Source organism: Salmo salar, chromosome 27, assembly GCF_965601325.2.
Source record: "Salmo salar chromosome 27, fSalSal1, whole genome shotgun sequence".
Classification (NCBI taxonomy): Eukaryota; Metazoa; Chordata; class Actinopteri; order Salmoniformes; family Salmonidae; genus Salmo; species Salmo salar.
In genome coordinates this window covers 26,088,970-26,149,917 of record NC_138317.1, presented here as the reverse complement: position 1 = coordinate 26,149,917, position 60,948 = coordinate 26,088,970, and the positions used below count along the sequence as shown (strand labels likewise).

Sequence of the window (60,948 nt, the reverse complement as noted above, 5' to 3'; positions counted from 1 at the left end):
TGATTGCTTCTGTGGACAGGTGTCTTTTATACAGGTAACAAACTGAGATTAGGAGCACTCCCTTTAAGAGTGTGCTCCTAATCTCAGCTCTTTACCTGTATAAAAGACACCTGGGAGCCAGACATTTTTCTGATTGAGAGGAGGTCAAATACTTATTTCCCTCATTAAAATGCAAATCAATTTATAACATTTTTGACATGCGTTTTTCTGGATTCTGTTGTTGTTATTCTGTCTCTCACTGTTCAAATAAACCTACCATTAAAATTATAGACTGATCATTTCTTTGTCAGTGGGCAAACGTACAAAATCAGCAGGGGATCAAATACTTTTTTCCCTCACTATATGTTACGTCTACTTCTGAGTCCAGGTTGCAGCGTACACAGTTGGTCTAAATAGTCTACAAAGCAAGCAAGGCAGGAGCTTTATGGAGAACAAACGACTGTGATTGACCAGTGGAAAACAGAAACATATGCGTATCCAATTTATCAGGTGCAGGACAGAAGAACGTGAAGGGAAAAAGGAATGTCGGCAACTCTGGTAGACTGTTCCTATGGAGATTAAATCAGACGCACAATAAAGATTGAAATGTCTTCGGATCAAAATGCAATTTTTTTTATGCGTCTGATAACATCACCATGGGAGCATACCAGAGTTGCGGACATTAGTTTTTTCTTTGAGTGACCAGTGGGCCAGGTGTGAACGTTTTGAAGCCGTGTCTATTCATTCAACCAGTTTGAATAGGCCACCGTGACAATATTTTGAAACCTTGTGTAGCCTGTATGCTCACACTTTAGAACATGTGAATTATAGGTTCTCTATGTTCTTACACTATTGGAAATAATGTTACTAAATTAAATACAACAGTTTTAAACGCTGCAAATTTAAATTAGGCTATGTTTGGTCTAAAAGTAATCGGATTACATTACTCCTTTTGAGTAATTCAAAGGATTACGTTACTAATTACTTTATTTCATGTAATCCTAACTGTAATCATTAAGGGATTCATTTTTTCAAGTAATCCGCCCAACCCTGTGTATGAATGCGCTTGTGTGTGTGTGAGAGAGAGGCGGGGTACAGCCAGTGGGTGCCTATTCGGGGCTGCAGGGGGCATCCTCGCCTCGCCCGCCAGAGGAGATCCCCCCCCCCCCCGCCTAACACACACACACACACACACACACACACACACACACACACACACCACGCCAGATTCTCCCAGGCCGAGCGGCGTCGCCATAATAAGGAACGTCCTGCTTTCGACAGAGAGGGGGAGGATAGAGCTGAGGTCTGGCATCTCCCGGTAGTAGGCTATATCTACCAGGTCTTGAACACTAAAGGCTCCAACAGAGGGGAACAAAATAATAGAAAGAAAAAGGCTTCCATCGTAGGAAGAAGGAATCTCCACTCGTTTTATGCCTGGTACCATTACCGGAGAAGGACACACGCTGGTTTAGTGTTTTACCGATACGGATTAATAAAACGCCAGACGGATGTTCGCGAGGAGGGGCGGAGCACTCTGAAGTTGGAGACTACTGCCTACGGAGAGAAGCGCTTGTTCCCCCGTGAAGGTTCGCGCCCCCATCCACAGCATGAAGCTGCCGCCGTGTCTGATGACGATCCTCGCCGCGCTGCTCGCTCACTCCGCGCTGGTAAGGGCACTGGTCTGCCGGGTCCATTGTATTCTATTGTTCAATTTCTACCGATGTATCATGTCGCAACGTGGTCCGGGATCTAGGGTTCCATAACATAGGCCATAGGGTATTGATAAACTATATCTTTGGTGTGTGTGCGTGCCTGCCTGTGTGTGTTGCTCGTGGATAATGAGGCAGCAGTAGCAGTGTGTGTCTGCTACTCGGTGATCGGTAGTAAATATTGGACTCGACCCACATTTGGTCGCGAGCCGCCCGTGACTCCCGTGTCTGGCTCGCGGCCCCAGTCTCTGTCCGGGTCTTTGTGTCTCAGAGACGGGGGTTAATTTTTTAGAAAGGCCTCGCGAATTAGACGCCAAAGAGCAGTTAACCGAATAAAGACCCACTAATTACGCACACCCACAGAGAGAACTCAGGAGTTGTGTGCGTAATTAGTGGGTCCCTTCTAATTTAGGTTATTACGGGTCTTTATTCGGTTAACTGCTTGGGGCGTCTGATTCGCGAGGGCACTTCCATCCCCCGGTAATTAAGCTCGAGTCCGTAGGCCTACTGCGGCGAGGGGACACGGTGGGGTGTTCGATCGGTTGCCGGGTTGACCTCTTTATGTGCGTGCGTCTATTTCCGAGGTGAGAGCTAACGAGGCCTGTCCGGAAAACGCAGGGGCTTCTCTGGTAACCGGAGGGTGTGTGTGTGTGTGGTGGTGAAGAAGGGGTGGGCTGTTGGAAACGCGATGCGGTGCGCAAGGGATGGGAATGATGTCATCGGGAATCGCGAGGCGAACTGATTAAGAATGCGCACGTCTCCCGGAACCAACTAGTGCGTCACGCGCATACACGCATTCAGCACCCCCTCACCAGCCGGTACCAATTTATCCTCCATACAGTGGCGGTTCTAGACCATTTCAACTGGGGGGGCCAAGCTGGGGCCAGTTGTACTGTTAGAGGGGCCAGTTACATTAGACGTTATTGTTGTCATATCGTTTTCTTCACTGCATTGCAGGCATTAGCAGGCAAAAAAACATGTTCATAATCATAATCGTTGCCACTGTCTAATAACGGATGTAAAAAAAGAATGATAGCAACAATTAGTATGTAGAAATTATTTCATACTCCACATTTAGGGGGGCCACAAGGGGTCCAAAATTGTTGTTACAGGGGCACAGAACCGCTAGTGCCTCCATACCAGGAGAAGTCGTTCGTTGTGCTCTTAGTAGGATAACACAATTCTTCATATAGCCTACAGTCCACCTACAGTTCATCTACAGTCCACCTACAGTCCACCTACAGTCCACCTACAGTCCACCTACAGCCCACCTACAGCCCATCTACAGTCCACCTACAGTCCACCTACAGCCCATCTACAGCCCATCTACAGCCCATCTACAGTCCACCTACAGTCCACCTACAGTCCACCTACAGTCCATCTACAGTCCATCTACAGCCCATCTACAGTCCATCTACAGTCCATCTACAGTCCACATACAGCCCATCTACAGTCCATATACAGTCCATCTACAGCCCATCTACAGTCCATATACAGTCCATATACAGTCCATATACAGTCCATCTACAGTCCATATACAGTCCATCTACAGTCCATATACAGTCCATATACAGTCCGTCTTGGATGCAAAAGTGTTATTGGCTTAAAATGGTAAAGCACATAGTGCCTAAAATAGCCCCCAATTTTGTTTTTTATGTAACTTGACAAGTCAGTTAAGAACATTCTTATTTACAATGATGGCCTACCCTAACCTGGCCAAACCCTAACCCGGATTGTACACCGCCCTATGGGACTCCCAATCACAGCCGGTTGTGATACAGCCTGGAATCGAACCAGGGTCTGTAGTGACACCTCTAGCACTGAGATGCAGTGCTTAAGACCACTGCGCCGCTTGGGAGCATTAAAAGGGGACATTCTGTACTTTTCCTCTTATTCACTATGTGACCTTGGATTCATTTTCCTGGAGTAGAGCTCAAACTACAAGTTTGACTTCGCTGTCCAACAAGTCTTGGACGGCGCTGTATGTGATAACGTGTGAATCCCTTGTATTTCCCCGGCTCTACAGTAGCCTATTTAATGGGAGTGTCTAGGTGGCCGGGTGCTCAGAGCTGAATGACCAGGCCGGTACCGCAGGCTGCCATAGCCTTTGGCAGGCATGCACACATACGATTAACTGTGTCAGTCGGTGCTGTTGGCGGCCTACCTCCCTCTAATCTGACCCTGATGATACACACACACACACACACACACACACACACACACACACACACACACACGGAGGCAGGTGTGCTTCTCATGCTGGCACAGGTCACATCACACATACATCAGTGATCTCAGCTATGCGCAGGAAAGGGCTCTCAACAGTGATTTCACAGTCTACACAAACGGAGGTACGGAGCTCCGTTTGGGTCACGTTCCAAAACTTCAGCCGCACAAAAATACGTAGATCCATAGGATCTGTTGCATAGACTGTGTAGAGTCCTCAACCCAAGAAAGCCCTGCCCTGGGGACAGTCACACACACACACACACACACACACACACACACACACACACACACACACACACACACACACACACACACACACACACACACACACACACACACACACACACACACACACACACACACACACACACACACACACACACACACACACACACACACACACACACACACCTTCAAAGGCACACACACAACACAGATTGGCTTACTTGCCCAGATCTTTTGCTGCCTCCAGTGAATGACTGACCATGTGTGTGTCCTGGTTCAATCCTTAGTGGATGGTCTGCATTGGTATTTATTTCCTGTGATATGAGGCCATGATGTAATTTCCTGCCGTGTAAATTTAGATGAAGCGTGAATTTCCCACAGACATCTGCTGCATCCCACAACGACCATGTGTGTCTGTGTGTGTGTGTGTGTGTGTCTGCCTGTCTTTTCCTGCCAGGGTTTTTGTGCTAGCTTTTTTTGTGGTGTGTATGAAATGAGAGAGAGCTTTTATGTAGTGTGTGTGTGTATGTGTGTGTGAGAAGTGGGGTGTTTTTGAGGATCATGTTTGGTTCGTGCAATGAATCAGTTTCTTGTGCCTGAAATGGTAGACCAAGCCCCCAATAGAGAGCAAAGGATGGAGGGAGGGAGAAAATAGTGTGAGAGAGAGGGGGATAGAGAGAGAGTGTGGAATGTGAGAGGCAATTTGACACAGGAAGTGGGTCCTTCTCACTCCTTTAGAGGACAGACTCTACCACACACATCGATCTGTATAGAGGCACACATACAGAGATGGGTATGGACACAGATAACAGCGTGAACTCACATACAGTATATAGGTCATAGTGTGTAATAATACCTATACTACACTATGTAGCCTAGGATACATTTTTCAGGGTTGGGGCCAGTTCCACTGCAGTAGTAGGAAATGAAACTGCTCTCAGCTCATATCCAGAGCTCTGTTATACTCTACAGTAGGTCTGTACGTGTATAGGCTTAAAGTAGGTCTGTGTTGGCCTAAAGCTAAAATCACAGACGCTGAGATGCGATAGTCTGCCGCCCCACTGTGACATAGCTACGCGGCCCTGAGACCACCATCTGCGAGGGGCGCACAGCCCCAACACGCACCTCCCCACAATTCTCAACCAACACGTCTCTGGTACGCGTCCTCTATTCATTTCAATGTGTTGACTGCTGGAGAAATTCCTTGAGCTGAGAATTCAAAGTATGAATGCCAACGGTCCAATATTCTAGAACACTGCTGTGCATACGCGTACATGTTTGGTACTCTGATAGACCCTTATAAGTTTATTGAGCTTGGTATGATAACAAGCAGTGTAGTGACGATGTCTCACCCCTAGCCCCTACCCCTCAGCTCCCCTTACCTCTATTGTACTAGTGTTCAGTGATGGGACACAGCCGTGAATAGGTGGAACCAGTGTTTCCCCTCGCGCTCCTGAGGGACCACCATACAGACAAGCCACATCTTTGTTCCAGCCCTGCACTGACCTGACACGCCTGAATCAAATAAGGTTTTGTTGAATCAGGTGTGCTAGTGCAGGGCTAAAACAAAAAGGTGGACTGTCTGGTGGTGCCCCAGGTCCAGAAGAAACACCTTTCATAACATGTCTCTACCCTCCAACATACTTAATGGAGGTATGACTTCACCATGGTACCCACACCTAGCCTGTCATTTTCAGATCTCTAAATACTGAAAGGGAAGGGGTTAGAAGAAGAGGATAGGGTGTGGGGATAGAAGTAGTTTTTTCTCCAGGGTTAGTGTTTTCACCTGAAATAGTGACTTATTGCACAAGAGGCAAAATTGCTCCATGTAGGGGCTGCAGTGTAATGTGTGTCTGGTGTCAGATAGGGAGATTCCCATCTCTATCCATCTGCCGCTATCTACACACTATCTACTGTATAAGGTGTGCATGTGTTCGTGTGTTGCTAGTGTTAATGCTTACAGATGGGCCTATGTAGCAGCTTGAGGTACAGTCTTTACTCTTTAACACACACACACACACACACACACACACACACACACACACACACACACACACACACACACACACACACACACACACACACAGAACAAACCTCAGTAATTGGGCAGTACTGCAGACATCCTCACACACTCATATTCTCAAGAGAAGGAAGAGGGGGATGCACAGCAAGGAAAGAAAAAGGAGGGAGGGAGACATGAATAGAAGGAGAGAATCGACAATGAAGATGAATGGATGGTACGCAAAGTGAGATGTAGAGAGCTGTGAAGAGACCAATAGAGGGAGGGATGGTGGGAGAGAGGGATGGAGAGCAAGGGGGAGGGAGGCCAGTGTAGCTCATTTCCCAGGAGACACTGCTCTACCTGCTCTCCATGGCCGTCGCTATGACAACCACACTACTGCTGCTGTCACAGCTTTATCTCTATCCCTCTTTATCTCTCTCTCCCTCAACCTCCCTCTCTATCCATATCCCACTATTTTTCTCTCCCTCAACCTCCCTCTCTATCCATATCCCACTCTTTTTATCTCTCCCTCAACCTCCCTCTATCCATATCCCTCTCTTTGTATCTCTCCCTCAACCTCCCTCTCTATCCATATCCCACTCTTTTTATCTCTCCCTCAACCTCCCTCTATCCATATCCCTCTCTTTGTATCTCTCCCTCAACCTCCCTCTCTATCCATATCCCACTCTTTGTATCTCTCCCTCAACCTCCCTCTCTATCCATATCCCTCTCTTTTTATCTCTCCCTCAACCTCCCTCTCTATCTATATCCCTCTCTTTATTTCTCTCTCTCCCTCAACCTCCCTGTGTTTAGTGTGCGTGTGCATTCTATAACAGGACTGTAAATTAGAGAGCAGCAGCAGCAGCGTACTGTCTCCAAAACCACAAAGCATTCTGGGATCTCTGTTTTGGGGCTTCACTATAAATATAAACCAGAAACAGGGCACTCCCTCACATAAACATATAGGTTTTTTACTGGGTGTGTGTGTGTGATGCATATTTCACCTCTATTCTTTCTCAGTTGTCTGCTTCTCTTCCTTGCATGTGTGTTTGGGGACGTGCATGTATCCTTCCTCTCCTCTCTTTGCCTCTCTCTATCTGTCTCACGTGTTTCCGTAGTGATCATGGTAATTAGGTTACCAAGGAGACCAGATGGGTGTGGTCAGAAATCTGATCCGCCCTGTAGGGAACTCTGAAATTCAGCTTCCCAGCAGGAGAGGCAGGAGCGATAAAGGTAGACTAACATTTGAGATACCGTTTATGCAGGGCTTCTCAAACTTTTTCAGACAGGGGACCCCTTTTGTGCTAGCAAATACATCAGGGACCCCCTCATAATTCAAGTGAGATAAAAATAGCATACAAGGAGTTTTACTATGACTTCGACAGTGCATGGCCGGATGAACCAAGTCTCGGGCCCTGGAAAGGAACATTTTAAAGGTCCTCCTCTTGGCATCTGTTACGTTCGTTGTTAGAAATGGATCAAGGCGCAGCGTGCGTAGAGTTCCACATGATTTAATAAATGAAACTCACCAAAACAAATACAGAAGCAAATGAAACGTAAAGTAATGGTGTGCTCACAGGCACTACACAAAAACAAGATCCCACAATCTCAGGTGGGAAAAAGGGCTGCCTAAGTATGATCCCCAATCAGAGACAACGATAAACATCTGCCTCTGATTGGGAACCATACTAGGCCAACAAAGAAATATAAACATAGATTTGCCCACCCAAGTCACACCCTGACCTAACAAATAGAGAATAAAACAGACTCTAATGTCAGGGCGTGACATTATCAGAGAGAAAATGTTGCAGTTTTCTAGCAAATTTCCTGCAATTCTACTCTGTTTTGTAAAAATCTGAGGGATTGGCCTGGAGAAATGTAACCACTCTCAAATTCATAAACAGATCTATGGATGCAAGGAATGACCATCCATGACATCAAAATTGTAGTTTTAACCATGTTTTGAGGCAATATAGTGTTTGTTTACATTTACATTGTTCACAAACATTGGAGTAAAACAAGCTGATATTTTGGGTTCTGATGGGGTACGGCAATTGAACTAAGCTCATGCGCATTTCTAAGTTATTTTCTTCAAGAATCAATGGGTATACTGTGGTATTCCGTACCAAAAATCGATGTAGCAACTAAGGATTCTTGCTTTAAATTCCAGTGCATTTAGGGAAAAAAAACAAAAAATTGGAGGGGAATACAAGAAGTGTTAAAGAGCCACTGAACACGTCGATTGGCACGTGTGTTTTTCTCTTACTCATTAGAAAAAACACATTTCAGTCTTGGAGGTGTTTCCTGACCGATTCCACGTTTGGTTAATGTTTGTCCCCCCCATGAGACACTGGAAGCCTATTTCACGTTTTCAAAACCCCAGAATTAATCTAAGATAACTCAAGAAATCTGTTATTCATTTTGACGTTTTTGCCAAGGATGTTTTAGTTGGGCAATTTTACATCTAACCTGGGTGTTTGGGGCAATATTTCTCAAGTTAAATGTGCGACCTGTTGTCTTATGTAAACAGTCGGAGCTGCTGGGCAGGTCTGTCTCACTCATCCTATTGAATAAAGTGCAATCACCGCAGCAGTTCATCCAATGTTAGTGGGCAATTGGACATCAAATCAAAACTCAAACTCTGTTTTAGAAGAGACTGACTTTATGATAGAAATCATCCTATTTACACTTTGTAGTCAATTTTGACACTAGAATAAGTGTTTCTGACTCATATCAATTCCACAGGCCGTCTTATTAAGTTGAAGAATGGATAATTGGCGGAGCAGTGTGGATACTAAATATCCCAATATACCTCCATGTTGCCCAGGGTTAAGAACATAAATTATATATTAATAATATTACATCGTATTGTATTTTATTACACCTTCTCAACTTATTCCACAGGTCCCTTGGCCGAAATTTGTTTAATCTGTTAGAAATATATTTAAAAAAATGAAATGTAAAAAACCGAAACTTTGAGAACCCCTGGTTTAATGGATAACGGAGATTACATGTTTGGCATGTTTTGGGTGTTCTAGTTTGTGGCTCTTGGGGACAACTAGCATTCTTCTAACCTCAGTAACCAATAACATGGATGGATGTGGATGGATCCCTGTGTGTGCGTTAGGCTTGGGCGGTATACCGTGTGTATGTATGTACAAAAGTTTGGGTCACTTAGAAATGTTCTTGTTTTTGAAAGAAAAGCAAAAAATGCTGTGCATTAAAATAACATCAAATTGATCAGAAATACAGTGTAGACATTGTTAATGTTGTAAATGACTATTGTAGCTGGAAACGGCAGATTTTTTATGGAATATCTTCATAGGCGTGTTCCAATGGCACGTTGTTAGCTAATCCAAGTTTATAATTTTAAAAGGCTAATTGATCATTAGAAAACCCTTTTGCAATTATGTTAGCACAGCTTAAAACTGTTGTTCTGATTAAAGAAGCAATAAAACTGGCCTTCTTTAGACTACTTGAGTATCTGGAGCAGCATTTGTGGGTTCGATTACAGGCTCAAAATAGCCAGAAAAAATTACTTTCTTCTGAAACTCGTCAGTCTATTCTTGTTCTGAGAAATCAAGGCTATTCCATGCGAGAAATTGCCAATAAATTGAAGATCTCGTACAAAGCTGTGTACTACTCCATTCACAGAACAGCGCAAACTGTCTCTAACCAGAATAGAAAGAGGAGTGGGAGGCCCCGGTGCACAACTGAGCAAGAGGACAAGTAAATAAGAGTGTCTAGTTTGAGAAACAGACGCCTCACAAGTCCTCAACTGGCAGCTTCATTAAATAGTACCCGTAAAACCCCAGTCTCAACATCAACAGTGAAGAGGCGACTCCGGGATGCTGGCCTACCGTCAATACCATTTGAAGTTGTTTTAATACATTTTAATATTTGTAGCTACATCTTAAGTAAACTCCTGCAGTCAACTTGTGCCATACACTAGGAGATAAAGAAGATTGCGTTCTCACAATTCTTCATTATGAAGCTTACCGGTAGTCCCCAGTCATGAGGTGTTTGTTTACAAGCACTCAACGACGAGAAACCGGAGCCTTGTGAGTCACTCACTGTTGTGCAGCAAGCACCAGGTGATTTAGTTACAGTATAGAGTACACAACTAAATGTTTGCCAGCTAGGTATCTTACAACTATTAGCTGTAATATATAACTTTTTGGGTGACCTGACCAAATTCACAACGAAATGTGAGTTATAGATCTGTCATTCTCATTGAAAGCAAGTCTAAGAAACGGTAGATCTGTTGCGCTATTTCTATGCTTCCCGTTCTTAAGTTTCGTTTTTTGCATCTTTTACTTTCTGTACTTTCTGTACATATCTACCAGTTGAAAATACAATATTTTTGGTTATTGAAAATATATTTCACACCGGTATAGATGGTACAATGATTCTCTACAATATACATTGCTTGTTTTGTCACATAAACGGAAATGAGGATTTCTGCATATTGCACTTTTTAAGTTAACTGTCTAAAATGTGCTAAATGCTCTGCAGTTGTGCTTTTGGTTTGCTAGTTTAGTAGCTAGTTAGCTATCTAGCTAAGTGGTTAGCTTCTTCCAAAATCAAGCTTTGCTTGACAATAGCAGAGAATCCCCTCCTGGCTCAAGAGCCTTGCTGTCTAATATCTGTTTTATGCGTGCAGCAAACTGTGAGTAGTATTTATGACTTACTTGTATAACTTTATGAGCTGGGATGTCTGTCCTGAAAATAGTTTAGGTCAAAGACTATAACATTTTTGTAATGTGCTGGTTAATATTTAGTTAGCATTCTCTATGGGATTTTAGATTACAGAGGCTCAGTGGGGTTTGAAAATAGCACCCCTTGTGTTCAGTGCTGGTATTACTGGATATCCCAGTATGGCACAATGTCGGTATGAAGGTATGGCAATCTGGATACCGCCCAAGCCGTGTGTATGTGTGGCATCCGACCGCAAGGCCCTACAGAGGGTAGTACTTACGGCCCAGTACATCACTGGGGCCGGGCTCCCTGCCATCCAGGACCTTTATACCAGGCGGTGTCAGAGGAACGCCCTAAAAATGGTTAAAGAATCTAGCCACCAAAGTCATAGACTGTTCTCTCTGCTACCGTATGGTAAGCAGTAAGGATGCACCAAGTCTGGAACCAACAGGAAGCTGAACAGCTTCTACCCCCAAGCTATAAGACTGCTAAATAGTTAGTCTGGGTAGCTATTGGTTAGCTCTGTAACTATCTGCATTGACCCTGTTGCACCAACTCTTTTGACTCACCACACACGCTGCTGCTACTGTTTATTATCTATCCTGTTGCCTAGACACTTTATCCCTGCCTGTTAGGGAGGTTACCAGTATTGCGTTACTCGTAAGTGTCGTGCCAAGAAGAAAAAAAACACAAAGCGGATTTATCTTCTTTAGGAAAACAGCCCTAATGTTGAAAACAAACATCATCATGTTGTCATCCAGAGTCACGTGTTTATTTTTCAGACTATAGAACACACTCTCTTACATACAGCAGGTTTTTAAAGGACCAAAGACTTTGGTCTGCTTTGTGTTTTCATTTTTTGCCATATTGCCCTATGTACATATCTACCTCAATTACCTCGTACCCTGCACATCAACTCGTACTGGTACTCGTGTATTTAGTCCTCCTTTTATTAGTTTTCCATCATTTCTCTTATTTTCTCTCTGCATTGTTGGGAAGGGCCCGTAAGTAATCATTTCACTGTTAGTCTTGATTTGTGCATGTGTGTGTTGATATGTTGTGGGGTTATGTTCTGGACACAGGAAGTGTGTATTTGTAGATTTGGCCTTTGAGCTTTGTCTGAGAAGAGGGGGGGGGGGGGGGGCTTCCTGTGTGTGTTTTTGAATAATTTAGCCGAAGTCCCGACAGAGGAGTGAACGAGGTCAGAAGCTCCTTCTACAACCGTCTCTTCCCATCCCTCACTCCCCATCTCCCATCCCTCACTCCCCATCTCCCATCCCTCACTCCCCATCTCCCATCCCTCACTCCCCATCTCCCATCTCCCATCCCTCACTCCCCCTCTCCCATCCCTCACTCCCCCTCTCCCATCTCCCATCCCTCACTCCCCCTCTCCCATCTCCCATCTCCCATCCCTCACTCCCCCTCTCCCATCTCCCATCCTTCACTCCCCCTCTCCCATCCCTCACTCCCTCTCTCCCATCCCTCACTCACCCTCTCCCATCCCTCACTCACCCTCTCCCATCCCTCACTCACCCTCTCCCATCCCTCACTCCCCCTCTCCCATCCCTCACTCACCCTCTCCCATCCCTCACTCCCCCTCTCCCATCCCTCACTCCCCCTCTCCCATCCCTCACTCCCCCTCTCCCATCCCTCACTCCCCATCTCCCATCCCTCACTCCCCCTCTCCCATCCCTCACTCCCCCTCTCCCATCCCTCACTCCCCCTCTCCCATCTCCCATCCCTCACTCCCCCTCTCCCATCTCCCATCCTTCACTCCCCCTCTCCCATCCCTCACTCCCTCTCTCCCATCCCTCACTCCCCCTCTCCCATCTCCCATCCTTCACTCCCCCTCTCCCATCCCTCACTCCCTCTCTCCCATCCCTCACTCCCCCTCTCCCATCCCTCACTCACCCTCTCCCATCCCTCACTCCCCATCTCCCATCCCTCACTCCCCATTACCCATTCCTCACTCCCCCCTCCCCCTCTCCCATCCCTCACTCCCCCTCTCCCATCCCTCACTCCCCCTCTCCCATCCCTCACTCCCCCTCTCCCATCCCTCACTCCCCATCTCCCATCCCTCACTCACCCTCTCCCATCCCTCACTCCCCATCTCCCATCCCTCACTCCCCCTCTCCCCTCTCCCATCCCTCACTCCCCATCTCCCATCCCTCACTCCCCATCTCCCATCCCTCACTCCCCCTCTCCCTCCCCAGCCCTCCATTTTTACATCTCTACTCGCTATCGCAGAGATTCCCTATTTACATCTTGCTCTCAATCTATCTCCCTCTCAGTACATCTCTCTCCCCTATTTTTCCCTCTCCCTCCTTCCTTACGTCTCCCATCCCTCCTTCTTCCTCCATTACTGGAGAAGGATCAGATTTTGACCACAGATGACCGTGTGTAGGTGCAAGTCTTGCCCATTGTGTGGTCGATGTTACTATATGTAATGTACTGTTCTATAGTGTGTTATAGAACATTAGACTAGAGGCCTGATCAGGTGGAACCACTGTCTTATCCTCATGAACAACCATCAGACATTCAGCCTCCGTCTGTCACCACAGAAACAGATTACCCTTAAACAAGAAAAAGCTCTTTTTTTTAGATCCAAGTGCACCATATTACAATGTAATGTCGTATCTGTATGCTATGTTACGTTCTGCGACTCTGACAGAGAACTAAGTGTAATGCTGTAAGGAGATTCGTAGTTCATTGGTTAATGTCTTAATCTGAACTATTACTGTACTGCCTGAATGAAAAAGATCATCCTTGAATATGGACTCAGTGTCTGGCATTATAGGGAATAGATTCTGTGCTTCAAAGCAAAGTAAAAACGTAGCTATAGACGCTTGTGTGTGTGTGTGTGTGTGTGTGTGTGTGTGTGTGTGTGTGTGTGTGCTAGAACCTCTTGGGTTAACCTTTAAACCCCAGGTCTTTAGATGGTTCTTTCCAAGGCGTTTGCAGCCTGAATGAGCTACTGAAGTTAATGATCGGTGTGTGTGTGTGTGTGTTTCACACATTTCTGTCTGCATGAGGAGACAGAAATGGATGATACACACACCAGTGGAGGCTGCTGAGGGGAGGACGGCTCATAATAATGGCTGGAACGGCGAATGGAATGGTATCAAACACATGGAAACCATGTGGAAACCATGTGGAAACCATGTGTTTGATGTATTTGATACCATTCTACTTATTCTGCTCCAGTCATTACCACGAGCCCGTCTTCCCCAATTAAGGTGCCACCAACCTCCTGTGATACACACACTGCAAGCATGAATCCCCGAGCTGACAAGGTACAAATCTGTCCTTCTGCCCCTGAACAAGGCATTTAACCCACTGATTGTAGGCCGTCATTGAAAATAAGAATTTGTTCTTAACTGACATGCCTAGTTAAATAAAGGTTAAATAAAAAATGCAGGCTGTCCATAGTTTCAGGCTTCTCATACACGCACAGACATGAATGATACTCACCCTCTCTGTCTCACCCTCTCTGTCTCACCCTCTCGCTCTCTCTCTGTCTCTCTTTCTCTGTCTCACCCTCTCTGTCTCACCCTCTCTGTCTCACCCTCTCGCTCTCTCTCTGTCTCTCTTTCTCTGTCTCACCCTCTCGGTCTCACCCTCTTGCTCTCTCTCACCCTCTCGCTCTCTCTCTGTCTCTCTCTCTCTCTCTCTCTGTCTCACCCTCGCTCTCTCTCTGTCTCACCCTCGCTCTCTCTCTGTCTCACCCTCGCTCTCTCTCTGTCTCACCCTCGCTCTCTCTCTGTCTCACCCTCGCTCTCTCTCTGTCTCACCCTTGCTCTCTCTCTGTCTCACCCTTGCTCTCTCTCTGTCTCACCCTCGCTCTCTCTCTCTGTCTTACCCTCAATCTATCTCCGTCTCACCCTCGCTCTCTCTCTGTCTCACTAGCAGCAGGTAATTCATTCTTAATCTTTCATCCCAACAGTTCTGGATTACCCCTAATCTCAACCAGCAGGGAGCCAGGCCACAGAGATGTGTGTGTGTGTGTGTGATTGATATTGTCTTGTCCCCGCTGAATGGAGTTGTCATGTGATATGATGATATACTGAGTCCAGACAGACTGACTCACATTCACCAGACGCACTACATTAAGGAGAGGGGGGGATGGGGGGCATATAGACTCAGAGAGAGAAGTTATTAGCAGCCAAGTTATGAAGGAGAGAGAAGGAGAGGTAGAGGGAGAGATGGGTAAAGGGAGAAAGAGAGGTAGAGGGAGGGATAGGTAGAGGGAGAAGGAGATGGGTAGAGGGAGAAGGAGATGGGTAGAGGGAGGTAGACGGAGAGGTAGAGGGAGGTAGAGGGAGAAGGAGATGGGTAGAGGGAGAAGGAGATGGGTAGAGGGAGAAGGAGATGGGTAGAGGGAGAAGGAGATGGGTAGAGGGAGAAGGAGATGTAGAGGGAGAAGGAGATGGGTAGAGGGAGGTAGAAGGAGAGGTAGAGGGAGAGGGAGAAGGAGAGGTAGAGGGAGGTAGAGGGAGAAGGAGATGTAGAGGGAGAGGGGGATGGGTAGAGGGAGGTAGAGGGAGAAGGAGAGGTAGAGGGAGAAGGAGAGGTAGAGGGAGAAGGAGAGGTAGAGGGAGGGATAGGTAGAGGGAGAAGGAGATGGGTAGAAGGAGATGGGTAGAGGGAGGTAGAGGGAGAAGGAGAGGTAGAGGAGAAGGAGAGGTAGAGAGAGGTAGAGGAGGGATAGGTAGAGGGAGAAGGAGATGGGTAGAAGGAGATGGGTAGAGGGAGGTAGAGGGAGAAGGAGAGGTAGAGGGAAAAGGAGAGGTAGAGGGAGGTAGAGGGAGAAGGAGAGGTAGAGGAGGTAGAGGGAGAAGGAGAGGTAGAGGGAGGTAGAGGGAGAAGGAGAGGGAGAAGGAGAGGTAGAGGGAGGTAGAGGGAGGAGAGGTAGAGGGAGAAGGAGAGGTAGAGGGAGGTAGAAGGAGAAGGGGAGAGGGAGAAGGAGATGGGTAGAGGGAGGTAGAAGGAGAAGGGGAGAGGGAGAGATGGTAGAGGAGAAGGAGAGGGAGAGATGGTAGAGGGAGAAGGAGAGGGAGAGATGGTAGAGGGAGAAGGAGAGGGAGAGATGGTAGAGGGAGAAGGAGAGGGAGAGATGGGTAGAGGGAGAGGGAGAGATGGGTAGAGGGAGAGATAGGGAGAGATGGGTAGGGAGAGTGGGTAGAGGGAGAGATGGTAGAGGGAGAGGTAGAGGGAGAGATGGTAGAGGGAGAAGTAGAGGGAGAGATGGTAGGGGAGAAGGAGAGGGAGAGATGGTAGAGGGAGAAGTAGAGGGAGAGATGGTAGAGGGAGAAGGAGAGGGAGAGATGGGTAGAGGGAGAGTAGAGGGAGAGATGGTAGAGGAGAAGGAGAGGGAGAGATGGGTAGAGGGAGAGGAGAGGGAGAGATGGGTAGAGGAGAAGTAGAGGGAGAGATGGGTAGAGGGAGGAGGGGAGAGATGGGTAGAGGGGAGTAGAGGGAGAGATGGGGAGAGGTAGAGGGAGAGATGGGTAGAAGGAGAGGGAGAGAGGGAGAGATGGGGAGAGGTAGAGGAGAGATGGGTAGAGGGAGAGGAGGTGGGTAGAGGGAGAGGGAGAGATGGGTAGAGGGAGAGGGAGAGATGGGTAGAGGGAGAGGGAGAGATGGGTAGGGGAGAGTGGGAAGGGAGAGGGAGAGATGGGTAGAGGGAGAGATGGGGAGAGGTAGAGGGAGACGGAGAGATGGGTAGAGGGAGAGGGAGAGATGGGTAGAGGGAGAGATGGGTAGAGGGAGAGGGAGAGATGGGTAGAGGGAGAGGGAGAGATGGGAGAGGTAGAGGGAGAGATGGGTAGAGGGAGAGGGAGAGATGGGTAGAGGGAGAGGAAGAGATGGGTAGAGGGAGGGAGATGGGTAGAGGGAGAAGGAGAGGGAGAGGGAGAGATGGGTAGAGGGAGAGGAGAGATGGGTAGAGGGAGAGGAGAGGGAGAGGGAGAGATGGGGAGAGGGAGAGGAAGAGATGGGTAGAGGGAGAGGAAGAGATGGGTAGAGGGAGAGGGAGAGATGGGTAGAGGGAGAAGGAGAGGGAGAGGGAGAGATGGGTAGAGGGAGAGGAAGAGATGGGTAGAGGGAGAAGGAGAGGGAGAGATGGGGAGAGGGAGAGGAGAGATGGGAGAGGGAGAGGAGAGGGAGAGGGAGAGGTACAGTAGGAAGGGTCAGCAGTAGAAAGATAGAGTGGTGCTTAACGGATGTTTCTAAAGAGCTTAGTAGAGCTGAGAGGGATTGAATGGACAGAACAACCTGGAAAGGATTAGGTGGGGGGGGGGGGGGGGGGGGGAGATAAGGGTGCCAGTATTATCTGTTGAGGTGCAGCTAATATCTCATGAAGATTGTTCATTCATAAATAGTACTTAAATAGTACTCATGTCTGAGCATGGGCTCAGACATGGGTAGCGTTCATTAGGCACTAAACAGGAAAAAAACATTTAAAAAAAGAAAATGAGTGTCTCTTATTAGATAAGTTGAGATAGTACCGCTTCCGTTTCAAAATATTTTCTCATGTATTGTGCCAAATGAACACAACCCTGGTAAGAGACTACCAAGAGAAGCATTTGCTAACCTAAGAGCACCATTTTAACCCAGTCATAACCTGTTATAATGGTTTTAACTTAGTACACTATGGGAATTCAAAGTTAATTGACCAATAGGGATCAGTGTGAGGCACACTGGTGACTGATTGGGTTTAAATGTCTCTGAACCACCAATCAACAGGAGCAGTTAGTCTAGGTGTGTGTGTGTGTGTGTGTGTGTGTGTGTGTGTGTGTGTGTGTGTGTGTGTGTGTGTGTGTGTGTGTGTGTGTGTGTGTGTGTGTGTGTGTGTGTGTGTGTGTGTGTGTGTGTGTGTGTGTGTGTGTGTGTGTGTGTGTGTGTGTGTGTGTCTGAGTATTGGATATGTGAGGTAGGTCACATGTATCATTTATATTACACACACACACACACACACAGACACACAGACACACAGACAGACGTTGGAGCCTCTCTCTATTACAGATTGAATTACAGAGAACTGATTATACTTTCCTTCCCTGCATCAGAGATGAAACACTTTTACCTCTCTCTCGCTCTCTTTCTCTCCTTTTTTCTCTACCCCCTCTCTCTCTCTCTCTCTCTCTCTCTCTCTCTCTCTCTCTCCTTACCCTATTTTCTTTTGCTCCCTGTTGTCCTCCCTTCCTCCTTTATCCCTTTTCTGAATCATTTCTGTAATGAATAGATCATATGAGTCTTATAATATGTGTCTCTTGTGATTCTGATTACTCTGTCAGACAAATGGGATGCCTATCAACGTGTGTGTGTTGCCGTCTGGCCAGCCAATCTATTCAAAAGTTTAAAGGTCACCATTGATTTCTTTGCTATAAGTCCTTCAGCCTCCCTCCCCGCAAACTCTCTCTCTCTCACACACACACACACACACACATTATTTTGCTCGCTCACACACACACAAAGGAAGCTTGGTCCATGGGGTTCTCTTTCACACACAAGCACATTTTTGAAGCCTTTTGAAAAGTTTCTTAGGAACACCAGAACAGTGAAGACCACAGGAGCCACACCCTCCTACTGGCCTGGCGAAACAAGCCATTCAGCTAGGCTATAATCACACACACACACACACACACACACACACACACACACACACACACACACACACACACACACACACACACACACACACACACACACACACACACACACACACACAGTGTCTGAGGGCATTGTTGGCAGACAGAATAGTAAGACATCACACACAAACACACGGTCTGATGCATCTTTCATAAAGTCATATATAATGGAATAGGATTCCATCTCTGTCTCTGTCTCTCTGTCTCTGTCTCTCTGTCTCTCTGTCTCTGTCGCTCTCGCTCTCTTTGTCTCTGTCGCTGTGTCTCTCTCTCTCTCTCTCTGTCTCTCTCTGTGACGTGGTCTATAATCCTGTTGGATTGGTGGATTAGTGTAACAGCTGGCTCCTACATACAGATATACATCTGACTGCTGCAGCTCTTCTATTTTCTCTCTCCATCCTCCTCCTCCTCTCTCCATCCTCCTCTTCCTCTCTCCATCCACCTCCTCCTCTCTCCATCTCCCTACTTTTGTCAATTTCCACCCCTCTCCTCTTTAGACATATATGTTATTCTACACATAAGCGGATATGTTATTATTTGGTGACTCTTTAAGACTGGCGCTGTCAACGTTAAGGTTGTGGGTTCTACTTCCCATAAGGATCACATGTACATACAACAAATGAATGCACCCACTCTGCTATGTGTTGCTTTGGATAAAAGTCTCTGCTAAGTGGCATATAAAAACAATAGTTCTCCAGCTGTGGTTTTCTATCAGACCGTTAGGGCCGTCAGAGTTTCATACCTCAATTAGCAGCTTTGATAGGTTTTTTTTCTCGGATATTCATGAGCACACAATTTTTTCTTGAGGCAAGTCGAGGCAAGTTCGGTAGCCAAAGTCTACGCCCCTTCGTCTTTGATTTGTCAACAGTACTACTCCTAGGAGGAGTGGGAACATGAAGTGTTTGTTTTCATGCACATTTTTTCACTTGAGAAATACGGCACCAAACATCTTAGTTAGATGTAAAACTGCATGACTAAGACCTCCTCGGCAAAAACATCAAAATTAATGACACATTTCTTGATTCATCTTAGATAAATTCAGACTATTTTGAAGAAGTGTTTCTGGCTATGTTGTTGCTACAGTGGCTCAAGAGGGACAAACAACAGTAATATTGGTGCTTTTGTCCCTCGTTTTTCAAGTGAAGGTCTTCAGGGAGTATGCGAGCACAGACGTCTGCCCAGCCGAGTTCTGTTAGGACAAACCCAACCTATGTATGCTGAGTTAAGCTACCATCGCTGTTACAGGATTCTCTCTGTCCCCTAACTCTACCTTAGTTTACCTTGACAGGATTAAGATACTGGTCCCGCTGAAACTCGGTTTCACTGCCAAGTGTATGTGTGTGCGTGCATGCGAAGGGTTTCTGTGTTAATCTCTGCTGAAGGTGGCAGGTGTCTAAACGAGGTCATCACCTGGTAACCCAATCGCTCTGTCACACACACACACACACACACACACACACACACACACCCTCTGTCTTCCTCTCTCTTTTTACATTTTTGTCATTTAGCAGACACTCTTCTCCAGAGAGACTTACAGGAGCAATTAGGGTTAAGTGTCTTGGGCACATCGACAGATTTTTCACTTAGCCGGCTCGGGGATTCGAACCAGCGGCCTTTCAGTTACTGGCCCAACGAACTTAATCACTATGCTACCTGCCACCCATTCTTTCTCTCTCAAGTCAACCTGCCACCCAAGTCAACCAGCTGTCGAAGACAGGAGGGAGAGGAAGAGGATAGATAGATGCAGAGAGTGAGTTGGAACTGTGATGGACACAGGACAATATGGCTAAATGACCTTCTTTCTAAATGTGTTAGTCCACTCACTGTAGCTCAGCATGGTGCAACACCAGGGTTGTGGATTTGATTCTTGCTTGTGCCACGTACAGTATGTAGTGCCTTCAGAAAGTATTCACACCCTTTGACTTTTTTCCACATTCTGTTGTGTTACAGCCTGATTTTAAAATTGATTGAATTTAGATTTTGTGTCACTGATCTACACACAATATCCCATAATGTCAAAGTGGAATTATGTTTTTAGAATTTAAAAAAATTAGTATTCAACCCCTTTGTTATGGCAAGCCTAAATAAGTTCAGGAGTAAAAATGTACTTAACAAGTCAGATAATAAGTTGCATAGACTAACTCTGGGGGCAATAATAGTGTTTAGCATGATTTTTGAATGACTACCCATCTCTGTACCCCACACATACAATTATATTTTAAGGTCCCCCAGTCGAGCAGTGAATTTCAAGCACAGATTCAATCACAAAGACCAGGGAGGTTTTCCCATGCCTCTCAAAGAAGGGCACCTATTGGTAGATGAGTAAAAAAAAAGAAGCAGACATTGAATATCCCTTTGAGCATGGTTTAGTTATTAATTACACTTTGGATGATGTATCAATACACCCAGTCACTACAAAGATACAGGCGTCCTTCCTAACTCAGTTGACGGAGAGGAAGGAAACTGCTCAGGGATTTTTATCATGATGCCAATGGTGACTTTAACACAGTTACAGAGTTTAATGGCTGTGATAGGAGAGAACTGAGGATGGATCAACAACATTACAGTTACTCTACAATACTAACCTGAAGGAAGATTGTACAGAATAAAAAATATTCCAAAACATGCATCCTGTTTGCAATAAGGCATTAAAGTAATACTGCAAAAAAGGAACTTTTTTCCCTGAATACAAAGCATTATGTTTGGGCCAACACAACACCTCACTGCGTACCAATCTTCATATTTTCGAGCATGGTGGTGGCTGCATCATGTTATGGGTACTTGTCATCGGCAAGGATTAGGGAGTTTTTTAGGATAAAAATAAAAGAAATAGAATTTGCTTTCCGACAGACACTGGGAGACAAATTCACCTTTCAGCAGGACAATAACCTAAAATGCAAGGCCAAATATACACTGGAGTTACTTACCAAGATGACATTAAATGTTCCTGAGTGACCTAGTTACAGTTTTGACTTAAATCAGCTTGAACATCTATGGCAAGACTTGAAAATGACTGTCTAGCAATGATCAACAACCAACTTGACAGAGCTTTTAGAATTTTAAAAAGAATAATGGGCAAATATTGTACCATCCAGGTTTGCAAAGCTGTTAGACTTACCCAGAAAGACTTACAGCTGTAATCGCTGCCAAAAGGAATTCTAAGGTGTTGACTTAGGGCAGGGGCACAACTTTGGTTTTAGAGGTGGGGGGGGACATACATTTTTCTATATTTCAGAATGTTTTCAACCCCCCCCTCGTCCCCAGTGAAACACACACACACACGTTGATGGGGGGTTGAATATCAATCTAATCAACAACAAAATATTTCTTAAATGTTTTATTTATATTTAGCTTACGGCACCTGGTATTCCCAGGTGGTTTCCCATCTCGACACTAACCAGGCCCGACCCTGAGCAGGCGTGTTCAGGGTGGCATGGGCACAAGTGTATTTTTTTACCCTGTTTTAGGTCCCTTGGCTCATCTCTGCAACTCCTCAATGGGCTCGAGAGAGTCGACGGTCGAGTCATGCGTCCTCTGAAACATGACCCGCCTGTGCATCTACTTTTTATCACACTGCTCGCTTAACCTGGATGTCAGCCACACCAATGTGTCGGAGGAAACACCGCTCGACTGACTACCGGAGTCACCATATTACTACATGTATAAACTCCTGATGAACACATTGGCTTTTTATTTTTTTATTTACCTTTATTTGAGAACAAGTTCTCATTTACAACTGCGACCAAGATAAAGCAAAGCAGTTTGACAAAAACAACAACACAGAGTTACACATGGAATAAACAAACGTACAGTCAATAACACAATAGAAAAATCTACATACAGTGTGTACAAATGTAGTAAGATTAGGGAGGTATGGCAATAAATAGGCCATAGTGACAACATAATTACAATTTAACATTAACACTGGAGTGATAGATGTGCAGATGATGATGTGCAAGTAGAGATACTGGGGTGCAAAAGAGCAAAAATAAATAACAATATGGGGATGAGGTAGTTGGGTGGGCTATTTACAGATGGGCTGTGTACAGGTGCAACGATCTGTGAGCTGCTCTGACAGCTGATGCTTAAAGTTAGTGAGGGAGATATGAGTCTCCAGCTTCAGTGATTTTTGCAATTCGTTCCAGTCATTGACAGCAGAGAACTGGAAGGAAAGGCGGCCAAAGGAGGTGTTGGCTTTGGGGATGACCAGTGAAATATACCTGCTGGAGCGCGTGCTACGGGTGGGTGCTGCTATGGTGACCAGTGAGCTGAGATAAGGCGGGGCTTTACCTAGCAAAGACTTATAGATGACCTGGAGCCAGTGTGTTTGGCGATGAATATGTAGCGAGGACCAGCCAACGAAAGCATACAGGTCGCAATGGTGGGTAGTATATAGGGCTTTGGTGACAAAACGGATGGCACTGTGATAGACTGCATCCAATTTACTGAGTAGAGTGTTGGAGGCTATTTTGTAAATGACATCGCCAAAGTCAAGGATCGGTAGGATAGTCAGTTTTACGAGGATATTTCTTGCAGCATGAGTTAAGGATGCTTTGTTGCGAAATAGGAAGCCGATTCTAGATTTAATTTTGGATTGGAGATGCTTAATGTGAGTCTGGAAGGAGAGTTTACAGTCTAACCAGACACCTAGGTATTTGTAGTTGTCCACATATTCTAAGTCAGAACATCCAGAGTAGTGATGCTAGTCAGGCGGGCAGCGATCGGTTGAAGAGCATGCATTTCATTTTTCTAGCATTTAAGAGCAGTTGGAGGCCACGGAAGGAGAGTTGTATGGCAGTGAAGCTCGTTTGGAGGTTTGTTAACAGTGTCCAAAGAAGGGCCAGAAGTCTACAGAATGGTGTCGTCTGCGTAGAGGTACAATGATGGCCTACCCCAGCCAAACCCAGATGACTCTGGGCCAATTGTGCGCCACCCTATGGGACTCCCAATCACGGCCAGTTGTGATACAGCCTGGAATCGAACCAGGGTCTGTAGTGATGCCTCTAGCGCTGAGATGCAGTGCCTTAGACCGCTGCGCCACTCGGGAGCCCGTAATTGCTTGAGGCAATCATAAAGCACTAAACCAGTGCATGCAGTTATCAGGAACACAACATAATAAGCTTGAGCTGGGACTGGAAAACAGTTTAGTTCACACATAGAATCACTAGCCTCTAGTCCTGTGTAGCAGACTGTGTGTTATGAATCACTAGCCTCTAGTCCTGTGTAGCAGACTGTGTGTTATGAACCACTAGCCTCTAGTCCTGTGTAGCAGACTGTGTGTTATGAACCACTAGCCTCTAGTCCTGTGTAGCAGACTGTGTGTTATGAACCACTAGCCTCTAGTCCTGTGTAGCAGACTGTGTGTTATGAACCACTAGCCTCTAGTCCTGTGTAGCAGACTGTGTGTTATGAACCACTAGCCTCTAGTCCTGTGTAGCAGGATATGTATTTTTATGTGAATCACAGTTTAGCTCTCTGTCTCTGTGAGAGAGAGCAGGGAGCTGGTTGACCTAGCAGGATCAACCTGTTAGAAACCAGAAGCACACACACACACACACACACACACACACACACACACACACACACACACACACACAGGCACACATAAACCCACACAGGCACACATAAACCCACACACTGGAAAACAGTAAAGACAGGAAAAGCCTGGACTTAAAATAACATGTCATTCATACAGCAACTTATAACAACAGTTAACTTAAAAAACAAAGGGGCTTATTCTAGACTGGAGGGTGCAACGTCATGGAACCAAATGGCTAGATAAAAATGTGTTGTGTAGAATGGATATGATTCACTGGCATGTAGAATTTCTGCTCTATACACTACAGTTCTATCTGCTACAATCTACACATTACACATTACAGTGCATTGAATAAGGGTGGGGTTACTGAGGGGTAGAACTGTCATAAAACAGGATGAAAGAGTTAGCCAGCTAACTTTCCTAAACATTCTGAAAGAACACCATAAGTTTGACTTGAAACAAAGACTGACTTGTATGTAACAACCCAGAAGTTAGCTGGCACACTTGACCTTTCTGATCCTGCTTTTAACATCCACGTGTTCATGATATTTGTTACACTTCAAGATATATTTATAAGACATTACAAGAATGTCATACATGCTCATGCCAAGTCGTACATTCATTATAACCAAATCATAATGCATTGTATGTGTGTGTCCACCTCTCAGTGTGGTGTGTTAACTACCCTGTGTTGTATAGCAAACATATGCTCCTGTTTTTAGCTGACTTTCCTGATTGTCTGTGTGCAGACAAACTGCAGCCTCGGCTGTATTCGCCACCCAAAATCACATAACACACACACACACACACACACACCACAACAAACCCTGTGATTACATACACTCTCACACACTTGTTTATACGAGCAGAGACATATGTATGTACACACACCCTGTCATTATACACAGAGTAACACGCTCCAGAATCAGGTCATACTATACATTTACACTTGTAATATGCACTCATATATATTTACCCTGCGGATGGAGAGACATTACTGTTGAAGGATAAACATAGGATAAACATAAAGGATACATACATAAACAACTATATAGACATGCATCTCTCTGTCCTTCTCTATCTCTCTCACATACACATCATAAACACACACAGACATAACCTACATGCTTACTCAGACTGAACACAGAGGAAAACAAAGCAGGCGTGAAATACAGTACGTGTGTGTGTGTGTGTGTGTGTGTGTGTGTGTGTGTTTATAATCAGGGGTGGTATGTGAGAGGCTTCTTCAAGGGACAGTCTCACAGCTAGCCTGAGGAGGAGGGGAAAGATAGGAGGATGAGAAGAGAGGAAGGTGGGGGTTGTTGACACAGCTCCAACAACAATCAGAGAAGGATTGGGAGAGAGGGTGTGAGAGAGAGAGATAAAGAGAGAAGGAGGGATAGATAAGGGAGAAAAACAGATGAAAGGAAAGATAAAGGGAGACCGATGAAGGGCGAGAGAGCTGGAGGAGAGAAACAGTCTGTTTTTAACTTGTTTATGGGTTGTTTATTTGGTGTTACGTAACTCCTGCCTATTTAGTTACAGTCATGTGTGTACGTATCAGTTGTGTTTGCGTGTGTGTTCATTTAAGGTTGTGTGTGTGGTTGCCTCACTGTGGGAGATGTGAATTTCTGTGAAAGGCAGAGGTTGCTCCTAGCAACGGGCCTCATTGTAAAACAGATCCTTGCTATAGACACACACACACACACACACACACACACACACACACACACACACACACACACACACACACACACACACACACACACACACACACACACACACACACACACACACACACACACCTGCTGCCATGAACGGTTTGAGATGTCTTTTCAGCACTTTTCAGTGCTGACTGATCGTTGGGTTTGCTAGTAACAGTAGCCCTGCAATAAAAGAAAGGTTCAGTCTACTTTCAGACTGCCTACTTTCAAACTTCCTGACTCCCATGTGAATGTTGTTTCTCTACAAACCTGCTCAGAGAATCAAGACAACATTTAGTACTTCTCCCATTTGTAAAGAACTTTCATTTGAACCTACATCATTCGAGCTCTTATAGTTCTAACTTATAGTTATATCTCAGAGGTAGTGCTGAGTTATTAAACAACTAATTGACCAACGTCAGTTCAATTAGTTGAATTACATTTTTGTTCTTTTTTTGTGAGCTCAGCGCGCCGTTTCTCTAGAGAAATCAAATCATTCACGAGAGAAATTAAATCAAGAACTACTGTATGTGGGACGCTGTGAGTTTTCATTCGGCAAATATTCAACCTAGTTCAGGTAGAAACGTGTTTTTTAACTACAATGACCATAATCCATTGCACCTGTTATTCCCGGCTTGGACAGAGACGGATGGTCTACACACAGACCGCATAAGAGAGGAATGTACAAACAAGAGGGTTAGTGACCGTTCGTGAAGTAGCTCTGACCAATTGATAGTTGTTGTAATAAGCAGTCTTGAATATATATACCTTATGTACTATGAAGAACTAGTACAATTATTTTCAGACAGCTCTGCAGCATATTTAGGCAGCTACTAGCCTAGCTAAGTAGGATGACTCAAAGACTGTACAGTGTGGGGAGCACAGAGATAACGGTAGATGGTTGTCTAGCTGGCTGGATGCTACTGCCTGATCAGAGATAACGGTAGATGGTTGTCTAGCTGGCTGGATGCTACTGCCTGATCAGAGATAACGGTAGATGGTTGTCTAGCTGGCTGGATGCTACTGCCTGATCAGAGATAACGGTAGATGGTTGTCTAGCTGGCTGGATGCTACTGCCTGATCAGAGATAACGGTAGATGGTTGTCTAGCTGGCTGGATGCTACTGCCTGATCAGAGATGAGATAATGACTTTAAAAACTAAGAAATACATATACAAACCTGAAAAATTTCATTTTTCATAGTAATATCCTATTTTTCTATTGAATATCCTATTTTTCTACTACTATAACTAAAACACACCGCATCAAAAGTAGTGCACTACTACTATAACTAAAACACAGCGCATCAAAAGTAGTGCACTACTACTATAACTAAAACACAGGGCATCAAAAGTAGTGCACTACTACTATAACTAAAACACACCGCATCAAAAGTAGTGCACTACTACTATAACTAAAACACAGCGCATCAAAAGTAGTGCATTACTACTATAACTAAAACACAGGGCATCAAAAGTAGTGCACTACTACTATAACTAAAACACAGGGCATCAAAAGTAGTGCACTACTACTATAACTAAAACACAGCGCATCAAAAGTAGTGCACTACTACTAAAACTAAAACACAGCGCATCAAAAGTAGTGCACTACTACTATAACTAAAACACAGGGCATCAAAAGTAGTGCACTACTACTATAACTAAAACACAGGGCATCAAAAGTAGTGCACTACTACTATAACTAAAACACAGCGCATCAAAAGTAGTGCACTACTACTAAAACTAAAACACAGCGCATCAAAAGTAGTGCACTACTACTATAACTAAAACACAGGGCATCAAAAGTAGTGCACTACTACTAAAACTAAAACACAGCGCATCAAGAGTAGTGCACTACTACTATAACTAAAACACAGGGCATCAAAAGTAGTGCACTACTACTATAACTAAAACACACCGCATCAAAAGTAGTGCACTACTACTATAACTAAAACACAGCGCATCAAAAGTAGTGCATTACTACTAAAACTAAAACACAGCGCATCAAAAGTAGTGCACTACTACTATAACTAAAACACAGCGCATCAAAAGTAGTGCACTACTACTATAACTAAAACACAGGGCATCAAAAGTAGTGCACTACTACTATAACTAAAACACAGCGCATCAAAAGTAGTGCACTACTACTAAAACTAAAACACAGCGCATCAAAAGTAGTGCACTACTACTAAAACTAAAACACAGCGCATCAAAAGTAGTGCACTACTACTATAACTAAAACACAGGGCATCAAAAGTAGTGCACTACTACTATAACTAAAACACACCGCATCAAAAGTAGTGCACTACTACTATAACTAAAACACAGCGCATCAAAAGTAGTGCATTACTACTAAAACTAAAACACAGCGCATCAAAAGTAGTGCACTACTACTATAACTAAAACACAGGGCATCAAAAGTAGTGCACTACTACTATAACTAAAGCACAGGGCATCAAAAGTAGTGCACTACTACTATAACTAAAACACAGCGCATCAAAAGTAGTGCACTACTACTAAAACTAAAACACAGCGCATCAAAAGTAGTGCACTACTACTATAACTAAAACACAGCGCATCAAAAGTAGTGCACTATAAGAGGAAAAAGCACTTCTGACCAAAAGCTGGACACTATACAGGGGGATAGGGTGCCAGAAATAGTGCACTATAGAGTGAACAGCGTTCCAGTTGAAATGTGGTTCTAGTACAGTCCATAGTGAAGCAAGTAGTGCCACACTGAGGTCAGGGTTCTAGTTTCTACATTCCATGATGGTTTAATTGGCTTTCAGTGGCATCAAGTTTCCTTTGTGTTTCCTGGAGGCAGAGAGAGAGTGGGATTACACCAGCTAACTGGCATTGTCTGTCTGTGTGTCTGTCTGTTTCTTCCTGCCTGCCAGAGGTTGACTTTAAGATATGATGGCTGTTTACACAACAGTTTATAATGAACAGTAGGAAGCTAGCTGATAGTACTACAGTAATTATCCAAATAAAATGTACAGTATCTACCCTGAACCTGTCATATCTACCATAAACCACCCCACATCTCTCCAAGTCACCCCATATGTAACATCCCTATTCCCAATAGCCATATGAAGTGGCATGTCCTCAGCACTAAGCGACTTAACCGTTTTGGGGAAGGTCAGAGAGGGTGGAGGTGAGGACATTCAGGCCGGCGGGAGCTCACCCGGACCCTGTCACCTTTCTCTTGACCTGAGCTTGGGGTGGCGAGGTCATCACAGCACGACCACAGGACCAGACAGTTAAAAGTCAAACGCAGTGCACAGCTTGTTTATCTGCGTTTGTTTGAATCCCAGTTTGTTTTGAAATGTAGATGAGCTGTTCTAATGTTACCTACCTGGATTATTGTGGTGAACTATGGCTGTGGTGTTTTGGTTTTATGCTGGTAATGAAACATCTCTCATCGTTTGCTATTTTTCTGACTGTATGTAACTCAGGTGAAACAGTGTTTCTGGGCTGTATAAAAATATGACGGACATTGTTATGTATCCAACATCCACTTATTGAGATGACCAACAAACAGCTCTTCTCATCTCTAAGCCATTATAGAACTGAAAACAACTTTGGCCGACCAAACTTTCAGCTTTGGTTTAGACTCTACAATAGTACTTATACTCAACTCAATAGTGGTCAGTTATAGAACTCAATAGAACAGTCTGACAGTCTCTCGTGTGAGAGAGAGAAACAGATGCCTTGTCTACTCTCTCCTGTTAATGGAAGATAATGGTCCATCTCTCTCTTCTATTTTCTAGTCTCTGTCTCTTCTTTTCTCCCCAATGGATAGTTCCTCTCTCATCTCTCTGGCTTTTTCCTTCTGAAAGTAGTCTCATCTAACTAAGTTTTCTATGATGGATGAAATGGACAAAACAAACAGAGAGAAGAATAACCTCTCTGTCTTTTCTTTCTCTCTCCAGGGTCAGACCTGGGTTCCGTCCACAGGTCAAGAAGGTTCTTCTGGAGATGAGTTCTATGATGATGAAGACCTCTTCTCAGGCTCTGGATCTGGCTGTGAGTGTGTAGTGTGTAGTGTGTGTGTGTGTGTACATAGGCATGTTTGAACGTGTAGGTGGCCTATGTACACACACACACACACACACAATCTAACATAGGCATGTTTGAACGTGTAGGCGGCCTACGTTAGATTGTGTGTGTGTGTGAATTCTCTGCAGCCTGTTGGTTTAAGAGGTGACAGCTGCTGTGTTTAAATCTGCAGCTCTGACTCCCAAACCCAAATCTGAGGTCAAATTAAACACAGGGACTACACACGCATAAATGCACACATACACGGCCTTGCATTAACGAAACACAGGAACTGGACACAGAAACTGAACACTCAAACTGAACGCGTGCACACACCCTTCCCAGTAGCCAGGTCTCCACCCAGATGAAGTGATCTTATTTACTGTCATCTGGTTACAGGCAGCAGATCAGATCATATCATGCAGACAGGCCATTGTGTGTGTTTTAGTTTGCATATGTGTGTTCTGTGTCTGTGTCCAGTTCCCATGTTTGGTTAATGCACCAGTGTGTGTGTGTGTGTGTGTGTGTGTGTGTGTGTGTGTGTGTGTGTGTGTGTGTGTGTGTGTGTGTGTGTGTGTGTGTAGAATTACCTCTATAATGCTTATTTGTAAGAGGCCTTTGTTTGTTTCAGATTAGATTCTATGACTGTATTTAGCCATTCTATTTCTGTTTCAGATTAGATTCTATGACTGTATTTAGCCATTCTATTTCTGCTTCAGATTAGATTCTATGACTGTATTTAGCCATTCTATTTCTGCTTCAGATTAGATTCTATGACTGTATTTAGCCATTCTATTTCTGCTTCAGATTAGATTCTATGACTGTATTTAGCCATTCTATTTCTGCTTCAGATTAGATTCTATGACTGTATTTAGCCATTCTATTTCTGTTTCAGATTAGATTCTATGACTGTATTTAGCCATTCTATTTCTGCTTCAGATTAGATTCTATGACTGTATTTAGCCATTCTATTTCTGCTTCAGATTAGATTCTATGACTGTATTTAGCCATTCTATTTCTGCTTCAGATTAGATTCTATGACTGTATTTAGCCATTCTATTTCTGCTTCAGATTAGATTCTATGACTGTATTTAGCCATTCTATTTCTGCTTCAGATTAGATTCTATGACTGTATTTAGCCATTCTATTTCTGCTTCAGATTAGATTCTATGACTGTATTTAGCCATTCTATCTCTCGCGCTCTTCCTCTCTCATTTCCTCTCATTCTGCTAAGTTTTTTGTTCATATTTAGTTTAACAGTTAATCCCTCTCCTTCCCTCTTTCTTTCTCTCCATAGTTCCAGAGATGAAGGTCAACCCTACAGTGGTGGGTGTGTCTTTCACCACTGAGGAGGCCCTCCCCCTTTCCACCACCCAGGCCACTGGCCCCGCCCCCTCAGCCCCACCTGCAGCCGAGCCCAATCCCAACCCTGACGCTCTCCCCACCCCACTACCCACTGAGGGAGAGGGGGAGAGTGGGGTAGAGTGGGAGAGAGGGAGGGAGAGGGAGAGGGAGAGGGAAAGAGAGAGAGTAAGGGAGATGGAGCGGGAGAGAGAACGAGAGCGGGAGAGGGATAGAGAGAGGGAGAGAGAAAAGGAGAGGGAGAGAGAACGAGAAAGAGAGAGACAACGGGAAATAGAGAGGGAACGAGAAAGAGAACGTGAAAGAGCGAGAGCCGCCCAGACTACCATCTCACCCCGTGGCCCGGCGGCTGTTCCCATGGCGACCACCAGCACAGCGACGCCTCTGGCGGAGAGTGCGGCACCCTCTAGTGGCGTGCAGGACCTGGTCACCACAGAAGAAGAGGACGAGGATGTCTACCTGTCCCCAGACCCCACCACCAGTATGCCTATGGAGACCACCACGGAAGAAGAGGACGAGGATGTCTACCTGTCCCCAGACCCCACCACCAGTATGCCTATGGAGACCACCACGGAAGAAGAAGACGAGGAAGAAGTGACCACTACAGAGACAGAGACCACACCCCTCCCAGAGACAACAGCTCCACCCACTACGACTGGCCCAGCCCTAACTGAGAGGTCTAGCTCCACCCCCTTCAGGCCCAGTGTTCTGGTGACCACGCCTACTAAAGCCGCACCCACAGAGAGGAGCACACGCCCACAGCAGCCCTCTACGACAATGGTGTGTGTTTGTGTGTGTCCTGTGTGTATTTATCCATCACATGTGGAGTGAGAGACACAGGTGGTCCTCGTTAAGAGCGAGGCTCCTCGTTAGTAGCATCGTTAATGATTAATTACATGATTAGCATCCAGCTAAATCGACTGAAACACTCCACAGCTTCTGGAGATAATGTGACGTTTATTTGGGTTTTCATTCAGTTGTACAACTGACTAGGTATCCCCTTTCCCCAATCCCCAATCTATCTCATGTGTTGAGTGAGTTGACATGGTAATTGTGTCTTTCTCTCTCACTCCCCCATTCTCTTTCTTTTGCTCTCTCTCTCTCTGTCCCTCTTTCTGTCTGTCTCTCTCTCTCTCAGAATAATGAATTAGGGGTTAATGGACCCAGCGGAGACTTTGAGATCCGGGAGGAGGACCGTCGCCAGGGCAACGAGGTTGTTGGACGTGGCCGTGGCATGGAGACTGGGGCAGAACCTGATCTGATTGGCAACACAATTAACACAGGAAGTTCTGCCGCTCAACTTCCTCAGAAGAACATCTTGGAGAGGAAGGAGGTTCTGATAGGTGAGGACACACACACACACACACACACACACACACAACACTGTCTGTCGGTCGGTCAGTCTGTCTGAAAAATAAAACCACCCATAGCAAACCTTTCCCTCTACTAGTCTCTCTCACTCCTCTCTCTTTCCCTCTACTCATCTCTCTCACTCGTCTCTCTTTCTCTCCGTATTCTTCTAACGGGGCGTAGCTTTTGTCTTTATTCTGATTGGCTGTCTGTCTCTCCCCCAGCCATTCTGATTGCTTGCCTGCTGGCGGTGGTTTTCGCTGACTTCGTGGTGATTGGTAAAGAGCAGGAGTCAAAGCAGGCTGACTGTGTCCTTAGTGTGTCTGTGCACTGGACACACATGCTGTTAGTGTGTTGTAGTATGTAGGAACAGTAGCCCACACATGATTTGTGTGTCTTAGTGACACAGGATCTTAATATGTAGGGACGGTCATGACACATGATAGCATGTGCTATGTAGATACTATGTAAATGCACACAGCTTGGGGTATGATAGATGATCATGACAGACGGCAGTTCATATGTTAGCATTGCCTGCAGTGCTTAAAGTGGTACTTGAAGAACCCGGGACTCACTAAACTCATTCAATTTGCCGTACCGGGCTCATTTTATTATATATATATTCCATATTCTATATTCACCAGAAGGCGTATAGACGCAGTAGACAATTAGAGATACCAGTGGTCTGTATACCAGTGGTCTGTATACCAGTGGTCTGTATACCAGTGGTCAGCACTAGCCCACTTCAACCACTTGCATGGCATTAGTGTATGTGTCTCTGTTCTTTACATGTTCTGAATCTTTTGTCCTATTCAGAATGAGTTCTACATTGTTTGACCATATGTCTCTCTCTCTTTTTCCCCTTCCTCTTTCTTTCTCCATTCCTCCCGCTCTGTCCCTCCCTCCCTCCCTCTCCCCGCCATCCCGTCCTCTATCTCTCCCTCCACAGCGGTGATAGTGGGAGGTGTAGTGGGGGCTCTGTTCGCAGCATTCCTGGTCATGCTGCTGGTGTACAGGATGAAGAAGAAAGATGAAGGAAGCTACACACTGGAGGAACCCAAGCAGGCCACTGTCACCTACCAGAAAGCGGACAAACAGGAGGAGTTCTACGCATAACACACACAGAGAGAGAGAGAGAGAGAGAGAGATGCTAATCACTCCAGCTCCCTTCCTGTCCTGTCACTTCACATCTCCTTCCCATCCTTCTCCCATATTTTCCCCCTCTCTTCTCTCCTATGCTCCATGTCAGTTGTTCCTGAGAGTGCCCGTCTCTCCACGGACTCAAACATTTCTTTAAAAAATATAAATACATTTAAAAAAAAGAACAAAAATAAATATATCAGCTGGAAAAAAATACATAAAAACGTGATACACAATTATTTTTTTTTTAAGTAAATGTTGTTATTGATATTATATGATTATTGTTCTGATGATGTAATGAACTGATTATTTTGTAAAAACACAAGCTCTTATCCGGTGTTCCAGCACAATACTCTAGTGTCTGTTCCACGGAGCGAATGAGCTAAGTGAAAGAGGGATGGGGGAGAAGAAGGGACAGAGACAAACGGAGGAGGAAAGAGAGTGTCATCTGATTGGCCACACAGACACTGGGGTCAAAGGTTAGAGGAAAGGTCTCTATTGTAGTGCCTTCCATTGTCCTGGTGCTCTCTCTCACACACACACACACACACACACACACACTGGCTTGGACCCCTCTCTCTGTGCTTGGCCAATCAGAGTAGGGGAACCCTCCCACAACGCTCTGACAACCTCAGGACAACGTTGTGGCAGCATTCACTGGTAGTTAGCAAGGGATTCTAACCAGGGATATAGTGTTAAATAAAATGGTGGGTAAACAAACCTCTGGGGTAACATAAACGTTAGCTAATGCTAACAACGCTACCTGATCGTAGTAGTTGCGTAAACACTGTTCACCAAGTAAAGGGGTGTTTAAACAACAGATTACTGGGAGTGTTTACCCTCCGCTACATCCCTGGGTTGTATTCATTAGGCACCAAACAAAGAAAACGGACTGAAACAGGGAGGACTACCTGGACTTAAGACTACCTGGTCCAATAAGAAATGCACATTTCTGTATTCCATTGCAAAATGCTTTACAACGTTTTCCATTGTGTGTCAATGAATACGACCCTGGGGCTGTATGCTAACACAGGGCTAGCGGCTAGCTGTCTGGTTTGCTCCTTTACGCTGTACAAAGGTGATTAGTTCTATGGATAGTAATAATAACCAATAATATATCAATGTTCTGGGCTGGTTGGTAAATAATAGTAATAATGAAAATAATACTCAAACGAACGAAAGGATGTGTATTTAGCGGTTTCAAAAGTTTATATGTAAATATCATTGTTTGAAATACTTTTTCTGTCGTTGTCACTAACCAGTCGCATGATCACCATTTCTATATCACGTCAATCTGTGGAGCTGTGCTCTTAACACACACACACACCCACACACACACACACAAGTACGCACTCACACACTTAAGCAAATATACACACGCCGTACATGCAAGCATGCGCTCACAAGCTCAAACACACACACAGAAATATATCACTTGCGCTTCATTGACTAAATATATATATATATATATATATATATATATAAATCATATCACTCACTCAACTTATTATCATCATCCTCATCACACAAGCTGGTTTCAGTACATTATTAATAAGTGACTGATCAGTTGCTGGTTGGTTAGAGTTTGGTCCGTTGTGTAAAGGCACAAGCATGTATCCATCCAATCCCCTGCATGCTCTTTCTTTCTCTTCTACCATTGGCTGTCTATTTGGGGGTGGGCTGGTCTTTGGGACTGTGAGGGAGGGGCTTACAATGCTGAAAGTGGCTCTTCAAGTAGAAGTTGTCCATCAGTAGGTGTGGGGACAGGAGTTGAGGTGGGGGCTGTGGGTAGGTGTGGGGACAGGAGTTGAGGTGGGGGCTGTGGGTAGGTGTGGGGACAGGAGTTGAGGTGGGGGCTGTGGGTAGGTGTGGGGACAGGAGTTGAGGTGGGGGCTGTGGGTAGGTGTGGGGACAGGAGTTGAAGTGGGGGCTGTGGGTAGGTGTGGGGACAGGAGTTGAGGTGGGGGCTGTGGGTAGGTGTGGGGACAGGAGTTGAAGTGGGGGCTGTGCTTTCTATCTAAGATTGTAACAATAACCAACACACCAGTACGACTGGACTAGTAGCTTCTAATATATTCAGTACTGTAGAACAACTGCATGGGAGTCAAACTATACTAGTCTCTGTGTGTGTGTGTGTGTGTGTGTGTGTGTGTGTGTGTGTGTGTGTGTGTGTGTGTGTGTGTGTGTGTGTGTGTGTGTGTGTGTGTGTGAGAGAGAGAGGGGTGTGTTCTGAGAGGAATGTACTGTGGGCAGGTGTGTATTTTACCTGCTCCAGCAGTTCTGACGCTCTTCCATAGTCAGGTAGTCACACCTGTACCCCTGTGTGTGTGTGTGTGTGTGTGTGTGTGTGTGTGTGTGTGTGTGTGTGTGTGTGTGTGTGTGTGTACGTACGCCTCAACTGCTTTGCCCCCTCTTTTTTAAGCAGTGAACACCTCACTCTTATTTCACATCTGACTCGTGTGTGTGTGTGTGTATGTGTGTGTGTAGGTCTCACCTGTTCACTGCTGAATGTGGGGCTAGTCTACTTTTTCACACACAATCTGTCACTCACGGTCTGTTTGTCTGTAGCAGGACTGACTGACATCACACATCACAGACAGAACTGACCTGAACTGTCTTTTCTAAACTTACCTTCCAACTGTTAACATGTGTTTGTACCCATATAAGTCTGCATAGCCAAATAATAGAGAGAGAGAGAGAGAGAGAGAGAGAGAGAGATGTGTGTGTGTGTGTGTGTGTGTGTGTGTGTGTGTGCCAAGTTGGTGGAAGGCCACACCACACTGTGTTTGCTGTTACCCATCCTGTTTTTATACATTTGCATTTTTTAAGGCTGTTTCTGTCATTGGCTGCTGAGCGCCGGGAGGCGGACCTCTGCGCCACGGCCCTGCCACTAATTTGCCACTCTGTTCCAAATAAAAGACCTCATTGGTTAACACACTGTCGTCTGTGATTTTATTGGCTGAGGGTGGGGGGTGGAACATGAGGGGACTAATGGTGTTGAGAGCTGTGTATAGTGCAGATAAAATAGAAATATCACATGTAGAACATATCGCTCTGACACAATAAATCTGAAATCATTAACCTCTACCTCCTAGTGCCTAAACATTTCAGTAGATCTGAGTGGAATGGAATGGTGTAGGTAGGTACTATTCTAGACAGACACTCCTTCAGTCTACACCAATCCAATGCTTTTAAATGTTAGAGGAGTGTAAGTGTGTACAGTACATTTCAGGGAGAAGCAGGGGGAGAATGGGAGGGTTTATCATGTCATACATGGATGGAGTGACGCTGGCTGGGTGATGGTGTGACACTCTGCCCTCTGCTGTTTGACTATGGTGTTACATCCCAGTCGCCACATACCTCCCTGAAGCTCCAGAATCTACTGGTCTGATTCACTGGCGAAGGGAGAGAAGGGAGATATATTGGGGTTGCTGCTAGTACTTGCTGTACTTGATTCTTTGTGAATCGTGTAACAGTATATTATAGAGATGTGAAGGGAATTAAGTGGTGTTGGGTAGCCAGTTACAGTCAATGGAGCTGAGCTCCCTGTCGTGGGTGACATATTACTAGCACAAACCAATTATTATAGGCCTACCATATTTGCACTTTACAGCTGTAGAACTGAACCCCCATATGAGTAACACATTTCATCATAAACCAGCCATAAGGTCCCTGCATATCCCCTAGATAAAAATACCAATATATCTGTTAGACTCATCACTATGTCCTGGAATGCCACCAGAGTTTGAAGGGTGTCTTGTCTCTGAATTGACAGAGGAACTGGCCGGCCATATCAGTCTAGATCTGTTTTAGTTTTTTACAATAATGATCTGAATTTCATTTTGTTTTCATATTATGGAGCTAGTTCATACATAGCATTACCACAACAAGGGTGCTGGAATTTACATCCCACGTTGTGTAGTAAGTAGTATAGTCCCGAGGCCTACGGCGGTTTGTTCCCAGGTGTTCCGACCAACGGAATCTCCCTGCTCGGTTCTGTTCGGGTCGTTCAGGACTCTCATTGGCTGATTCAGCTCAACCGCGACATGTGATTGTTCTGTCTTCAACTAGCTAATTTGTCAATCAACCTTATCACTTGTCTCGAAACGGTGCAAACTCATGCATCAATTCCAAAAAAGCGTGTTTGACTTTATCGGTAAATAAATTGCTCGTTTAGAGTTTGACGCTGGTGAAAGCTGGTTCGTTATGGATGACATGCGTGAGGCAGCGGGTGATTACGGTGAGGAAGAAATTAACTCATTACCTTGCAGTCGTTTAATTAATTGATTCATTGTTTAAACAGTAATTAAGTCGGTCTTTAATAGGTTAACTCTCCCGTCGTTAGACGGAGGAACAGTAAGTAGTTAGACGTTTTGCTCAGGTGAATTAGGCCTAGCTAACAGCCTAACTTGGTTTTGTTGGCCAGTTTTAATAAGCAGGCTGCGTCTGTTTCAAGGCCTTGTACTTTACAAACCTGTCGTTAGCTATTAGGGATGGATCGATGTGTAGGCTACATCATGACTGACGTATATATATATATATATATATATATATATATATGACAAAACACACATCACGACGAGACACCACAACACTACATAAAGAGAGACCGAAGACAACAATACATAATGGCAGCAACACATGACAACATGGCAGCAACACATGACAACACGGCAGCAGCACAAAACATGGTACAGACAACAGCACAAAGCATGGTACAGACAACAGCACAAAACATGGTACAGACAACAGCACAAAGCATGGTACAGACAACAGCACAAAGCATGGTACAGACAACAGCACAAAGCATGGTACAGACAACAGCACAAAGGGCAAGAAGGTAGAGACACCAGCAATACATCACGCGAAGCAGCCACAAGTGTCAGTAAGAATATTCATGATGGAGATAAAACTGTCCAGTTTGAGTGTTTGTTGCAGCTCGTTCCAGTCGCTAGCTGCAGAACTGAAGAGAGGAGCGAACCAGGGATGTGTGTTAAGGGACCTCTAACGGAATGTGACTGGCAGAACGGGTGGAGGATGAGGGTTACATTAGGTACCTCAGATAGGGGGGAGCGAATCCTAAGAGGGTTTTTATAATTTAGTCAAGGGGAGGGTTTAGTGTGTATAGATAGATCTGTCTGTCTAGTCTAGGGGAGGGTCATGTAATTGATTACATTTCTATATTTCTCAGTGTTTTAGAATGAATTGCTTATTAGCTATGTATGGATGTGTGTCTGATGCTGCCACTCATCTCTGATTATCAGCTGGGTGTGCAATATGAAGTGTGCCTAATAGGTTATTTAGTGTGGTCACAATAACATGATCTACAGGCTATGAAGTGCACGCTTGGAGAGTCACAGAGCAAAGGTATATTTCTAAGATAACTGATGGGATGGTGTAAATACAGCTAAGCTGCATCGCACACTGCAATGGCTGTTCCAACCCTAAGCCTGCTTAAACTCAACTCTAAGCCTGCTTAAACTCAACCCTAAGCCTGCTTAAACTCAACCCTAAACCTGCTTAAACTCAACCCTAAGCCTGCTTAACCTGTTAGGGCTAGGGGGCAGTATTTACACGGCCGGATAAAAAACGTACCCGATTTAATCTGGTTATTACTACTGCCCAGAAACTAGAATATGCATATAATTATTGGCTTTGGATAGAAAACACCCTAAAGTTTCTAAAACTGTTTGAATGTTGTCTGTGAGTATAACAGAACTCATATGGCAGGCAAAAACCTGAGAAGATTCTGTACAGGAAGTGCCCTCTCTGACCATTCCTTGGGCTTCTTGGCTCTGTTTATTGAAAACTGAGGATCTTTGCTGTAACGTGACACTTCCTACGGCTCCCATAGGCTCTCAGAACCCGGGAAAAAGCTGAATGATGTAATTCCAGCCTCTGGCTGAAAAACATTGGCGCCTTTGGTAAGTGGTCTATCAGAGGACCATCAGACTGAGGCTCGTGCACGAGGGGATCCCATGTTTTTATTTTCTCTCTTTGAACGTAAACACGCTTTCCCGGTCGGAATATTATCGCTTTTTTACGAGAAAAATGGCATAAAAATGGATTTTAAACAGCGGTTGACATGCTTCGAAGTACGGTAATGGAATATTTAGAATTTTTTTGTCACGAAACGCGTCGTGCGCGTCACCCTTCTTTACACTTCGGATAGTGTCTTGAACGCACAAACAAAACAGAGGATATTTGAACATAACTATGGATTATTTTGAACCAAACCAACATTTGTTATTGAAGTAGAAGTCCTGGGAGTGCATTCTGACGAAGAACAGCAAAGGTAATAACATTTTTCTTATAGTAAATCTGACTTTGGTGAGGGCTAAACTTGGTGGGTGTCTAAATAGCTAGCCCTGTGATGCCGGGCTATCTACTCAGAATATTGCAAAATGTGCTTTCACCGAAAAGCTATTTTAAAATCGGACATAGCGAGTGCATAGAGGAGTTCTGTATCTATAATTCTTAAAATAATTGTAATGTTTTTTGTGAACGTTTATCGTGAGTAATTTAGTAAATTCACCGGAAGTTTGCAGGGGGTATGCTAGTTCTGAACGTCACATGCTAATGTAAAAAGCTGTTTTTTGATATAAATATGAACTTGATTGAACAAAACATGCATGTATTGTATAACATAATGTCCTAAGATTGTCATCTGATGAAGATCATCAAAGGTTAGTGCTGCATTTAGCTGTGGTTTGGGTTTATGTGACATTATCCATTTTTCAAGCTAGCATATGTCTGATTATTTCTGGCTGGGTACTCTGCTGACATAATCTAATGTTTTGCTTTCGTTGTAAAGCCTTTTTGAAATCGGACAGTGTGGTTAGATTAACGAAAGTCTTGTCTTTAAAATGGTGTAAAATAGTCATATGTTTGAGAAATTGAAGTAATAGCATTTCTAAGGTATTTGAATAACGCGCCACGGGATTCCACTGGCTGTTACGTAGGTGGCCCTAAGCCTGCTCTGCTCTTGCTGATCAAAACCTTTTTTTGTATGCTGCCTAACCAATGGCTGTACTGTGTAGGTCTCTGGTGGCAGTTCAGGAGGAGAGTCAAAGGCTTCTTACGAAAATATGATTTGATTAGGCCTAGTCCATCTTGCGTGTAGTAACCTATATCCCAGTGGTTACCGACTGCGCGATTAGCTGGTTGATCTTCAAGTCATTAGCCTACATGAGATTTCATAACTTGCAAAACCATGACCAGAGAGAGAGACTGTTAAAGTATACTGCAAAGAGCTGCTGTTTTTATGAGTGAGTTCATGTCAAAGTTTTTATTCGGTACTGTCAACACTGCTTTTGTTCAACACTATTACAACATGTAAAGCGCTTCTCCCTACTTCCACTTGTGCTGCATCTGTAATGAATGAGTAGCCAAGTGTATTGATAGCCCTGTGTTTTATTTTTCACTTCTTCTTCTTATTATTAGCAGTTTGTCGTGCCGATTTTAATACTGAGGAATATTTCACTTTCTATGATCATAGGAACATTAATTTGTGCATGAGGCAGATGTGGTGCGTCTCGAGATTTGCAATCAGGTGGAAGACGGTGTCCCCTCTCTCTGGTCAGTCTCACCGGAGGAAAGGAAGGAGAGAGCAGTGACTGTGAGAGGCGGACCCTCTGCTGCTATCTCTCCCTCTGCTGAGACTAATGCCGTGTTCAAAACAACAGGAAACTCGGAAATCTCCGACTTCAAGACAACTGGGAACTCGGGGAATAAAATTAGGTCAGATGGGGAAAAAAAACATTTTAAATGGGCATCCAACTCGGAATTTCAAGTCGGAAACGGGCATCTTTCTAGAGTGAAGTCATGGTTTGATATCGTTTTTTTCAGAGTTCCAAGTTGTCTTGAAAGAACCATAACCATCAAATGCATGTACCATCAGTCCAGTAAAAATAAAAAAGCAAATATATATATTTATTTATTTTATTTTTTATGGTACATGCTTATCAAAACTTGAGTTTTGAAATCTAATATGGTCTGAGAAGAACAATATTGGCATATAGCCAGGCATATAGCCAGTATGCTGTGATAATGTATTAGGCCTACTGCACAAATCTCATTCCTACACAACTGGTTTTATTAGGTTGATGCAAGAAAAATCGAAGTCGTGTTTAAAAACAATTCTGAGCTTTTTGACTGCGAAGGTCATCTTGACTCAGAAAAGGTTGGCGATTTTTTTTTTTTTTTTTAATTTAATTTAATTTATTTTTTAAATATTTATTTATTTTTTATTTTGAAATTACAAAAAAAAAATTCTCCCCAATTTCGTGGTATCCAATTGGTAGTTAGTCTTGTCTCATCGCTGCCTCTCCCGTACGGAGAGGCAAAGGCCAAGAGCCATGCGTCCTCTGAAACACAACCCTGCCAAGCCGCACTGCTTCTTGACACGCTGCTCGCTTAACCTGGAAGCCAGCCGCACCAATGTGTCGGAGGAAACACCGTACACCTGGCAACCGCGTCAGCGTGCATTGTGCCCGGCCCGCCACAGGAGTCGCTAGTGCGCGATGGGACTGGAACATCCCTGCCGGCCAAACCCACCCCTAACCCGGACGACGCTGGGCCAATTGTGTGCCATGGGTCTCCCGGTCGCGGCCGGCTGTGACTTGAACCCAGAATCTCTATTGGCACAGCCAGCACTGCGATGCAGTGCCTTAGCCCACTGCGCCACTCAGGAGGCCCAGCTTGCTACTACTATAATTTATTAGAGTTATTGACCTCACTATAAGCCAGATTTGAGTAATTTACATTGTGGTGCTGAAACTTGAAGCAGCAGCTGCGGCACAATCAATGGGAAATGGACAGCACATGGTGCTGAAAGTAGGCACATTCAAGTAGGCATTATTTATTTCAACGTCTTCATTTGAATTAGACTTTACTAACAACAACAGGGCTTTGTGTTGGAGCCTATTTCTTCCTATTTAAGAAAAGAGGTAGACTGTCCTGTTTGACAGACTACATTAGGCTATAGGCTGCTATATCCATGTCAGTGAAGGGCTGTTACGTTAAAACCAATACTCCAATTGAGGGGTTATGAGAGGGTAGGCTATGCCATATGCCTACTTTTTATTAAAGAAAATGGTGAAAAGCACAGCGCTTTGGTCCGTGATGCTTAATCAATCAATCAAATGTATTTATAAAGCCCTTTTTACATCTGCAGATGTAAACAGCAAGCAATGCAGATGTAGAAGCACGTTGGCATGGAAAAATTCCCTTGAATGGCAGGAGTCTAGGAAGAAACCTAGAGAGGAACCAGGCTCTGAGGGGTGACCAGTCCTCTTCTGGCTGTGCCCGGTGGAGATTATAAGAGTACATGGCCATTAAGGCCAGATCGTTCTTCAAGATGTTCAAACGTTCATAGATAACCAGCAGGGTCAAATAATAATTACAGTGCTTGTAGAGGGTGCAACAGGTCAGTACGTCAGTAGTAAATGTCAGTTTGCTTTTCATAGCCGAGTATGCAGAGGTCGAGACAGCAGGTGTGGTAGAGAGAGAGAGTCTGAAACAGCAGGTCAGGGTTCCATAGCCGCAGGCAGAACAGTTGAAACTGGAGCAGCAGCACGAGCAGCTGGTCTGGGGACAGCAAGGAGTCATCAGGCCAGGTAGTCCTGAGGCATGGTCGTAGGGCTCAGGTCCTCCGGGAGGGGAGAGAGAGGGAGAGAATTAGGGAGAATACTTAAATTCACACAGGACACCAGATAAGACAGGAGAATTTCACCAGCTATAACATACTGACCCTAGCCCCCCGGCACATAGACTATTGCAGCATAGATACTGGAGAAAAAGCACACCACTAGAGGGATATAAACAGACCAACTTACTACCCTGAGACAAGACTGAGTATAGCCCACGAAGATGTCCTCCACCGCACGTGCCCGAGGAGGTGCAAAACCGGATAGGAATATCCCATCAGTGACTCCTCCTAGGGACAGCATGGAAGAACACCAGTAAGCCAGTGACTCAACCCCCGTAATAGGGTTAGAGGCAGAGAATCCCAGTGGAACCGGCCAGGCAGAGACAGCAAGGGTGGTTCGTTGCTCCAGTGCCTTTCCGTTCACCTTCACACCCCTGGGCCAGACTACACTCAATCATAGGACCTACTGAAGAGATGAGTCTTCAGTAAAGACTTAAAGGTCGAGACTGAGTCTACGTCTCTCACATGGATAAGCAGATCATTCCATAAAAATGCTCTATATGTAGCTCTATAGGAGAAAGCCCTGCCTCCAGCTGTTTGCTTAGAAATTAGGGTTTACAATCTCTCCAAAATAATGTGGTGATCGATGGTCTAGGAGCACGAGGACAGATGCAGAGCCTCGGTCTGACGCCATTAAAATGTTATTTACCACCTTCACAAGTGCAGTCTCAGTACTATGATGGGGTCTAAAACCAGACTGAAGCGTTTCGTATACATTATTTGTCTTCAGGAAGGCAGTGATGCTGTGCAACAGCTTTTTCAAAACATGTTTGAGAGGAATGGGAGATTCGATATAGGCCGATCGTTTGGCTTTTTCGAAAGAGTCTTTTACTGCCACTTTTAGTGACTTTTTTTATGCTAGAAACGAGCTGTAAAATACCTGGTAAAGACGTGACTCCGATGCCTATGGGGATATCATTGTTTAGTTTCTTTGACATTCAGAGGCTGAGCAACAACCTGCTATAGCTGAGGATTTTTTTATTTAGTTGTACTTTGCGTGGGAAGTCATCTAATTCTGTCACTCAACTGATGAAGCTATTCACTTTCTGTTCAATCGATGTTTAAACCCACACAGCTTTTAGGGAAACACTTGTGACCTTCTGTCATTGGGTTAAGCTACAGAAGGTGAGTAACCAGCAGCCATGTGCTCTATCAAACTTCCTGCGTTGCCATGTAACGCTGACAAGCCGAAGGACCGTTTCTAAAGCTACACCTCTAAGGTGCTGGTCTGGCCAAGAAGTGAGAGTAAATGGTAGACATGTTCTCTGCTATCCACTTTGTTTTAATGCTTATTTTGGGTATAGGGAAAGGGGGATACTTAGTCAGTTGTACCGCTGAATGCATTCAACTGAAATGTGTCTTCCTCATTTAGCCCAGGCCCTCTGAATCAGAGCGCTACGGGGTAAAGGGGAGGGCCATCCATTTTAATTTCAGAGAGGTCCGATTTTCTCCATGTAACCCTTATCATAAATAAGGTTCACTCCCTCGGCTAACCCAGTTTAAGCTAATTAACAAGCAGGTGAGGCGGCGTGTGGCCTCAGGCTACCTGGTCTTTTCATTAGTCTTTAGAACACAGAGGAGCACTCTGTCATGTGCATGCGGATGCTAGGCCCACATGATCCCATCACCTCAATCTAGATCTTTCTCATTTTACCCAAACCAGTATTTACTTTTACCTGACTCGTCATTACCCAGTGATACTCAGTGTCGCTATTTTGAACTTGTCACTTTGTGCCACTCCATCATGCTATGTCAGTGAGTGTTTTTTCATGTTATCACAGTGTTATGTCATGCTAATTCCCTCTGTGTGGCTGTATGCAGACTGCCCAAGCCTCTTGTGTGAGGAACAGGAGGATGAAGAGGAGGAGCGTTACCGTGGAGATGATGAGCCCGGAGGAGAGGAGGGGGGAGAGATAGAAGAATGGGACAAAGGACAAAGAGGAGGAGAGAGAGTGGAGGAGGAAGAAGAGAATGGAGGAGAGATGGAGAAGAATGGAGAGATGGGTGAGGATGGAGTAACAGAAAGAGAAGAGGAGAGTGAGGTGGTAGTTGATTTTGAAGATGAGGGAGGAGAGATGGAGAAGAGACAGTTGAGAAAGAGGATGGGGAGGGCAGAAAAAGAGGAGGTAGAGGAGGAAGAGGAGGCAGTCGCAATTGAGGATAGGAGAGGGAGTGAAGAGGAGTTGAAGGACAGGAGAGAGAGGGATGAGAAGGTAGAGGAGGAAAAAAAGCAGAGAGGTGTGATGGAGCCGGCTCTGTCTCTCGACCTCGTCAGCGTGACAACTGACCCTGTCGGCATGACGACCACCACTCATGAGGACTCTGGGTACCTGAGCTCTGGGATGGGTTTCTACTGTCCCCCTGGACCTCTCCTATTCCACACTCAGCCTAAACCTCACCCCCAACCCCTTCTGCCCAGTGGGGTGAAGCGCCCACATAGTGTCAGCCCCCCTCCCCCTCCCACCCAAAGCCTACAGGTAAGACGGATAGAGGGGATGACATCATACTGTCAGCAGTGATGTCATTACAATGGTGTCCTGCACAACCACTAATCCCTAGATACTTGGAGATGTGAAAGGACTGGATAAATAGAACGAACACACACACACTGCTCCTCCACAGGTAAAGGTGGCTCGAGTGTACTCTACTCGCCGTTCGATTGGCTACAGCGCCCGGGGGCGTGGCCAGGTGCTTCCCCTCCCCCTGTTGCCCGCAGTAACCATGGGAGACCCCTCCCTATTGCCCTCCCTGCCCAAGAAGAAGACAAGAACACTCTACAGCACTGGTGAGGAGTGTGTGTGTGTGTGTGTGTGTGTGTGTGTGTGTGTGTGTGTGTGTGTGTGTGTGTGTGTGTGTGTGTGTGTGTGTGTGTGTGTGTGTGTTTCCGCTCTAACCTATTGCCTTTGTCTGTGTGTGTGTGTGTGTGTGTGTGTGTGTAGACCAGTTGGAGCAGCTAGAGGGAATGTTCCAGGAAGACCACTACCCAGATGGAGAGAAGAGGAAGGAGATTGCCGCCACGGTGGGCGTCACGCCCCAGAGGATCATGGTTAGTACTCTCCAGGAGGAGGGTTTGTCACCTTTGATCTACGTACACTATTAGGATTGGGGAATAGGATTTGAGGTTTATATTTTGCCTCTTTCGCTCTCTACCTTCCTCCATCTCTCCTCTCATCCCTCTCTGTTTGCCAGGTGTGGTTTCAGAACCGTAGGGCCAAGTGGAGGAAGGCCAGTCGTTCTACAGTGAAGCCAGAACACAAACAGACCTGCAGCCGCCTCCCTAACCCCAACCCCACCCCCCTCCTTGCACCACACCCACACCCTAGGTGGGCTCAGACCACAATATCATCTGATCACTGGTTGCAGACATCCACAATAAAGAACAAAACAGCCATTATTAACTCTTCCAGAAGCATTTCCACATTGGGAGGGCTGACAGGGTCTTTATGCATTTCCACATTGGGAGGGCTGACAGGGTCTTTATGCATTTCCACATTAGGAGGGCTGACAGGGTCTTTATGCATTTCCACATTGGGAGGGCTGACAGGGTCTTTATGCATTTCCACATTGGGAGGGCTGACAGGGTCTTGAAGCATTTCCACATTGGGAGGGCTGACAGGGTCTTGAAGCATTTCCACATTGGGAGGGCTGACAGGGTCTTGAAGCATTTCCACATTGGGAGGGCTGACAGGGTCTTTATGCATTTCCACATTGGGAGGGCTGACAGGGTCTTTATGCATTTCCACATTGGGAGGGCTGACAGGGTCTTGAAGCATTTCCACATTGGGAGGGCTGACAGGGTCTTGAAGCATTTCCACATTGGGAGGGCTGACAGGGTCTTGAAGCATTTCCACATTGGGAGGGCTGACAGGGTCTTGAAGCATTTCCACATTGGGAGGGCTGACAGGGTCTTTATGCATTTCCACATTGGGAGGGCTGACAGGGTCTTGAAGCATTTCCACATTGGGAGGGCTGACAGGGTCTTGAAGCATTTCCACATTGGGAGGGCTGACAGGGTCTTTATGCATTTCCACATTGGGAGGGCTGACAGGGTCTTTATGCATTTCCACATTGGGAGGGCTGACAGGGTCTTTATGCACTTCCACATTGGGAGGGCTGACAGGGTCTTTATGCATTTCCACATTGGGAGGGCTGACAGGGGTCTTTATGCATTTCCACATTGGGAGGGCTGACAGGGTCTTGAAGCATTTCCACATTGGGAGGGCTGACAGGGTCTTGAGCTGGGTGATAATGGTCGCTGAGTTATGATTATACGAACTCTGTGTCTATAGGGCTGCTGCAGGACACATCGTCCCCTTCCTCCCTCCCGCTGGTCTCTCCTTACCTCCCCCTCCTACCTCCCAGGCCCTCCCTTCCTACAGCACCCTGCTAGCCAGCCTCTCATCCAGCCCTACAGGTAGGCAGTCAATCTTTCCATCCATCGATCACACGACACAAACAATTGTTGATGTTTGTTATTGTTTGACTGTATATGTTTGTGGCTCCCAGGCAGTTCAGGAGGAGAGAGAGGGCTACCGTCAGGACCTCAGGGAGGGTCAGTGGAGCACCTACCTCCTATCATCTATAGCCCACCACCTTTACGACGGGCCAGCCTCCCCCTCCTGGCTACCTTCCTGAACCCCCCCAACCCTACCCCCACCCCCACTCCACCAACCCCGCAACCCACCCCAACATCGCCTTTCTTCATGGATGTGTTGGAGCCCCACCCCGCCAACAGAGACACACAGGGACTCACCCTGCAGACTGACTCTGGGTGAGTAATTGAAGGACATTACTTGACGTAGGCTGAATGGGACTCATAAGACATCCATGCCTATGTGTAATAGGAAATACTGAAGATCATTACAGTTAACTTTAGAGTATTAACACTATGTTTTCCCTGTCTGTAATACACATTATTTCCAGTGTTGTGGTTGTACAGGTTGATGGTCACTAGACTTGCCACTGAAAGCTATGGGTTGTTCTCAAATCGTTTTGATGGTGATTGACATCAGAGCTACTGAAGAAACAATGGCATTCTGAACACTGATCCTGTAGCAGCTGGCAAAGTCACAGTCTATTGATTTGTCTTCCTACAAGCCTCTCAAGCTGATGTTTAGAGAACATTTGCTTCTGTCAGATTAATATGGAAGTGCCTTCTCACAGAATGCACGTTAGACATTTTCTCTGCTTCTGTGCTGGAGGTGTCTCCCCGTTGCAACTTGTAATTAAACCAGATTGATTTATGATTGACTATATCTGTGACTGCACATCCCCTTTACGTTATGTGTGTGTGTGTCGTCCTCAGTTCTCTGTTTGACTACAGCAGTGATCTCCTGTCCAGCAGCAGCAGCTCAGTGAAGATTGATCCTCAGCACTACCTTACCTCCAGCCACCAGGGTGGCGCTACAGTCTCCTACCAGCCCCAGGCCTCCCGCCTGGCCTACCTCACCCCCTCCCCCTACCTCAACCCAAACCCCCCTGAGGGGAGCGCCCCTCCCCCCTCCTACCTCACCTTTGGTCCAGGGGGTGGGCCTGGGGTAGTGACCTATGCAGCTGGAGGCCACACCTACTTCCAGGCACAGACAGGAGGGGGACAGATCCTACTGCAGTCTGGGATACACGGTGAGTCACTGTTGGGATACCACCTAGACACACACACCAAATTTGAGATTGGTCAGTAGAGTCAGTGTGTGTGTGTGTGTGTGTGTGCGTGTGTGTGTGTGTGTGTGTGTGTGTGTGTGTGTGTGTGTGTGTCTAGGTGGTATCACCGCCTACCAGTCGTACCCGTGGGATCAGCTCTACAGCCACCCAGCAGTCATTCAGCAGCGTAACCAGTGTTCCCAGTTTACTACCACCACACTGGGGGGCCGAGACCACCCAACCTCCTCCTCCTACCTGCCACCCACTTACTATCCCCACTCACACACACACTCCCAGAGACCCTCACACACTCTCACACACACCTCTACCCAGGCCCAGGTCCTGCCCCCAGTTTCTACCCTGCGACCCCCCCACCCCAGAGGGGTCAGAGCCCCCACACCGCCCTTGGCCCTCCTGGATCCCCCCACTTGTGTGAAGGCTGAGAATGAGAGCCCTCCCCATATACACAGCAGCCACTTCCACTGTGACTTCTCACCCATACTCTTCTGACAGACCTGGGGGTTGTTATTCCTGTCTTCATATCTTGCTTAGTTAAATAAAGGTTAAGTAAAAAAAGAAAAAAAATGTGTGTGTGTTTTCTGTGTGTTGTTTATGTGAATGTATATGTGCCTACGCGTGTGACTGATATATTTTGAGGCTCATTGTTGAGACTTCGATGGTTCTGTTCAGGTTGTTGGACTGTAATAAAGGCATGTTACTTACCATTGATCCGTCTGGTTGCTTTAGTGTTTGTGTTTTTCTGTCTTCTCCATATAGTGGATTTGTTTGAATACTGATTTCCAGTACTCAAGCCGTTCCACCAGAGAGTGCCATTTCCCTGTGTGTGTGAGGTGGAGTTGCAACCATACAGTATAAAGTGCTGCTTCTCCAATCCTCTCCGAGATACCTGAAGGGCCTTGATGGTAGGGAGTGGACTAGCTGGGGTCTCCTTGCCTTTGTGTCTCTGAATGTGTATTTGATGTAGAGTATGGATGACATCTCCATCTTTCTCTCCTTCTCTCCCACCCGTGGAGCCTAGGGTTGTTGAGAAGGCTAGGGTTAAATCACACACTATATACACTGCTCAAAAAATAAAGGGAACACTAAAATAATACATCTGAATGAATGAAATAATCTTATTCAATACTTTTTTCTTTACATAGTTGAATGTGCTGACAAAATCACACAAAATTAATCAATGGAAATCCAATTTATCAACCCATGGAGGTCTGGATTTGGAGTCACACTCACAATTAAAGTGGAAAACCACACTACAGGCGGATCCAACTTTGTAATGTCCTTAAAACAAGTCAAAATGAGGCTCAGTAGTGTGTGTGGCCTCCACGTGCCTGTATGACCTCCCTACAACGCCTGGGCATGCTCCTGATGAGGTGGCGGATGGTCTCCTGAGGGATCTCCTCCCAGACCTGGACTAAAGCATCCGCCAACTCCTGGACAGTCTGTGGTGCAACGTGGCGTTGTTGGATGGAGCGAGACATGATGTCCCAGATGTGCTCAATTGGATTCAGGTCTGGGGAACGGGCGGGCCAGTCCATAGCATCAATGCCTTCCTCTTGCAGGAACTGCTGACACACTCCAGCCACATGAGGTCTAGCATTGTCTTGCATTAGGAGGAACCCAGGGCCAACCGCACCAGCATATGGTCTCACAAGGGGTCTGAGGATCTCATGTCGGTACCTAATGGCAGTCAGGCTACCTCTGGCGAGCACATGGAGGGCTGTGCGGCCCCCCAAAGAAATGCCACCCCACACCATGACTGACCCACCGCCAATCCGGTCATGCTGGAGGATGTTGCAGGCAGCAGAACGTTCTCCACGGCGTCTCCAGACTCTGTCACGTCTGTCACATGCTCAGTGTGAACCTGCTTTCATCTGTGAAGAGTACAGGGCGCCAGTGGCGAATTTGCCAATCTTGGTGTTCTCTGGCAAATGCCAAACGTCCTGCACGGTGTTGGGCTGTAAGCACAACCCCCACCTGTGGACGTTGGGCCCTCATACCACCCTCATGGAGTCTGTTTCTGACCATTTGAGCAGACACATGCACATTTGTGGCCTGCTGGAGGTCATTTTGCAGGGCTCTGGCAGTGCTCCTCCTGCTCCTCCTTGCACAAAGGCGGAGGTAGCGGTCCTGCTGCTGGGTTGTTGCCCTCCTACGGCCTCCTCCACGTCTCCTGATGTACTGGCCTGTCTCCTGGTAGCGCCTCCATGCTCTGGACACTACGCTGACAGACACAGCAAACCTTCTTGCCACAGCTCGCATTGATGTGCCGTCCTGGATGAGCTGCACTACCTGAGCCACTTGTGTGGGTTGTAGACTCCGTCTCATGCTACCACTAGAGTGAAAGCACTGCCAGCATTCAAAAGTGACCAAAACATCAGCCAGGAAGCATAGGAACTGAGAAGTGGTCTGTGATCACCACCTGCAGAACCACTCATTTATTGGGGGTGTCTTGCTAATTGCCTATAATTTCCACCTGTTGTCTATTCCATTTGCACAACAGCATGTGAAATGTATTGTCAATCAGTGTTGCTTCCTAAGTGGACAGTTTAATTTCACAGAAGTGTGATTGACTTGGAGTTACATTGTGTTGTTTAAGTGTTCCCTTTATTTTTTGGAGCAGTGTATATACCTGTACTTAACTAAATCACACACTATATACCTGTACTACACTAAATCACACACTATATGTACCTGTACTACACTAAATCACACACCATATGTACCTGTACTTGTCACGCCCTGACCTTAGAGAGTCTGTTTTATTCTCTATTTGTTAGGTCAGGGTGTGACTTGGGTGGGTAAATCTATGTTTATATTTCTTTGTTGGCCTAGTATGGTTCCCAATCAGAGGCAGATGTTTATTGTTCTGATTGGGGATCATACTTAGGCACCCCTTTTTCCCACCTGAGATATTGGGATCTTGTTTTTGCATTGTGCTGTCTAGCCCTGCAGAACGTTACGTTCGGTTTTGTGTTTTGTTGGTGTTAATCTAATAAGGAAAGATGTACGCTTACCACGCTGCATCTTGGTCTAATTCTTAAATCGATGAACGTAACAGAAGATCCCACCACCAAAGGACCAAGCAGCGTGGCCAGGAGGAGCAGGGATCCTGGGCCCGGGAGAAAAGGGAGTGGAGGACATCATGGACATGGGAGGAGGTTATGGCAGGGGACAAGACCCTGCCATGGAAGCAGGCGGAGGCAGCGAAGGAGGATCAACGGCGACTCCGAAGTTCACGACCACGACGGAAGCCCGATAGGCAGCCCCCAATTTTTTTGGGGGGGGCACACGGGTTGGTCGGCGAAGCCGAGGGGCAAGTCTGAGAGCGAGGAGGAATATTGGGATAGACTGAGCGAGGAGTATTGTAAGATAGTTGAGGGGGGTGATGAGGTAGAGTGGATGCATTGGTGTCTGGAGCAAGACAGTCGCCGTGAGGAGCGTGGGAACAGTCAGGCACCATGTTTTGCGGAGATACGCAATGTGTCTCCAGTGCGCATCCACAGCCCGGTGCGTACTGTACCGCTCCTCGCACTTGCTGTGCGAAAGTGAGCATCCAGCCAGGACGGGTTGTGCCGGCTCAAGGTTCCTGGTCTCCAGTACGCCTCCTCGGTCCAGGTTATACTGCACCAGCTCTACGTACTGTGTCGCCAGTGCGCCTTCACAGCCCAGTGCATCCTGTGCCAGCGCCCCGCACTTTCTGGGCTAAAGTGAGTATCCAGTCAGGACAGGTTGTGCCAGCTCTACACTCCAGACCTCCAGTGCGCCTCCATGGTCCAGTATATCCTTCACCGGTTCTACGCACCAGGTCTCCAGTGCGCCTCCACAGCCCAGTACGTCCTGTGCCTGCTCCTTGCACTCTTCCTGAAGTGCGTGTCTCCAGTCAGGTACGTCCTGTGCCTGCTCCCAGCAATCGCCCTGAGGTGCGTGTCACCAGTCTGGTGCCACCTGTCCCAGCTCCACGCACCAGGCCTCCAGTGCGCCTTCCCAGTCCAGAGCTTCTGGTGACAGTTCCCAGTCCAGAGCTTCCAGCGACAGTTCCCAGTCCAGAGCTTCCGGTGACAGTTCCCAGTCCAGAGCTTCCGGCGACAGTTCCCAGTCCAGAGCTTCCAGCGACAGTTCCCAATCCAGAGCTTCCAGTGACAGTTCCCAGTTCAGAGCTTCCGGCGACGTTTCACAGTCCGGAACCTCCAACGATGGTCCACAGTCCGGAACCTCCTGAGACGGTCCACAGTCCGGAACCTCCTGAGACGGCCCACAGTCCGGAACCTCCTGAGACGGTCCACAGTCCGGAGCCTCCTGAGATGGCCCACAGCCCGGAGCCTCCTGAGACGGCCCACAGCCAGAGCCTCCTGAGACGGCCCACAGCCTAGAGCCTCCTGAGACGGCCCACAGCCCGGAGCCTCCTGAGACGGCCCACAGCCCGGAACCTCCTTAGACGGCCCGCAGCCCGGAACCTCCTGAGAAGGCCCGCAGTCCGGAGCCTCCAGCGGCAGTCCCCAGTCCGGAGCCTCCAGCGACGGTCCCCAGTCCGGAGCCTCCACCGATGCTGGCGGGTTCGCAGGATGAGAGGGTTCTTCGTCCTGCACCAGAGCCGCCTCCTATGCTGGCGGATCCGCAGGATGAGAGGGTTCTTCGTCCCGCACCAGAACCGCCTCCGATGCGGGAGGATCCGCGGGATGAGAAGGTTCTTCGTCCTGCACCAGAGCCGCCACCAACACTAGACACCCCCCCACCCTCTAACTACGACATTTTCAGACAAGATAGAACGGTCAAAGCGGTGTTGCAATCTACTGCAGAGATAGCCTGCAGAGTTCTGTCCTACTATCCAGGTCTGTACCCAAACAATTTGAACTTCTACTTTTAAAAATCAATCTCTCTAAAAACAAGTCTCTCACAGTTGCGCCTGCTATAGACCACCCTCTGCCCCCAGCTGTGCTCTGGACACCATATGTGAACTGATTGCCCCCCCATCTATCTTCAGAGCTCGTGCTGCTAGGTGACCTAAACTGGGACATGCTTAACACCCCAGCCATCCTACAATCTAAGCTTGATGCCCTCAATCTCACACAAATTATCAATGAACCTACCAGGTACCACCCCAAAACCGTAAACACGGGCACCCGCATAGATATCATCCTAACCAACTTGCCCTCTAAATACACCTCTGCTGTTTTCAACCAAGATCTCAGCAATCACTGCCTCATTGCCTGCATCCGTAATGGGTCAGCTGTCAAACGACCTCCACTCATCACTGTCAAACGCTCCCTGAAACACTTCAGCGAGCAAGCCTTTCTAATCGACCTGGCCTGGGTATCCTAGAAGGGTATTGACCTCATCCCGTCAGTAGAGGATGCCTGGTTATTTTTTTTAAATGCCTTCCTCACCATCTTAAATAAGCATGCCCCATTCAAGAAATTTAGAACCAGGAACAGATATAGCCCTTGGTTCTCTCCAGACCTGACTGCCCTTAACCAACACAAAAACATCCTGCGGCGTTCTGTATTAGCATCGAACAGCCCCAGTGATATGCAACTTTTCAGGGAAGTTAGAAACCAATATACACAGGCAGTTAGAAAAGCCAAGGCTAGCTTTTTCAAGCAGAAATTTGCTTCTTGCAACACAAACTCAAAAAAGTTATTGGACACTGTAAAGTCCATGGAGAATAAGAACACCTCCCCCCAGCTGCCCACTGCACTGAGGATAGGAAACTCTGTCACCACCGATAAATCCACTATAATTGAGAATTTCAATAAGAATTTTTCTACGGCTAGCCATGCTTTCCACCTGGCTACCCCTACCACGGTCAACAGCACTGCACCCCCCACAGCTACTCGCCCAAGCCTTCCCCATTTCTCCTTCTCCCAAATTCAGTCAGCTGATGTTCTGAAAGAGCTGCAAAATCTGGACCCCTACAAATCGGCTGGGCTAGACAATCTGGACCCTTTCTTTCTAAAATTATCTGCCGAAATTGTTGCAACCCCTATTACCAGCCTGTTCAACCTCTCTTTCGTGTCGTCTGAAATTCCCAAAGATTGGAAAGCAACTGCGGTCATCCCCCTCTTCAAAGGGGGGGGACACTCTTGACCAAAACTGCTACAGACCTATATCTATCCTACCCTGCCTTTCTAAGGTCTTCGAAAGCCAAGTCAACAAACAGATTACCGACCATTTCGAATCCCACCGCACCTTCTCCGCTATGCAATCTGGTTTCAGAGCTGGTCATGGGTGCACCTCAGCCACGCTCAAGGTCCTAAATGATATTGTAACCGCCATCGATAAGAAACAATACTGTGCTGCCGTATTCATTGACCTGGCCAAGGCTTTAGACTCTGTCAATCACCACATCCTCATCGGCAGACTCGATAGCCTTGGTTTCTCAAATGATTGCCTTGCCTGGTTCACCAACTACTTCTCTGATAGAGTTCAAGGTGTCAAATCGGAGGGCCTGTTGTCCGGGCCTCTGGTAGTCTCTATGGGGGTGCCACAGGGTTCAATTCTTGGGCCAACTCTTTTCTCTGTATACATCAATGATGTCGCTCTTGCTGCTGGTGAGTCTCTGATCCATCTCTACGCAGACGACACCATTCTGTATACTTCTGGCCCTTCTTTGGACACTGTGTTAACAACCCTCCAGACGAGCTTCAATGCCATACAACTCTCCTTCCGTGGCCTCCAACTGCTCTTAAATACAAGTAAACTAAATGCATGCTCTTCAACCGATCGCTGCCTGCACCTGCCCCCCCGTCCAGCATCACTACTCTGGACGGTTCTGACTTAGAATAAGTACTACTACAAATACCTAGGTGTCTGGTTAGACTGTAAGCTCTCCTTCCAGACTCACATCAAACATCTCCAATTCAAAGTTAAATCTAGAATTGGCTTCCTATTTTGCAACAAAGCATCCTTCACTCATGCTGCCAAACATACCCTCATAAAACTGACCATCCTACCGATCCTCGACTTCGGTGATGTCATTTACAAAATAGCCTCCAATACCCTACTCAATAAACTGGATGCACTCTATCACGGTGCCATCCGTTTTGTCACCAAAGCCCCATATACTACCCGCCACTGCGACCTGTACGCTCTCGTTGGCTGGCCCTAGCTTCATACTCGTCGCCAAACCCACTGGCTCCAGGTCATCTACAAGACCCTGCTAGGTAAAGTCCCCCCTTATCTCCGCTCACTGGTCACCATAGCAGCACCCACCTGTAGCACGTGCTCCAGCAGGTATATCTCTCTGGTCACACCCAAAGCCAATTCCTCCTTTGGCCGTCTCTCCTTCCAGTTCTCTGCTGCCAATGACTGGAAGGAACTACAAAAATCTCTGAAACTGGAAACACTTATCTCCCTGACTAGCTTTAAGCACCAGCTGTCAGAGCAGCTCACAGATCACTGCACCTGTACATAGCCCATCTATAATTTAGCCCAAACAACTCCCTCTTCCCCTACTGTATTTATTTATTAATTTTGCTCCTTTGCACCCCATTATTTCTATTTCTACTTTGCACTTTCTTCCACTACAAATGTACCATTCCAGTGTTTTACTTGCTATATTGTATTTACTTTGCCACCATGGCCTTTTTTGCCTTTACCTCCCTTATCTCACCTCATTTGCTCACAATGTATATAGACCAATTTTTCTACTGTATTATTGACTGTATGTTTGTTTTACTCCATGTGTAACTCTGTGCTGTTGTATGTGTCGAACTGCTTTGCTTTATCTTGGCCAGGTCACAATTGTAAATGAGAACTTGTTCTCAACTTGCCTACCTGGTTAAATAAAGTTGAAATAAAATAAAATAAAAAACCCTCCCTTTTGGTTTCAGGTTTTGCGGCCGGAGTCCGCACCTTGGGGGGGGGGGGTACTGTCTCGTCCTGACCATAGAGAGCTCTTATTTTCTATGGTAGAGTAGGTCAGGGCGTGACTGGGGGGGTTATCTAGTTTATTTAGTTCTATGTTGTTTGGATCTAGTTTCTTTTTTCTATGTTGGGGTTTGTATGATCCCCAATTAGAGGCAGCTGGTCATCGTTGTCTCTAATTGGGGATCATATTTAAGTAGTTGTTTTTCCCACCTGTGTTTGTGGGAGATTATTTTGAGTTTGTGCATGTAGCACCTCTGTCGTCACGGTTTGTGTTTTGTTTATAGTTAATTGTTTGTCTTGCAAAGTTTCACATTAAAATAAAAGATGTGGAACAATACCCACGCTGTGCGTTGGTCTCCTTCCTATGACGAACGTGACAGTACTAAACTAAATCACACACTATATATACCTGTACTACACTAAATCACACACTATATACCTGTACTAAACTAAATCACACACTATATATAAATGTACTAAACTAAAACACACACTATATATACCTGTACTACACTAAATCACACACTATATACAGTGAGGGAAAAAGGTATTTGATTCCCTGCTGATTTTGTACGTGTGCCCACTGACAAAGAAATGATCAGTCTATCATTTTAATGGTAGGTTTATTTGAACAGTGAGAGACAGAATAACAACAAAAATATCCAGAAAAACGCATGTCAAAAATGTTATAAAATGATTTGCAATTTAATGAGGGAAATAACTATTTGACCCCCTCTCAATCAGAAAGATTTCTGGCTCCCAGGTGTCTTTTATACAGGTAACGAGCTGAGATTAGGAGCACACTCTTAAAGGGAGTGCTCCTAATCTCAGTTTGTTAACTGTATAAAAGACACCTGTCCACAGAAGCAATCAATCAATCAGATTCCAAACTCTCCACCATGGCCAAGACCAAAGAGCTCTCCAAGGATGTCAGGGACAAGATTGTAGACCTACACAAGGCTGGAAAGGGCTACAAGACCATCGCCAAGCAGCTTGGTGAGAAGGTGACAACAGTTGGTGCGATTATTCGCAAATGGAAGAAACACAAAAGAACTGTCAATCTCCCTCGGCCTGGGGCTCCATGCAAGATCTCACCTCGTGGAGTTGCAATGATCATGAGAACGGTGAGGAATCAGCCCGGAACTACACGGGAGGATCTTGTCAATGATCTCAAGGCAGCTGGGACCATAGTCACCAAGAAAACAATTGGTAACACACGACGCCGTGAAGGACTGAAATCCTGCAGCGGCCGCAAGGTCCCCCTGCTCAAGAATACATATACATGCCCGTCTGAAGTTTGCCAATGAACATCTGAATGATTCAGAGGACAAATGGGTGAAAGTGTTGTGGTCAGATGAGACCAAAATGGAGCTCTTTGGCATCAACTCAACTTGCTGTGTTTGGAGGAGGAGGAATGCTGCCTATGACCCCAAGAACACCATCCCCACCGTCAAACATGGAGGTGGAAACATTATGCTTTGGGGGTGTTTTTCTGCTAAGGGGACAGGACAACTTCACCGCATCAAAGGGAGGATGGACGGGGCCATGTACCGTCAAATCTTGGGTGAGAACCTCCTTCCCTAAGCCAGGGCATTGAAAATGGGTCGTGGATGGGTATTCCAGCATGACAATGACCCAAAACACATGGCCAAGGCAACAAAGGAGTGGCTCAAGAAGAAGCACATTAAGGTCCTGGAGTGGCCTTGCCAGTCTCAAAACCTTAATCCCATAGAAAATCTGTGGATTGAGCTGAAGGTTCGAGTTGCCAAACGTCAGCCTCGAAACATTAATGACTTGGAGAAGATCTGCAAAGAGGAGCGGGACAAAATCCCTCCTGAGATGTGTGCAAACCTGGTGGCCAACTACAAGAAACATCTGACCTCTGTGATTGCCAACAAGGGTTTTGCCACCAAGTACTAAGTCATGTTTTGCAGAGGGGTCAAATACTTATTTCCCTCATTAAAATGCAAATCAAATTATAACATTTTTGACATGCATTTTTCTGGATTTTTTGTTGTTATTCTGTCTCTCACTGTTCAAATAAACCTACCATTAAAATTATAGACTGATCATTACTTTGTCAGTGGGCAAACGTACACAATCAGCAGGGGATCAAATACTTCACAGACCTCTAGCACACACACACACACACACACACACACACACACACACACACACACACACACACACACACACACACACACACACACACACACACACACACACACACACACACACACACACACACACACACACACACACACATTCCAGCAGCAGAGAGGCCCGTGGAGACCCACAGGAGTTCTATTCACTCTCCGTACAGTCATAACACTACTGCTACTCTTAGTGTGTGTGTGTGTGTGGTGTGTGTATCTTTGTGTGTGATTAGGAGGGGCCCTTCATGTAGGTTTAGGTTTGTGATTCATTTTTCCAGGACTTCCCTGGTGTGAACAGAGTGCTTAGCAATTTGGACGCCCGTTTCAAATTGCCATTTTAGGCCCTCCTGTCCATGCAAGTTCTCTCAGTTTCTTATTCACAGATTATTCACCTTCTACAAAATGTTTTTAATGGTAAATTACAAAATGTAAGATGCTTAGCTGGCCATTAAGCCTATATCTAGAAAGCAAAGAGCTTGTTTTGGTGCTGAAATAGGCTGTATCCGGCCCTGGACCATCCTATCAATCAGGCTTTTCAGGCTATAGTTTTCCTTAATGTCTGTGTAGGCAACAGTACAGTATACATCAACAACATTCTTTGTTGACAAGCTTACCTGCTGCGCAATTTACATATATATATGGGCCAAAAGTGTTTAATAAAACACTTGTTGGCAAGTTATAACTGGCCAACAAGTGGCCTTGCTCACATAACCAATAGCTGATGAGTCCATTGCGGCACTTTCCATGTGTTGAAAATGAATACAACAGGCCTATTCTCATCTCAACAGTCAGGCAATACAATACTGTTTTCTTGGCATACAAAACTCACTTTTGGCTGACTGCACATTTGGACTTTTCCTTGGCATTTTATTTGTCATTTGGAATGAGTTTTCTCCCCCCGCCCCTCCTCCCAACAGTTTCCTGACCAATCGGGGTGGTTTAAGCGTTTTGTCCACGAACTGGTCTTTATTCAATCACATATTATAGGCTAGTGACACGCATCAAAAAGTAATTATGCAACATGGATTAACCACACAGCTTTCCAACCCCCCATTCCACCGTTTAATGCACCACACAGTGGGAGAAAAGCTAAGTCTGTCTATTGTCCGTTGGGAACATAGTGGCCTGTGGGCCTGTTTTAAATTGAAACGGATTAAACATAGCAAAGTCTGCCATTGGCAGCCGGAATAGGTGTGATGGGTGGGGGGGATGGGATGCCTCGGTCCGTTCCCCTTGTGTCAATATTTATTCAGTATTCTGAGATGGTAAAAAGGGAACTTGTTTCAATATTTATGTTTGTGGTCTAACAAGAAATCCATGCAGTCTGCCCCCCCCCCCCCCCCGCTCATACACTTTGAGACTATGAAAACCTGCACATTAACAAGCTTTTCATTTCTCAAATACAGTCAGGCTGTGTGTGCGTGCACATGTCTAACAGATTTTTCTACACGTTATCTGAAGTATGTTTTACATCAGTATTTCTAAGGTGGTCCTTACTAGTCATGTCTGGTTACCTGTGTGTCAGTGGACACCTGCCTGTATGTCCTGTTCCCAGAGTGGCCATTCAATGTACAATGACCTCCGATAAGGTTATCTTGGCTTGGTCTGTCGAGTTTTGGTCTGTTGAGTTGGGTTGCGTCGAGTTTCTTGAGTTTATTTGGGTCGAGTTTAGACTACAAAAATCTTTCTTATCAAGACCATTTCCATCTTGTATTAAGACACAGTTAGATGTTCTTGTTTTGAGTTGATTACCCACAAGACAATCTGACTTGGATCAAGATGATCTGTAGAATCAGCAGTGTGGTTAGCAGGCAGGTGCTGTATACGCATATGGTTAGTACATCTACCTCTCGTGTTGGTGTTTATCCTCTACCTGCTGTTACAGAAGTGTGTGTGTTTGTGTGTGTGTGTGTGGAGAGAGAGAGAGAGAGAGAG

General features: G+C 45.8%; 2 protein-coding genes across 3 annotated transcripts; both read left to right on the top strand.

Annotated features, from left to right (window-relative positions):
• The first annotated feature begins 1,218 nt into the window (after nucleotides 1-1,218).
• sdc3 (syndecan 3) lies at nucleotides 1,219-36,556 on the top strand. 2 transcript variants are annotated; one of them, XM_014178121.3, is made up of 5 exons: nucleotides 1,219-1,646; nucleotides 29,664-29,757; nucleotides 31,067-31,911; nucleotides 32,270-32,474; nucleotides 33,431-36,556. In XM_014178121.3, exons 1-5 carry the CDS (start codon nucleotides 1,587-1,589, stop codon nucleotides 33,595-33,597), a joined length of 1,371 nt encoding a protein of 456 aa, XP_014033596.2. In that variant the 5' UTR covers nucleotides 1,219-1,586; the 3' UTR covers nucleotides 33,598-36,556. The 2 variants fall into 2 exon arrangements, with proteins under 2 accessions (XP_014033596.2, XP_045565324.2); XM_045709368.2 differs by lacking the exon at nucleotides 1,219-1,646 and adding an exon at nucleotides 26,247-26,429.
• Nucleotides 36,557-37,632: 1,076 nt separating this feature from the next.
• nobox (NOBOX oogenesis homeobox) lies at nucleotides 37,633-49,561 on the top strand. Its single transcript, XM_014178120.3, has 9 exons — nucleotides 37,633-37,861; nucleotides 45,152-45,807; nucleotides 45,953-46,115; nucleotides 46,270-46,376; nucleotides 46,520-46,653; nucleotides 47,620-47,744; nucleotides 47,837-48,101; nucleotides 48,636-48,952; nucleotides 49,089-49,561. Exons 1-9 carry the CDS (start codon nucleotides 37,828-37,830, stop codon nucleotides 49,478-49,480), a joined length of 2,193 nt encoding a protein of 730 aa, XP_014033595.3. The 5' UTR covers nucleotides 37,633-37,827; the 3' UTR covers nucleotides 49,481-49,561.
• Nucleotides 49,562-60,948: the final 11,387 nt, after the last annotated feature.

Bases quoted from the DNA above. Each gene is read 5' to 3' on its own strand.
- sdc3 (XM_045709368.2), top strand. From the start codon at position 26,262: ATGTGGGACGCTGTGAGTTTTCATTCGGCAAATATTCAACCTAGTTCA. The intron at 26,430-29,663 runs GTTAGTGACCGT...TTCTCTCTCCAG, and splicing joins AGGAATGTACAAACAAGAGG to GGTCAGACCTGGGTTCCGTC. The intron at 31,912-32,269 runs GTGTGTGTTTGT...TCTCTCTCTCAG, and splicing joins AGCAGCCCTCTACGACAATG to AATAATGAATTAGGGGTTAA.
- nobox (XM_014178120.3), top strand. From the start codon at position 37,828: ATGGATGACATGCGTGAGGCAGCGGGTGATTACG. The intron at 37,862-45,151 runs GTGAGGAAGAAA...GGCTGTATGCAG, and splicing joins TGAGGCAGCGGGTGATTACG to ACTGCCCAAGCCTCTTGTGT. The intron at 45,808-45,952 runs GTAAGACGGATA...GCTCCTCCACAG, and splicing joins CTCCCACCCAAAGCCTACAG to GTAAAGGTGGCTCGAGTGTA.